Genomic DNA, 72,089 nt, shown 5'->3' with positions numbered 1-72,089 from the left:
GGTTCGAGTTCACTCAGAGGTGCCTTGGAAGAAAGGTCTGGCAATCTACTTCTGAAAGGTGACAGCTATTGAAAATCCTATGGAACACAGTTCTACTCTGACAGGCATGGGGTCGTCATTAGTCGGGAACAACTGCGCTGCAACTGTTTTTTGTTGTTGTTGTTGGTGGTGGTGGTTTTACTCCATCTACTACTATTTCATTGTCTTCAATTTACCAATGGCTCTCTAAGTGCAATTCCTCCTGGACCATCGGCATCAGCACCACCTGGGGGCTTGTTAGAAATGCAAATTCTCAGACCCTATCCCACTCAGATATGCTGAATCTGGAACTCTGGGGGTATTGTCTATCAATCTACGTTCTAAGAAACTCTCCACTCTAAAGGTTGAGAACCACTGCCTTAAAAGAATACTGGCGCTTCAGTGTAAAGGCCTAACAGTGTATGGGGACAAACAAAAACAAGTGGGCTTTTGTATTGAGTAATATATACACACATACTTACCGACTCCCCACCTCCTCTGTGGCATAGGAAAACGCTCTCCAGTTATACATTTGGTCCCAGATGAAAAGTTTGTTGATTGTAATGAAATATATTGTAAGATTTGCAAACTACAGATAAAATGATGCTTGTCATTGTTACTTGCTGTTGAGTTGGCTCAACTCATGCGACCCCGTGTATACGAGAATAAAATGTTGCCCAGTCCTGCACCATCTTCGCAATCATTTTCGTATGCTCAAGTCCATTGTTGCAGCCACTGTGTATTTTGAGTGCCTTCCAACCTAGGAGGCTCATCTTTCAGCACCATGTTGAAAAATGCTGTGCTGTGATCGATAGGGTTTTCATTGGCTAATCTTTTGAAGAAGGTTGCCAGGCCTTTCTTCCTGAAAGGATGCTTAGCCAAAAACCAAACCAAATCTGTTGTCATCGAGTCGATTTTGACTCATAACGGCCCTATAGGACAGAGTAGAACTGCCCCATAGTTTCCAAAGAGTGCCTGGTGGATTCAAACTGCTGACCTTTTGGTTAGCAGCCGTAGTTCTTAACCACCACAGAAACAAAAAAAGAATAAAGTGTGTTTCTGAGAGTAAAAACAGGCACTATTTCAGCATTATTTTCATTAAACCAGACAACAAAATATAAAAATTTACTTTGCCAGTGGCTTGTAGCTGTTAATGAAATCTGGCATGATACTTAGCATTAAATTACATTTGAAATAATTATTAAAAGAGTACCATGATGCTATATGCAGAAATACAATGCAATAACGAACAACTCAAACAATGGGTTAATTTATATTCACATACTACGTGTTCACAGAGTTTTGTTAAAAAAAAAAAATCCTATAAGTGAAATTAGCCTCTTCACTTTTTAATGATTTGGTCTTAGGGCGTATAATCTGTGACATCATTATAACTTCAGGTAAAAGGAAAATGTTTAAATCTACCAGTCAAATGGATAAGAGAAAGCCTATTCCATGTACTGGTTGATTTCTATTTACAAGCGGAAAGTCGTAGTTCTTAACAGCTGAAGCATTTAAAAACTGGGTCAGAAATAAGGGTTGCAAAAATCTCAAAAGATTCAGATGACATCTCTGAGGGGCTGATTATATCTGAACAAAACATTTCCCTAAGAATTAGTGTTCGAATATAGGAAACACCAAAATGATTTACAGTTTCCAGGCCTTTTATATATTAGCCCTGAAGCATGTCGTTTTTTAATTTATTCTTTTTTTTTTCCTTTCTCTAGGCAATAAAAAATCTCAAAGTTGGGCTTTTTGATAAACAAACAAACAAACAGAGAGAGAGTGGATGTTTAAGTCAAAGTAGAGTTTGAAGACCAGAGCAATTTCTTAGCACGGACGTTGTTATGGAGAGAAGTCTTGATGAAGGCTCAATTATTTTCCAAGCCATGCTTCTCAGGAACTATCACATAAATAAATTAGCTGAATTTTAAAAATTAATCACAGGTAAAAGAAGCAGTGAAAAGAAGCATGACAAGGGATATATGCTAATCTACGCACCAGGATTTTTTTCTATAAGTGGAAATCGAAATGAACTGTAAAAGTCAATGAAGCCGCAGAAAGATGGTCGACTAGAAATCCCAGCCAATGTCCTAGATATGTCATTCTCCATGAAAGGCATGCTTTCTGATGTTGCATTTTCCATTAGCAATGGGGCAGCAGAACCCCAATGGCTGTGCGTTCCTGACTCATTTGCATGTCACCATTTATAACTTGCCACTGCCCTGTGATATGGCGGCACCTGCCTCCCAGATGAGGACTATACGGCAGTAATAATTTTTTGATAACACCCTCGTAATTACATGATCCTTGAAGGGCTTCTTTTCAAAATTCAAAACTCACCTTCTCTTGTTTGACTGTGAATCTAATCTCATTCTTGGCTTGGAACTTGGTTATTAACTTTTCCTATCCTGACAGATCTTGTGGGTGATGGTAGAATGAGCCAGAGAGAGAGGGCAAAAAGAAGGAAGTTGGAACCAATAGATATGCTACAAGCAGCCTAAAGCAATAGGTGCTTTTTTTTTTTTTTTTTTTACCTCTTAGAAAATTAAGTCACTGAAGAGGGCCTGTGCTCACTAACTTAATTTTCATTCTAAATGAAAAACTATATCTATTGAATTAAAGGATATTAAGAATAGCAAAAACAAAACAAAACAAAAAAACCCCAAAAAACAACAACAACAAACTAACACTGGATTTCATATGTGAATGTATGTGTATTTAAGGATCGAGTAGGATAGTGTCTTATCTTTTAGTAGCATTTGTTTACCTCTAACCTCTATGGAAATTCCCTGGGATTTTCTATCTTGGAAACTTATAATTTTAGCCAAAGGAAACTCTGTATGAATGCAAAGGAAATACCATTGGCTGCTATACATAATATGTTAATGAAAGCCCTGATTCATGTGTTGATTTTCTGTTTTTTGCAGGTATAATGAAAATCCCTGAATCAAAACATGTCATGGCCTTGTTGATTGTCAATATACAAATTAGACTATTTACCTTTGTAAGTCAGTGAATGGATGAGTCACAACTAAACTTTAAATGATCTTAAATCCTAAGTAAATCTTAATGTCTTATTGTTAATCACGGAGCTCTCCTAACAGGACAAGGACGGACAATGGCCCTTTCTCTCTTGTAGCTCCCATTCTCAGAAACTTCTCTCCCTTCTTTACCCTGATGTGGAGAAATTCTGTTCTGCCACTTCACAGTCCCACATGTACTAAACAATTCCAGCAGGGTGTCATGCACATGGAAATCCTGGTGGCGTAGTGGTTAAGAGCTACCGCTGCTAACCAAAAGGTTGGCAGTTCGAATCTACCAGGCGCTCTTTGGAAACCCTATGGGGAGGTCCTACTCAGTCCTATAAGGTCACCGTGAGTCGGAATCGACTCGATGGCAGCAGGTTTGTTTGTTTTTGGTCATGTATATAGATTAAAGTATGGATAGGTCCCTAGGTGGACCAAATAGTTTGTGCTGGACTGCTAACCTAAAGGTTGGTTGTCCAAACCCACCCAGTGGTACTGCAGAAAAAAAGGCCTGGCAGTACACTCCTGTAAAGATTACAGCCAAGAAAACCCAATGGGGCAGCTCTACTCTGTCACATGGTTTGCCATGTGTCGTTGGAACGGACTCAATGGCAATGAACAACAATACCACCACCGAAATATCGATAGTGACTCTTGAGTTGCACAATGCACCAGCCTTTCCATGGAAGCTTATTTATTAAGCAATTGTTTTTTGCCACATGCTTGGCTAGGTCCTGAAGATTCGAAGATGAGCCAAAAAAATGCATGACCCTGTTTAATTTTGAAAATTAAAATCTAACGATGGAGTGAGATATTAGTTAAGTAATTACCCACAAAAATGCAAAGTTATAATGATGACAAATGCAAAAAAGGAGGGGTTCAGAGTCTAGAACTTTGCCATCCAATATAGTAACCACTTCCATATGTGATTCACTAAATTTTAATTTAGTAAAATTTAATAAAATAAAAAATTCAATTCGTCAGTCATAGTAATCATATTTCAAATCCTCAGTAGCCACCCGTGGCTATTGTCTACCATACTGAACAACGAAATGTAGAATATTTCCATTAATTTATGTATAAAAACACTGAGGACTTAAGATACGTCATGAAGGGCTCTGGTTCAAACAGGTTAAGTTCGAACAGTAGGAGAGCTAAAAAAAATCGAATCTAGGACTTCTGTTTCCTAACTCAATATGGATTCTACTTCTTGAATTATATGGACAGCTCTAAACAACATTTGAAAATGTATCAATTTTACATATATTTATGAATAGATATAACATTTATATGTGACAGTTCGTTCACATTTATTGTTCTATTAAGCTAATGACAAGAGTAGTATTCAGTTGTGATTCTGTCTGAATTAATCAAAGATCTGAATGTTAATGGTTGAAAAATCAAACAGGCATAATATCTTTTGTGTTTATTTACAGTTTAAAGCATAGTTTAATTTTCTTTCCTGAAAGGTCATGAATAATACCCACATTATCTTTTGTTATTATCTTTTGCTCCATGTGTTTGCTGAGCTAAGTGTGAATGAGATTATCACAGTGGTTCAATCCATGCTGCTTAAGGTAAGGCATTGCTTTCAATATTTATAGTTGGAATTTTGTTTGCTTGAGGTTTACAAAATTGGATACAGCGATTTGCCCTGTGATAAATCACACTGTCAGTTTACAATCATCTTTTTGAGCTAATTTGGTTAAATAAAAGCTGTAAATTGCTACTCATGTCTGTTGCAGTCTTGGGAACATTATTGCTTTTTATTCCTACAAATCAATGACCCCTCTTTTTACATTATCTTATGGAGTACTACATAGTTTATTATATTAATGTGTAAAAATAGCCCAGTAAATTAAATTCACTTCATTGTGTTTCCACATTGAGACGCAATGTGGAGTGAATCAGTCTAGAGAGATTGTTACAGAATAAAAAGCCTAAGTACACAGCTCCTTCAACTTAGGGGAGTCGACTACACTCGATCAAAGAATATTTATTGAGGACCTACTTTGTGACACACTGTTAAAGGTGCTACAATAATAGTAATAATTAAAAGAAAGAAAAAGCCTTTAGTATCTACTAATTCCCTTCTTTTGTGGAGCTTCAATTCTATTGTGGGAAAAGAGGTAATAATAAAAAATAAGTCAAGTGTTATCTGTCATTAGATGATGGTGACAAGCATCATGGAGGAACATAAACCAAAGAAGAAGGATGAGGAGTATGAAGAGGGTTTGATGTTTTTTAGAAGAGTGGCCAAGAAAGGCCTCATTTAAATATTATTCCAGAAAAGTGAGAAGTAGCTGAGGGAGTAAGGCACGTGACTACCTGGAGAAAACGCCTCTATAGAAGGTGGGGTGTGAAGCAGTGTGAACGGTATGATAACTAAGTTCATTTCCTTCTCTATGACACTCTGAAGAATTCATAGGTTCAATTTGCTTCAGTCCAACGTTCTCATTTGTAAGGTAGCTATTATCTAGACCATTATTTTTCTTCAATTGCCCCTAGTTTCAAATATGATGAAGTTGTCATTTCTCGATCTATAATATATGCAAAGAAAGAGAATAACATATGCAAAAGTAATGACTAAGGAATTTTTTAAAGAAAGTTAATTGCTATGCAATGAACAGTCTATTCTTTGCTTGGATAAAATATACATATTTTATGAATATGAATATGAAAAAGTACCTTCATAGTGCATATAATGTTTAAAGGTGTATCCCTAGTTTACTTATAGTAATGATAACAAGGAGTTAAGGAGCCTAAACTGGAATGGATTTTTCACCTCAATATTTGGGGCCTGAAGGATTTATAACTTTCTACTTTTAACTCTTTTTAGAGACAGAATTCCCTGCTAAGCACCGACACACACACATGCAAAGGCCCACATGTTAAAATCACCCTTGGCTGTGAAACCAGAGCCTTGGGTAGCCTCTCCGTGGATTGGTATGGCCAGGCAAGAATCCGAAGGACATCTGACAATCTTATTGACATGGTATCTTAAGTGATACATGAACAACACAAAATGTCATCAAGCTCAAATAATCATATAAATATTTTTCCCCAAGAAAATCAATGTTGCAGCTTTAGAAATTTCTGCTTCTACAGATAAGAGCCTAAATACCATTTTCAACCTACAGATATGGATATACACAAGTCCTAAGCCGCAAGAAAGGCATCTCAACTAAAGTTCTATAGTCTTGGAGATTAACCTACTTAATTTTGACCACTATCAAATTCATTGGAAAACCTGGTGGCGTAGTGGTTAAGAGCTACGGCTGCTAACCAAAAGGTTGGCAGTTCAAATCCACCAGGTGCTCGTTGGAAACCCTATGGGGCAGTTCTACTCTGTCCTGTAGGATGGTTGTGAGTGGAAATCGACTCGACGGCAATGGGTTAACCAAATTCATTAACTCAATTTAGGTGTTTTTCTTCACTAAAAATGTAGGCATTCTATATAGTTTTATATAAAAGTTTTATTACCTCTTCCCAAGATAAGTCGCACAAAATTTGCTCGAAATTTATAGGCTATGAAACTCAAACCATTCAAATCAGGTGGCACCACAGAAAGTAGAATTGTGCGTTATACAATAAAACGAATGAGTTACATATGTATCTTCCACAGACTGAAAAACTGATTCAGAACTAAGGATGGTGGGATGGTTTTGTCAATAATATTCATTGTTTAGAAGCATTTACTCTTAGGCCTACTTTTGCTTTTGTCCTGAGTAAACATTTAATTAAATTATTCTACATAAATATTCAGATATTAATATCTGGGTCCCACCACTTGTCTGTCAGTTTGTCATACTGCGGTGGCTTGCATGTTACTGTGATGCTGGAAGCTATGCCACTAATATTTAACATACCAGTAGGGTCACCCATGGTGGACAGGTTTCAGCAGAGTTTCCAGACTAAGACAGACTTGGAAGAAAGGCCTGGCGATCTACTTCTGAAAAAAATGGGCCAGTGAAAACCTTATGGATAGCAGCGGAACACTGATATAGTGCTTGAAGATGAGCTCAAACATAGCAACGACTGTGAGGATGGTACACGACCGGGCAGGGTTCTGTTCTGTTGTATATAGGGTTGCTATGAGTAATAACCAACTTGATGGCACCTAACAACAATACTTGGTTCTATGATTAACCCAAACTTACAAAGTGGAAACATTTGGAAAAGCACATCTGTGTTTATGTATTTTTTAAAGGAAGAATTGATTTTGGCAAGACGCAGGGTTTCCATTTACACAGCGAAACCTATGAAAGCAGGAATGCGATGGTACTGCCTTGTTTTCCGGGTCTTACAAGTTTTCCACCTTTGACAGAGTGTGGTCTTACCACTTTTCTATCACTCTCTATTACGAGAAAATACTTGAGTTTTCCTTCTCTGACAGGCTTCTGCCTTACACAGGTTCCAGCTTTCGCAGGTTTTACTGTATTTAAAATTCCTTAACCCTTGAGTGCAGATGAAGAGACCGTTTGTAGAAAGAAGCAGGGTATAGAAGGTAATGCTACAGAAAGCTCAGATAGTTATACATTATTTTGCATCTAGATTCATTTTCATTGTCCAGTTTATGAGTTTGTTATTTTTATTGCTGAGTACTATCCCACTTATCTGTTTATCCAAACTCTCATTGATTGTTATCCACGATTTGTTTATACATACTTCCGTTGACTAACATTTAAATAGTTCTCCAGTTTGGGCTACTAGGGATAAGCTGCTATAAACATTCTTATACAAATATTTGGGTCATAGGTTATTATTTCTCCTGAATTAAAACAAAACAAAAAACATCGTCGAGTCGACTGGGACTCATAGCGTCCCTGTAAGACAGAGTAGAACTGCCCCATAGGGTTTTCAAGGAGCAGCTGGTGGATTCGAAATGCCGACCCTCTGTTTAGCAGCTGTAGCTCCTAAACACTGCCCCACCAAGGCTCCTTCTCTTGGATAAATACCTAGAAATAAAATCTCTTGGTCAGAAGTTTAACCTATCATTTTATATTCCTTCCAGCAATGTATGAGGTTTTTTGGTTAAACCACAACCTTTCCAAAACTTTATCTTACTCATTTTAGCGATTGCAATATAGAAGTAGTGAGTCTCATTGTGGTGTTAATTTCTATTTTCCTGATGCCAAAAGATGCCGAGCACTTTTTAACATGCTTATTGGACTTTTACATTTTGTGTGCGTGTGTGTAAAGTTTCTGCCCAAGTCTATTGCCCATTTTTATTGGGTTGTTTGCCACTACATTTTTGAGTTGTAGGGATTCTTTATTCCTTTGCCATAGCTATATATTGTCAATATTTTCTCCTAGTCTATAGTTTACCTGTTTATTTTCTTAATGGTATCTTTCGAGGAGCATAAATTTTAAATATGGACAAAATTAATTTATTATTTTTCTATTATGTTTAGTGGTTCTCGGGTTCTAAGAAATCTTTGACTACCTCAAGTTCCTGAAGATTGTCTTCTATTTTCTTCTAGAAGCATTATACATTTTAAAATATTACAGGTAGATCTATGATCCATCTTGAATTAATTTAGTGTGTGTTGTCGGATAGGTGTTTATGTTCACTTTAATCCTTAATTTATTCAGTTGTTCCAGTATCATTTTCCCATTCCTATACAAACCAAGCACATTGCCATCAAGTTGATTCCGAGTAGTAGCAACCCTATAGGACAGGGTAGAACTGCCCCCTAGAGTTTTCAAGGAGCACCTGGTGGATTTGAACTTTCCCACCTTTTGGTTAGCAGCTGTAGCACTTAACCACTACGCCACCAGGGTTTCCAGTAGAAATGCCCAATAGGGTTTTCAAGGAGCGCCTGGTGGATTTGAACTGTCCGCCTTTTGGTTAGCAGCCATAGCTCTTAACCACCACACTGTCAGGACTTCATTTTCCCAATACATTGTTTTGCTGCCTTTGTTAAAAGTCAGTTCACCGTGTAAGTGTGGCTTTATTTCTGTAATCTCTATTGTGTTCTATTCATCTATTTATCTATCTTTATACCAATACCATACTGTCTTGATTCTTATAGCTTTGTATTAAGTGTTATAGTAAGTCCTTCCACTTAGTTCTTCTTCTCAAGAGAATTTGATTACGATAGGTTCTTTACATTTCCATATGAATTTTAGAATTAACTTGTCAATTTCTGTTTCAAAAAGTCTGCTAGTACTTTGATTGGGATGGCATCAAAACTATACAGCAATTTAGAAAAAACTCACATCTTAACAATGTTGAGTCTTCCATTTCACAAACATGGTATATGTTTCATCTTGTAGGTCTCTTTGAAAATTTCTTTTATCAGTGTTCTGTTTATTTCAGTATAGAGACCTTTAGGAATACCTTGTGAAATTTAATCTCCAAATATTTTATTTTTGATGCTATTGTAAATGGTAATATTTTAAATTGCATTTTCCAATTGTGTACATTTTTATATATTGACCTTGTATTCTGTGACTTTGCTAGATTCATTTATATGTGGTGATAGACACATAGCTAGGTAGGTAGGTAGATAGATTTATATCCCCTTAGATTTCTACATATATAATCACGAATAAAGGCACTTCTTATTTTTTACTCCCCAATCGTTATGCATTTTCCTTTCTTTATCTCGGCCTCCGGTGCAGTAGTGAATATACGTGGTGATATCCTTGCTTGGTTCCCAATCTTAGAAATACAGCTTTCTGTCTTTCAGCATTAAGTATGATGTTTCGTTGTTGCTGTTACTTGTTGTCGAGTAGGTTATTCATAGATGCCCTTTATCAGATTGAGGATGTTCAATTTTATTCTTAGACTGCTGAGTTTTTATAATACATGATTCTTGCAGTTGTCAAATGCCTTACTGAAACTTCTCAGATAATTGTGTGATTTTTGTGTTTTTTTAATTTGAATTCGGTAAATCATATTGCTTGATTTTTGGATGATAAATAATTCTTCATTCCTGGGATAAAACTCACTTTGTCCCTTTGTATTAAGCTATATATTTCAGAAATATTTTGCTAATACTTTATTATAGACAATGTATCTGTTCATGATATGTATTTATCTATAGTTCCCTTTATTCCTAATTTTCTCACCTGGTTTTGGTATCAGGGTTATGGTGGCCTCATAAAATGAGTTGGGGAGAATGCTCTATTCTTCTTTCTGGAAGAATTTGGGTAGAATTGGTATTATTTCTTCTTTAAATGTTTGGTAGCTATTTTATAACTTTTCTTCAGTATAAGCGTTTAAAGCTACACATTTCATTTAAGAACTGCTTTAGCTGTGTCTCACACATTTTGATATGCTCACTTCATTTTCATTTAGTTCAAAATATTTTTTAATTTCTCTTGGGAGTTCCTCTTTTACCCATTTAATGTAGATGTGTATTGATTAGTTTCTAAATATCTGGTGACTTTTCTGATATCTTTTTGCTATTGATTTCTAATTTAATTAAGTTTTGGTCAGAACACCTACGCTGTATTCTTTCAATCCTTTTCAAAATTCATCGAGACTTCTTTTATACTCCAGGATATAGTCTATCTTGGTAAATGTGCCATGTGTTGAAAAGAATACATATTCTGTAGTTGTTTGGTGTACTGTTCAAAAATGTCAATTCGGTAAATTTGGATCTTATTATTCACCACCACTCGTTTGTTGGTTTGACATACTGTGGTGGCTTGTGTGTTGCTGTGATGCTGGAAGCCATCTATGCCACCAGTATTTCAAATACCAGCAGGGTCACCCATGGTAGACAGGTTTCATTGGAGCTTCCAGACTGATACAGACTAGGAAGAAGGACCTGGCAACCAATAAGTAATCTTATGATAAACGGAGACAATACTGAAGTTGCCAATGATTTCATTTTACTTGGATCTGCAATCAACGCCCATGGAAGCAGCAGTCAAGAAATCAAACAACGTATTGCATTGGGCAAATCTGCTGGGAAAAGCCTCTTTAGTGTGTTAAAAAAAAAAAAAAAAGATGTCACTTTGAGGACTAAGGTGTGCCTGACCCAAGCCACGGTATTTTCAATTGGCTCATATGCATACAAAAGCTGAACAATGGATAACCAAAAAACCAAACCCATCGCCGTCAAGTCGATTCCAACTCATAGTGACCCTACAGGACAGAATAGGACTGCCCTATAGGGTTTCCAAGGAGCACCTGGTAGATTCGAACTGCTGCCCTTTTGATTAGCAGCCATAGTTCTTAACCACTACGTCACCGGGGTTTCCAAACAATCGATAAGGAAGACCAAAGAAGAATTGATGACTTTGAATTATGGTGTTGGTGAAGAATATTGAATATACCATGGTCAATGAAAAAGAGGGAGAATCTCAGTGAGATGGGTTGACACAGTGGCTGCAACAATGGGCTCAAACATAGTAACAATTGTGAGGATGGTGCAGAACCAGACAGTATTTTTTTCTGTTGTACCTGAGGTTGCTATGAGTGGGAACCGGCTCTGGCAACTAACAACAATTACTATTTAAATGTTTTATACTTTTACCAATTTTCTGTCTTGTTCTATAAATTACTGAGAGAGACATGTTGAAATCTGTAATTGTTAATTGTGGATTTGTCTTTCTACCCCTTTGATTCTGTTAGTGTTTCCTTCATGTGTTGATTATCTCTATTATTAGGCCAAACTCATTTAGGATTAATATGTATTGTTGTTGGATTCACCCTTTCATCATTATGAAATAGGTCCTCTTTATCTCACGTAATTTTTTTTGAATATCTCTTTGCCTGAAGCCTAGTTTGTCTGATTTCGATAGATTTTCCAGCAGTCTTATAATTATCATTTGTAAGTTTTATCTTTGTCCACCATTTTTAACCTATCAACATCTTTCTATTTAAGGCTCATGCTCTTGTTTTGTAAACAGCATATAGTTGGGTCTTGATTATATTTTTATCTTTTCTAATTGGCTATTACATTCATACCATTAATTTTTCATTTCAGATATTATATTTTTCATGTATAGAATTTCTATATTGTTCTTTTTCATAAGTTTCATTCCTCTATGAGACTCAATTTGTTACCTCATTCTGTTCATATTTTTTCTTTTAATTATTATATGTACTTCTAATCACTTTTAAAATGTCCATTTCTGCTAATTCGATTTTGACATCAGTTTCTATTGACTAATTTTTGCCCAATTTTCTGCTTCCTTTCTTGTTCTGGAATATTCTTTCCCTGTATTCAGCCAAAGACTCAAGCAGATCCCTATGCAGCTGTTTGGAGCTCATTCTCTTTGCAATGTCTTCTTTTCTGATACCCTGCCCCACAAATGCCAACTACTTCAGTAACCCTGAACTACATCTCAGTTTCTCCACTCAGCAAGAGATCTTTACGTTCTGTTTGGACTCCAGCCCTGTGCCGTGTTCTAGAAAGTGCTTCCAGGCATAAACCCAAGGCAGTGGAGCTCACTGTTTGTTCCCTGCCTCTCAGGTATAGCAGTCTTGCACAACCTGTTATCCAATATCTGTCTGTAAACAGTTGTTCCATATATTTTGCCCAGTTTCATCGTTGTTTATATTAGGAAGGCTATGCAAGTACCAATTATTCCACTGTGCCTGGACTCAGAACTGTTTTCTTTCATTCACTTTTTAATCAATTTATTAGTTCATTATTTCCCTGAATAGGTATTTATGAACAGTAGATGCTGGAGATACACAGATTAATGAGATACTGTCTTGAACTTGAATGAGCTTTCAGCCTGCTAAGTAGAGATTGATAAATACAAAATAATTTCAATGCAATGTGGTAAGTATAGAAGGAAAGATTTAAAAGGGAGTGCTATGAAAGGTAAGTAAAAGATTTTATTATAAATTTTATCCTGGTCAAAGCCAAATCTTTGGTAGTCTCTAAGATAACGGATTTCAACCACCGCTACAATATTGAAACTCCCTGGGGAGTCCTATAAAGTATTGTTGACTGGGTCCTATCTCAAATTTTCTGATACAGTTGGTCTGGGGTGTGGCCTAGGCTTTGGTATTTTAAAATCTCTCAAAATTTGCTTTGTAGTCAAAGTCGAAAATCTTTATCTGTGGTAATTTTGTCTTATAGATCTTATAAATCAATGTATGGATTTGTGAAAACCATAAATACTGTTGTTTTGTGCCGCCACGTCGATTCTGACTCATAGAGACCATACATTGACAGAGTAGAGCTGCCTTATAGGGTTTTCTAGACTTTTTTTGTTTTTTCTCTAATCTTTATAGGAGCAGATAGCCAAGTCTTTTCTCCCACAAAGCTGCCGGCCGGGGTGGGGGTTGGGGTTCAAACTGTCAACCTCTAGGTTAGCAGTTGAGAGCTTAACCATTGCACCACCAGGGCTCCTTATAAATACAGTGCTACTAGCAAAAATGTTTACTGAACTTACATTTTCTGTTGCCCAATGTTTCAAAACTGTTGTTTCATATACTTTTCCCAGTTTTGTAGTTTCACTCTGCATTAATGAAATTATATTGAATTGATTCAATAAATTGGAAATCCATCCATCCATTCATCTAACAAATATTTTTTAAGTGTCAGACATTTTATAGTCACTGTGTTAAGTACTGGAAACCCTGATGACGCAGTGGTTAAGAGCTACGGCTGCTAACCAAAAGGTCGGCAGTTCAAACCCACCAGGCGCTCCTTGGAACTCCATGGGGCAGTTCTACTCTGTCCTATAGGGTTGCTATGAGTCCAAATTGACTCGAGGGCAATGGGTTTGGTTTTGGTTTTTAGTGTTATGCACTATAGCTTTAATATTGTGGTAAATTGACTATAGCAAAGGATAACACATTACTGAAGTGTTCTTATAATCCTGATGTTTTGAAAAAATGCAAGTCCGTGTACATGTGTATTCTTGTTAAGGAGCAAATACTTATTTGGACGTACAATGAGATTTATAATTGGATTTCCCATTCTGAAAATCACAAGAATTAACTTTGTTTTCTAGTTTCTGACAACATCTCTCCTAGAGAAAAAAATGGCACAAATATAATTAATTTATACACTGTAAAAGGTCATGAGAAAGAGATTTTCAGGAAGTTGTAAATAAAGTAACTTAAGCAATATAAATTTTTCAAGAGCTAGGCTGATGACCTCATGGAAATAACACCAGGTTTGTAAAATATAACTCACGGATTTATATTATAAACAGCATACGCATTCATCCTTGTTTGTAAGTGCCCTATATGTGAGCAGCAGGATCCAGTTTGACAGCGAAGTGTATGTTTTGCCATATTAAAAGAGAGCACGTAACCTAATTAAATTTGAAACATTCCCAGCATTTAAAATGCAAAACCATGAACAATGATGACTCTTTTTCCACCCCAAGGGGAACCAACCAACACCACAAACACAAATAATGTGCAAAAGGTCAATGTTAAATATCTCATGCAACTACTTGGCCACTTGTATACTGCCTGGGCAGCAGAAAACCTGCCTCTGATCACAGTCTGGTTCTGCAAGTCTAAAAGATCACTTCTAATTCGAATTCCCACAGATTGATTTTGAGTCCATTTCGTTTGGCTGTAGCAAGTTTAAACCTTTGGTATCTCCCTTGTTATTTTTATGTCATAGCTATACACTGGCAGTCCCTTTGTTATCTTGGACATAACTGTTTACATTGAGGTATCTATATGACAATTGTGGCCTTGAGATTGAAAATTTTAACCATGTACTTGACTCTCATTAATTCTTTGACATGTCACATTTTTCACAGCAAATTCTGACTCCCAAGATACGTTATCTGCAGACCACTGAGAGATTCAGTATGTCAATGGTAATCTTTCTAATCCCGAGCCTCCTAGACCTTTGGGCACAACTATGACTGGAGAAAATCTGTGAGATTCTTTGGTTCTCTATTTTGCTACAGGCCTACAATCACTTCCTCAAGAATACTTGTAAAAGGAAATAGAGCCCAAAAGAAAAGGTTCATTCTGTTTCCAATGTTGAATACCCATCTCCGGATAGATGCTTCTGTAATTTAAGCTGAGAAAATGATTTATGGGGCATTTAATACTTCAATCACTTATCAGGCTTTTATTCATTTTTAGTAAAATATAATGATGCTGAAAAACCTTATTTTTTACACCAACGTACCTGAATTCTAAGTCGAAACCTGACAAATAGTACATGAATTAGATTAACACCGATTTAAAAATGAATGTGCTTCCATATTTCATATTTAGAGAGCTCAGAGTCGGACTTTACCATGGAACACTTTAATACCACTAAAGTAACTAAAACTAAGTCATTTCCATGGAAATTGAAAGTAAAGCTATTTTATTGATGATAGAAAGAAGAGAAAGGAGTGGAACAAAGTATGGATCATTTTACATGGGTCCTGTGGAAAGAAGGCACGACAGTAACACCACCGGAAAAAAAAAAAACATGTACTCAAGGTCATTGGCAGTAAGTAGGTTACAGAGGAAAATATTGACAGCAATATCTTACCTCAAGGGTTGTCTTGCCCTACTCAATTAGAATGTAAAATGATAGCTGGTGGGCTTCACAGGAAAATTTAACACTGTTATACCCCAAGAATTGGAAACCCTGGTGGTGTAGTGGTTAAATGCTATGGCTGCCAACAAAAAGGTTGGCAGTTCGAATCCACCAGGCGCTCCTTGGAAACCCTATGGGGCAGTTCTACTCTGTCCTATAGGGTCACTATGAGTCAGAATTGACTCGATGGCAATGGGTTTGGTTTGGTATACCTTAAGAATTAGCTTGCCCTCCCAATTAAACTCTAAGCTTCATGAAGACAAGGTTTATGTCTGCTTTGTTTACTGGTGCGTCAGAGCTGGGGGCTGGAATAACTGGATTTGTCTGAATTATAAAGTGTGGGAAAAAGAATCCTGACTGAAGGGTTAAAATACTCCACCTCCCAAACCTGGAGCAGTCCCCTAGCATCACTGGCCCTCAGACATGAGAACACAATGAGAGAATTAGATCAGAGAATTTTTAAAGTTTTCACCAGCTCTAATATCTGTAACCCTAAACTGCTGAGTGCCTCAGAATCCTAACTTATAAACTGCAATTCCACTAGCGAGCTTCATTAGCAAACTGCTGTGGTTAACGTAGTGTAATGGAACTAGCAGAACATTCAGAGTCGCTTATTCCTAGCAAAGAAGCCTGGATGGAGAAAGCAGCTTGCAAAAGGATGCTGACTCAAAGGTTGGCAGTTCGAACTCACTCAGCAGCTCTGTGGAAGAAAGGCCTGGTGAACTGCTCCCATAAAGATTACAGCCAAGAAAACTCTATGGAATAGTTCTACTCTGTAACATAGGGGGTCACCATGAGTTGGGGGCTGACTTGACAACAGATAATAACAGGGAAAATTCTTAGCAAGGAGTCTCTGGGTGGCACACATGGTTAGGTGCAGGGCTACTAACAGAAAGTTTGGCAGTTGGAACCCATCCAGAGGCAACTTGGAAGATAGGCCTGGTGATCAGCTTCCAAAAGGTCACAGCCTTGAAAACCGTATGAAGTGCTGTTCTACTTTGACACAGATGGGTTTGCCATAAGTCAGAATCGACTAGACAGCAACTGGTTTGGTTTGATTGATTTATTCTTAGCAATATGGTTCTTGGGGTGGTATTTACCACCCTGTCTTGCAGTTTCTGTCGTGCACAACAAATCTAAAAACAACCTTCATTTTGTTATGCTTAAATTGATGATCTGCTGCACAGAAATAGAGTAGCTAGTCAATAAATGGTAGTTATCATAACTTTAAAAATAATTTTTATAAATAATAACAAGTTTCATGGAGGCTGGATCCATATCTACCTTGTTTCCCACATATCCCCAAACCTTGGCCCAGTGCCTCATTTATAAAACCCTCTGCTATTGAGTCAATTCTGACTCATGGTGACCCTACAGGACAGAGTAGAACTGCCCCATAAGGCTTCCAAGGTCGTAAATCTTTACAGAAGCAGATGGCTACATCTTCTGTGGAGCGCCTGGTGGGTTCAACCGCTGAACCGACCAATGGCCAAGGTTTCGGTTAGCTGTCGAATGCTTAACCACTGCAGCACCAAGGCTCCTGCCTTATGTATACTTGCCATTAATTAAGTTTTGTTCAAATAAAATTAATATTACTATTAATTATAGGGGATTAGGACTGAAGTCCCAGCTCCTTATCTCGGCATTATAATCTCCTAACAATCTAGCTGCCGATCAAGATTTCATCCAGCCATTTTCCTTGTAGTGTCCACATTGTTAAATCATCGTGTTTAAACTGTGGTTGACCTGGATTCTTCTTCTTCTGTTTCACTCCTTCTTCCACCTGAGTGACGGAGCCTAGCCTTCTTTCTAAAGTTATCGTTGCAGCTTGCCCTTTTCTCCGTCCTGGCACCCTTGTGAAACAATCATTTAAATACCCGTTTTCTGGATAGATGGCAAGCTCCTGTAGGATAGTGGCTTAATCATCTCGTGCTGCTGTATCAGAAATACCACAAGCGAGTGGCTTCAACAAAGAGATATTTATTTTCTCACAGTCTAATAGGCTAGAAGTCCAAATTCAGGGTGTTGCTCCAGGGGAAGGCTTTCTCTCTTTGTTGGCTCTCGGGGAAGGTCCTTCTCATCAATCTCCCCATGGCCTGGGAGCTTCTCTGCGCGGGAACCCTGGGCCCAAAGTATGCGCGTTGCTCCCAGTGTTCTTTCTTGGTGGTACGAAGTCTCCACTCTCTGCTAACTTCTCTTTCCTTTTATCTCTTGAGAGACAAAAGTGGTGCGGGCCACACCCCAGGGAAACTTCCTTTACATTGGAGCAGGGATGTGACCTGGCAAAGGTGTTAAAATTCCACCCTAATCCTCTTTAACATAAAATTACAATCACAAAATGGAGGACAACCACAGAATACTGGGAATCATGGCCTAATCAAGTTAATACACACATTTTTGGGGGGACATAATTTAATCAATGACAGGTGGGGAATACTTATTTTGCATTTTTCAATTCCTAGTATCTATTTCTGCCACATGGTAACCATTTGTGCTAATCATGGACTCCTAAAGATATATTAACCTTATTCTAATCTTCTAATCTAAACAGCCTCCACTTGGCTTACTACTCTCTGCTATGATTATGTTTAATTAAGCAGAAAAATCATAAAAATATTTGTTTAATTTTTAAATTATTTTTATTGTGCTTTAAGTGAAAGTTTGCAATTCAAGTAAATTTCTCATACAAAAACTTTTACACACATTGTTATGTGATCCTAGTTGCTCTCCCTACAATGTGACAGCATACTCCTTCTCTCCACCCTGTATTTCCCATGTCCATTTAACTAGCTCCTGTCCCCCTCTGCATTCTCATCTTGTCTCCAGACAGGAGCTGCCCACATAGTCTCACGTGTCTACTTGAGCTAAGAAGCACACTCCTCACCAGTATCATTTTATGTCTTATGCTGCAGTCTAATCTTTGTCTGAAGAGTTAGCTTTGAAAATGGTTTTAGTTTTGAACTAACAGAGAGTCCGGGGCCATGACCCCTGGGGTCCCTCCAGTTTCAGTCAGACCGTTAAGTCTGTTTTTTTACTAGAATTTGACGTCTGCATTCCACTTTTCTCCTGCTTCATCAGGGACTCTGTTGTGTTCCCTGTCAGGGCAGTCATTGGTGGTAGCTGGGCACCATCTAGTTCAGGCTGATGGAGACTCTGGTGTATGTGGCCCTTTCTTTCTCTTGGGTTTGTTTAATTTTTTTTTTTTTTTTTTTATATAATAATGAGTAATGTGATCCCTCTGAAAAATGATCTTTGGGAGTGAGAAGAGATGGTGTGGAAAAAAGATACTTTGCCGTCTACATTTTTTTTTTTACTCAATAAATGTATTTGCAGTGATTAAGTTACCCTCTTATTTCCATTTATGAACACAATACAACAAATAGTTGCATTTCTTGTCCTAAACTTGCATCTGAAAATTTAACAAATATTTATCTTATTCATTCTGTTCATTTCCTTCACTCATGGTCTAACTCAACATAAAAAATATATATTGAGGACCTACCAAGTGGCAAGAATTCCTGAGTGGTGCAAATGGTTAATGCGCTCAACTGCTAACTGAAAGGTTGGAGGTTCGAGTCCACCCAAAGACACCTCAGAAGAAAGGCCTGGTGATCTGCTTCCAAAACGTTGGCCATTGAAAATCCTATAGAGCTGAGCTCCACTATGACACACCTGGGGTCACCATGGGTAGGAAGCAGCTCGACGGCAATTGTCTTTTTTAATCCTTAATTTTTATTGTGCTTTAAGTGAAAGTTTACAAACCAAGTCAGTCTTTCATACAAAAATTATATACACCTTGCTATATACTCCTAGTTGCTCTCCTTCTAATGAGACAGCACACTCCTTCCCTCCACTCTCTATTTTCGTGTCCATTGGGCCAGCTTCTAACCCCCTCTGCCCTCTCATCCCTTCTCCAGACAGGAGCTGCCCATATAGTCTCATGTGTCTACTTGATCCAAGGAGCTCACTCTTCACCAGTATCATTTATCCCTGTCTGAAGAGTTGGCTTTGGGAATGGCTCCTGTCTTGGGCTAACAGACCTCTGGGGTCCTTCTAGTCTCAGTCAAACCATTAAATCTGGGTCTTTTTATAAGAATTTGGGGTCTGCATCCCACTGCTCTCCTACTCCCTCAGGGGTTCTCTGTTGTGTTCCCTGTAAGGGCAGTCATCGGTTGTAGCTGGACACCGTCTAGTTCTTCTGGTCTCAGGCTAATGGAGTCTCTGGTTTATGTGGCCCTTTCTGTCTCTTGGGCTCCTAATTACCTTGTGTCTTTGGTGATCTTCATTCTCCTTTGCTCCAGGTGGGTTGAGACCAATTGATGCATCTTAGATGGCTGTGACGGCAATTGTTTTTTGATTTTTGTTTTAAATACATCTTTACCAAAGAGTAGACTCAAAATTTAAATTATCCACAGACTTGGGCACAAGTTTTGCATTAAATTACACTGCTAAGTCTTATTTGAAATTGGTTTTTGAATTCACTATTAGTTGTTCTAGTTTCCCACAAAAGTAACAACATATGAAGGACACAAAAGCTGAAAATCTTTCCATTTTTCACAGTCATTTTGTTTCTGATGCTGTAGAAAAGAAGGCAAATACTAATTATCTTGTTTACAATCATCTAATTATTGGCAGGACAGGGATTAAGAACCTCCCCCAGCAATGTCTCTGTAGATGCAAAATAAACACCACAATTAATAACAACAACAAAAAAGCAGCAACTAGAAGGAAAAAAGGTTTTCCTAATTTGACCATTCCAGATGCTTAAATTATCTTCCAAAATGAACTAGTAGTTTAATTAATAGTCCAAATCAAACAAGAAAATTTACTGAGAATTCCAGCTAATGTCTAATGTCCAGAGGGAACAGATAACGCAAGCTCTGCTGTCATTTACTAAACCTTCTATAAAATATTGCTGCCAGTAGAGGCTGTTTAACTATTTTAGTCTCTTTTTGCCTTCCTGGGTGGCACAAATGGTCAAGGCATTTGATTGCTAACCAAAAGGTTTGAGGTTAGAGTCCACCCAGGGGTGCCTCAGAAGAAAGGTCTGGTGATTTACTTGCGAAAAATCAGCTATTGAAAACCCTATGGAGCACAGTTCTATTCTGACACACGTGAGTCAGAATTGACACCACAGCAACTAGTTTACTGGGTTTTGCCTTCAACAACAAATAGTGTGACATAAGTACATATGGAGGAACCCTGGTGGCGTAGTGGTTAAGTGCTACGGTTGCTAACCAAAGGGTCGGCAGTTCATATCCTCCAGGCGCTCCTTGGAAACTCTATGGGGCAGTTCTACTCTGTCCTATAGGGACGCTTTGAGTTGGAATCCACTCGACGGCACTGGGTTATTGGGTTTAAGTACATATGGAGAAGAAGCCTCTCTAGACAAGTCAATGCAACATGGAAATAATGGTATAAAAAGGTGTCAGTAATAGTACGCTTACGCTATTTTACATTCATTATCTCAGTTAATTCTTGGAGGTAGAAAACATAACAAACATGAAATGAGTGGTTCTATGCTCCCCTTTTATAGACTATAACAACTATGGTTGAGGCTTAGTGAGTTTATGAACCTTGACCAACGTCGCACAATAGCTCACGCAACATCTACATCAACACAAGCCCAAGAAATGTAATGCCAGGCTCACGTTTTTCATCATGGTTACTGAGTGAACTGGGATATATTGTCACAAGAAGGGAAACCCTGGTGGCATAGTGGTTAAGAGCTACAGCTGCTAACCAAGAGGTCGGCAGTTTGAATCCACCAGGCACTCCTTGGAAACCCTATGGGGCAGTTCTACCCTGTCTCATAGGGTAGCTATGAGTTGGAATCAACTCAATGTCAACTGGTTTGGGTTTTTTTTTTTTTTTTTTTTGGTCACAAGAAGGGAGTGAGAGAAGGTATAGCACCATAACACTTCTTTAAAGTAAGAAGTAAAATTATTTTTACTCTTTTTTTTTTAGTTCAATAATGAAGGTAATTAAGTCAAAGGGTCCCACTGCCTTCATTGCCTGATAGAAATGACACCCATATAATTATTTGTTGACATCATATAAAATTATTTGTAATATAATAAAAAAAATTCCAAACCAACTGCCATTGAGCTGATTCCAACTCATTGCAACTCTATAGCACTGAGTAGAACTACCCCATAGGGTTTCCAAGGAGCGCCTGGTGGATTTGAACTGACGGCCTTTTGGTTAGCAGTGGTAGCTCTTAAGCACTACACCACCAGGGTTTCCATTTGTAATATAGTACATACATACTGTATGTATGTTACATATATAATAATTATTTCTCCCTTAAAATACCACCTCAATGGGCTGATTTAGTCTCCTAAAAATATGGTTTACTTACCCAAGTAATGGGCTTCTTTTTTCATCAATACAGTGTATGAAAAATACTACCACAGAGATTTCCCCTTTAGATTGCCACTACCTCCCTATCAAAAATGAAGAAGGTTTTGTCTTATTTTGGCTTATTTGTTTGGTTTGGTTATTGCATCTTATTTTCCACAGGAGAAAATAGATCATGTGCTTATCTGACACAGGAACCACGGACACACACATATGTTCATATAAGAGCCTGGCTACTAACTGACAGGTTGGAGGTTTGAGTCTACCCAGAGGTGCCTGGGAAGGCCTGGCAATCTACTTCCAAAAGATCACAGCCACTGAAAACCCTATGGAGCAAAGTTCTACTCTGACACACTTGGGGTTGCTATGAGTGAGAGTCAACTAGACAGCAACTCTTTAGGTCCTTGGGTGGTACAGATGGTTAAGCACTGGGCTAAGAATTGCAGTTTGAGTCCACTGAGAGGTACCTTGGAAGAAAGTCCTGGCAATCAACACCCTCAAAATCAGCCATTTAAAACCCTATGGAGCACAGTTCTAGTCTAACACACAGGGGATTACCATGAGTTGGAATTGACTCTATGGCAATTGGTTTGTTTTTTTATTTTAGTACAAAGTAGACCATAAAGAAACATTTAATGTTGAACCCTATTAGGGTGCTAGTCTACAGGGTGTCAAAAGAAGATCAGCAGTAATAATTAGCTCCTAGTGTCATGAACGATTCTTGGCTCCATCTATGTACATGCGGCAAAAGCTTTGCTTTCACCATGAGTAATATGCTAGAACGAAGGGTATTCGGGTTGTGTCCAGAGGAAGGAAATGTGTTCTGCTTTACATATAGCAGTGAAGGATGGGATCAAATAGGATAGGCACCAAACTGCTAACAAAAAACAAACCAAAAACGCTCTTACCCAAAATTGGACTGAAAACAATGTCTTTTCAAGTACCTTTTGGCCCCAGTTGCCTTTCACTTAACAAATCTACCTGGAATCTGCTTGCATTGCCCATAATTGGCATGTATTGTATTTTAAAGGTATAATTGGACAAGATGTGTTACAATAATAAATTCTGACTCATAGCGACCCTAAATAGGAGAAAGTAGAACGGCCCCATAAGGTTTCCAAGGAGCGGCTAGTGGATTAGAACTGCTGACTTTTTGGTTAGCAGCCAAGCTCTTAACACCGCACCACGAGGGCTCCTATAATTATAGTCAGGAGCAATCAATTCCAACATAAAACATTAGTATAGCTCAGACCTCATTACTAAACATATCCTATCCTCAGTGGTACATAAATATAAGTACTTTTAAGGAACAGTTAAATGTAAAATTAGGATAATTAAGAGGGTGCTACATACAGTGACCCCTAGCAGATTTAACAGTGGCGGTACCATTATATAGAATGCTATCCTATGCTTCTTTTGAACCTAGAGTCAATATTGGATCTCCCTCAGGGGTTGGGGATAACTCTTGGACTATTTGACAAATAGGTATTAAAAAGTAGACTGTGTTAAGCATGCAAGTAGGAATTCTTTGATGTATTTTTTAAGTAAATTGAAACTGAATTAGACAGTAGGTCCAAATTAGAAGAATTCTATTAAAGTTTAACTCTAATATACATTGTGAAAGAAAAGGAATGACTTCTTCATTTATTCAGTCAAGTGAAAAGCAGATAAATACTGACATATCTATTCACAGCATTGCTTAAAAAAGTCACTTATGTATATTCTTTCTAATTAGAAAAAAGTAACATGAATTTGGGGCTACTTAAATCTGAATTTTGAAAGAGTTATGCTTAGCTTAGTAATATTATATTTTGAAACAAAAATAAAAAGCATGCCTTGAGAGGAGGAAGAAATGTATCTTATCTATGCAAAATTAATTTGCACGATAAATTTCAAGAAAACATAGGACCCTATATTGTGACCATCAGAAGTTGTTTTTTTTTACATGGGACAAAAATATATAAATATTCCTATCGTCCAGATGATGACCTGTTCTCCATCCTAAGTAATCGATTTACAAGCCCAGAACACAGAATCTGGAGAAAACCACATTAACTATTTTCTGATGAACAACAATAAAAAGAAAATCCTGGCACCTGTGAAGAGAATATGAAAGTTTGTGTAAAAGAAATCTCGAGTTTTCTTCCCCCCCACCCCGCCCCCAGATGTCAGGCCTATGATACAAACTCAGGAATTGGCACCTGCTACTTGAAAGAAGCGGTTGGTTTTGGAGAGAGCCAAAGATGAAATTTTATAACCAGCAAAAGTTTGAATTACTCATGAGGGAAAGACTTTTTTTTTTCTTCTTCTTCTTCTTTTTAGAGGTAAATCAGCTACCAAATTGCTGAAGTGAATTAGGCTAAACTGGTGAACAAAAAGGAAACCCTGGTGGCATAGTGGCTAAGTATTACGTCTGCTAACCAAGAGGTTGGCAGGAGGGATCCTCCAGGGGCTCCTTGGAAACTCTATGGGGCAGTTCTACTCTTTCATATAGGGTCACTGTGAGTTGGAATCGACTGGATCGCAGCAAGTTTGGCTTTTTTTTTTTTGCGGGGGGGGTCAACAAAAATACGGAGATAAAGATTCAAAAGAATGAGCACAGGCAACATACCCTTGGACTCGGGCCTTCGTGGAAGTGGGAACGGAAGGTGGAGAACCTTGTATAAAATCTTTCTTTTAAAAGAAGATATGACGTATGGCTTTGAATTCTTTTTCCAGCAGTATTACTTATGAATATTAGCTGGCTAAATGCTTGTTTCCTAAATATTGCCAAGTGAGACTTTCTATTCCTGAAACAATGCTTAAAAGAAAATCCTTCAAATGGGTGATCCCATTCATGTTTTGAATGCAGCAATACCCCCAAATCTTTGGATGTGTTCATAAAGCCCTAGGTACTTGTCTATGAAGGTTAGAAGAAACATAATAAATATTTATGATTCCGTAACAATTTAGCTTGGGAAAGATATTCTGATAAAATTTCTGACAATTTAGAAGATTGCTTAAGTCTCTTTTCACAAATCTTTTAATGCCTTCATTTTTAGAAATGAGAGCAAGTCCAGATATGTATCTGCAGATGGAATTAATTTTCAAAGCCTTTTTGGTATAATTTGTTAAACAAAGACTTTTACACTGTCTTGGTCATCTAGTGCTGCTATCACAGGAGTACCACAAGTGGATGACTTTAACAAAGAGAAGTTTATTCTCTCACAGTCCAGTAGGTTAGAAGTCCGAATTCAGGGCACCAGCTCCAGGGGAAGACTTTCTCTCTCTGTCAGCTCTGAAGGAAGTTCCTTGTGATGCATCAGTCTTCCCTTGGTCTGGGAGCATCTCAGCGCAGGAACTCCAGGTCCAAAGGATGTGCTGTGCTCCCGGCACTGCTTTCTTGGTGGCATAAGGTCCCCAACTCTCTGGTTGCTTCCCTTGCCTTTTATCTCTTATAAGATAAAAGGTGGTGCGGGCCACACCCCAGGGAAACTCCCTTTACATTGGAGCAGGGATGTGACCTGGTAAGGGTGTTACAATCCCACTCTAACCCTCTTTTACATAAAATTACAATCACAAAATGGAGGGACACCACACAATACTGGGAATCATGGCCTAACCAAGTTGATACACACATTTTTTGGGGGGGACATAATTTAATCCATGACAAATACTTCTCCAGATATGTAACTATGCATGTAGGTATAGAGCACTTCTACTCTGCACATATGGGGTCACCATGAATTGGAATCTACTCGACAGCAACTAACAACAACAACAACATACATACATACATACATAAAGTATATTTCTATACATACATTTTGGGCAACAGTTTATCCCAACTTTTCCTTTCTCTTACATCCGTCTCATACACACAAGCACATAAACACATTGTTGTTGGTGAGTTAGCAGAAATAGTTTACCTGGTTCATTGCTTCTCCATGAATATTCATATTAATTTGAAATGCTTTCAGCAAATGCTGCATTTTCAACTAATTCTATACTGAGAACAATGTATTGAAGAATCTTAGTCTGGGAAAAAGCCAGGCCAGTAAAGAGAATAAATATTGGTGAGGATGATGATAGAACAGACTGTGGGGAAGACAGCCTAGACTGAAGATTGAGGATTTGGCAACAACGCCGAGAGTAATGGAATGTCAGAGAGAATGAAGTGTCACCAATTTCATTGCCAAATAAAGCCAGAAGGTGAGAGCACTTTTGGAGTTGAGCCTATATGTGAGTCTATCTGAAGCTGATAATCAGAAGGTGCTAAGGGTTGTGTAATTAATCAACGTGGTCCAGTGAAATGCCAAACTCTTTTTTTTGGAAACTGAGCTGGGTTTTGCAGTTCATGGTATTGTCAGTGGCTCAATCAATCAATAAGATTTTCAGCTACTCCAACTTTGTTTAGCTAATACGATAATTATTGTTTTTACCTCGTGGTTCCTGTAAAAAAGTAACTCAACCCTTCCTGCTGAGATAAGCAAACAAGGATGGCTGATATTCCCCATTAGGGTAATTACCAATAGAACAGATAGGTGGTCAGGTTAGGTCCTTTGTATATGATCCTAGAAGCCTGAGTGGTGGGCAGAAGTGATACTTGGTAAATGCTGTTCTCTTCTCTTCTCTTGGGAAACTGAATAAGGGCTCCAGCCAATCTACATTGGTATTTTTTCATCCCCATCCTTTGCATAAAACTTTAAGTGGCTCCTTCTCAGGACCTTTAAAGTACAGCCAGAAGAGTTGGCAGCTCTGAAACTGCTAGTTATGAATTAACTTAGAGTGCCCAGTCATTGGAAGAAGCCAAAGCAGCATAAACCCCATCATAACTTCTGCCTAGCCTTGTTTCTTCTTGCTGTACGTTTAGGTAGAAGACAGGCCTTTTAGGTCTTTATTTGGCTCAGGGTGAACTTCCCCTGGTGTCTTTCAAAAAAACACTTGAAGGATACTGCAGGTAGATTTCAGCAATGGCTCTTGACAGTATCTGAACTTAGATATCTAAGGAGCTTGGCTCAACCACACATTCATTTCTATAATATATATCCTCACAGAGTTCAGCATACACACACCAATCAGATTTCCAAAACAGCTAGTTCATGATTCTTAGGCAAATACGTTGTAATGAAAAGATGATTTGGTCTAAATAAAGGACTGGCCCTTAGTCTCATTTCCTCTGCCTACTATTGACTCTCAACAATCCTCAGTTTTCTTATCTACAAAATTGGAGTTAAGAATGCCCACTTCAAAGAGTGGTCTGAGAATTAAACTGGATCACTGAAGCTCAAAGCTAGAGAAAACCCAAATGTCCATTAAGCGGTGAATGTGTGGACAAAATGTAGTATATTCACACAATGGAACATTTTTCAGCAACAACAAGTAACAAAATATTGACACATGCTACATTATGAATGAACTTCAAACAGTATGCTAAGTGAAAGAAGCCAACCACATATTGTTTTATTCCATTTATATAACATGTCCACTATAGACAAATTTTAGACAGAAAGTAGATTAGTGGTTGCCTGGGGCCTGGGGGTGGTGGTGGTGAGGATTAATTGTAAAGGGGCATGAGGGATCTTATTGGGGGATGAAAATGTTCTAAAACCGATTTATGGTGATAGTTGTAACACTCAGTAAAGTTACTCAAAATCATTGAATTGTACACTTGAAATGGATAGATTTTATGATACATAAAACATACCTCAGTAACCCTGGTTAAAAAATTGGATTGCACATATGAATGAACCTGGCTTGGCATCTTATTAAAAGATGTCTCTTAGCATGTTTTTCTATCACGTCCAATCAACAGTGGTGGTTGTCTGCTGGTTAGTGCTTAAGTAAGATGAGTAGTGATCCCTGGATTTAGCAGCAAGAGCATCATTGATTAATTAAATTAAGTAGATGGATAAGAGAAGTTGCCAGGCGGGATTGCATCATAGATACAAAGGATCAAAATGAAGAGAAGCTGTTGAAGCTTGAGTTGAAAGTAAGAAACTTACCAAGGAGCCATACCTAGTAGAGATACACGAAATAGCCTCATTAGATAGCTAAGTGTTTTAACTCTCTGTTAGACTGCTCCGATTCATACGTAACCTACATGAAACTTAACTCATCATTGGTTCTTAAAAGGTACTCTTTCTTATAGATTCTTTGTTTGGGTAAATGGAAACATGTTTTTCCCAATCATCTATCTTACAATGCTGAACTCATGTTTGATTCCTCTTTCCCTTTCAATATTTGTGCCAAATAAATTCTGTAAGTTTGTGACTACAAGATATAGCTAAGATGCAGTAAATATCCTGATATCTAAACACATGTGCTAAACATAACACACACGCACACATGAAAAATATATATATATAATTATATATAAAAAAATATATACACATACATATTTAGATTTTACCAACCAGTTAAGCCTATCAAGACTCTGGTTGTGGAAGGTTCTGGGAATATTAGGATAATCTGAACCTGGACTTTATTTTCTAGAAATAATAGCATAGTGGATTTGCCTGGCATACAGTAGGCACTCAACTATTATTTGCCGAATAAACCAAGTTAAATGAAAATCCTCTCTCCTAACATAAAAATATGTATTTACTCTTTTAAAGTGTATCTCTTGGTCAATATTTGGTCATTTTAACCATCACCATATAATCCTTAATGCTATAAAGAAACAAAATTAGATGCCAGTAATTTCCCGCTCATCTCCTCATTCAATTAATTCATCAAATATTTATTAAGTACCAATTCTGTACGAAGTACTATAGTGGGTCTTTGTAATGCATAAGTGATCAAAGTAGACCCGTTTCTCCCACAGTACTTTATATATTTTTCAAATAAACATAAAATATTTTTATATGAAAATACTGAAAATAAAACAGTAATCAACAAATGGCTCCAATACATGTTTTTTTAACCGTGGTTTAGATGGCTAAAATTTGTACCTCACGATAGCTAAGTTTCTTGGTTGTTTCTACGTCAACAATAAAGAAGTAGAATCATAGGATAAGCGTGTAACATGTATTCAGAGGGTTACTCTGAAGTTCATAGCCAGAGGTTGAGTTTTGATAAGTTATGAGCATCTTGAATAACCCCAAGTACAGAGAAATAATTAAATGAAGCAGAGCTGTTACACTAATGTTATTTAAACTTTCTATTTATCCAGTGCCCTGAATACAGATTAACATAGGTGTTCTAGGAACAGATGTACTTCATTGGCTCAACGTTTATCGTTCTGCCTGACTGGATAAGGGAACTAAATTGTTAAATGTATTAAAATGTGCAAGTCTCTCAAAGTTTATTTTTGGATGTTCTAAAAATGGATACGTCACTTCTGCTGAACCTTGAAAAACAGCTAACTCAGTACTGTTTTAGGATTTCCCAAATATGTTTTTCCAGGATTTTCCTTACCTGTCATTCATAACCATGACCTTCTTTTTATATATGTAAACTTTTTAGGAATAACTTTCATTTTTTACCCACGCAGCTTGAAAGGTCGAGTACCGGATTGAGCTCTGGCTGCATCTTGCAGATAAAAAAAAGCACCTAAACAAAGAAAAGAAAACATCTGAAAGAAAAATTTTACAATGGCATTTGCAGGAGATAATATTTTTGTTTCAATACATTATTGGCTACAGTTTAATTAGTGTCCTGAGGGCTCGTAAGATAATGTCTTCTAATGTTGCAGTGTTTTGACGAACGCCCTTTCCTTCCCTAAAACTCTTCTTTTTCTTTAGCTAGATGAACTTGTATTGCTCGTATCTGCTGAATACCAGTATAATATATTTTTTTTTTTGCCTATTTGAAAAACCACTCTGATTCATATAATACTTTAGTTCACTTTATTTATGGGAAGCAGTGTGTTCACGAATGGTCTACTGAGTTAAAGCTTTAAGTAGCTCAGAGTCTTTAAATGAGGGATTTATAAATGTTTCAATATATTAACTGAAACAAACTGCCACTTTTCAGTTAGTATAAGAGATATAGCTTGGCAGCTGGTTCCTTCGTCTTAATTAAATTTGGAAATGGCTTTTCTTTTCTGATAATTTTTTTTTCACATTAGTGTAATTGTCCATTTTCTTATAATTTCTCTTTCATAAGTTAACTTGATTATATTGAGGTTTGTTGTTCATCTTAACCTAATTACCATTGTGACAGTCTTTTCCAGGTTATTTACATCAGGGAACACCAAATATTTTAAATCAATAATATATAATGAAATGGAAGCGATCCAAATTCTGGCTAACATTCCCCTTTTTAAGCTTTCAGATGGCCTGCCAAGCATTAGCTGTGTAACCTCATAAAAGCTCTGCCAAAATCAAAGTAACTAAGTTCTACAGGGACAGTCAAATGTAGGCAACTAACAAGAACTTCCTAACCATGGCAATATTATAAAGGAATCAAATGACCTTGTGATATGACCATAAATTTATATATAATCTGGGCCAATGAAAAATTGATAGAACCTAAAGGTTAATGAGGCCAAGGTCAAGGTCACTGTTCAGCATAGTCCAAAACACATAAATAATTATTTTCTTTCATGTGGAGACATACACTCTTGAAAATGAAGAGGTAATTCAAATATGTAGGTAACATGTCCCAAGAAGAAATTGGAGGAGATGTATGAACTCCAGTAAAACCTCTTATCAGGAACTGTTTCTTCAAAAATTCAACTACACATGGATGAACCTTGAAACCATCATGGTTGGCTTAGTGGTTCTGACTCAGGATCCTCTTGTGGTTGCGGTCGTAATGTTGGCTGGTGCTAATTTTACCTCAAGACTTGACTGAGGCTAGAGGATCTACTTTTAAGGTAGCTGTCCCATATGGCTGGTGAGTTTTTGCTGGCTATTGCCCAGGGACCTCAGGGTCTCTGTAAATAGATCTCTCTACAGCACTGTATCAGTGTCCTCACAGCCTGTTGGCAAGAGACCAAAAGCTACAATGCCTTTTAAACCTAGCCTTGGATGTCTCACACACCACCACTTCTGCTGTATTCTATTGGTCAGAACAAACAAACAAAAAACAAAACAAAAAAACCTTTGATTCAGTGTGGGAGCAGCCTCCACACAAGCATGTATAAAGATGGGGATGATCGTCAGGGGCCATCTTGAATGCTAGCGACCAGAGAAAAGGTTCAAGTCTCAAGGCAACCAGACCAGATAGATATAAAGTAATTGTGAAAATCAAGACAAGAAATAATGATGATTGGACTTTCAATAATGACAGAGGATATGAAGAGAAAGGGCTCTATTTAAAAACTAGAATTCATAAACATGATGACTGGTTGGATGTGCAAGGTATGGGTACAGAAAGAGCCTCAGATGATTCCCAAGTTTGAGGTTTGAATAATGGCTCCCAAACTTTAGGCCCAAAACAATGATAAAGGAAAAAGAACAAGCTTAAGAAGGAAAAGGTGATACAATGATACATTTATTTTTCTTTAAGTTGGAATTCAGCTTCCTATGGGACATCCAGAAACCCTGGTGGCGTAGTGGTTAAGTGCTACGGCTGCTAACCAAGAGGTGGGCAGTTCGAATCTGCCAGGCGCTCCTTGGAAACCCTATTGGGCAGTTCTACTCTGTCCTATAGGGTCACTATGAGTCGGAATCAACTGGACGGCAGTGGGTTTGGTTTTGGTTTTTATGGAACATCCCTGTGGATGTCATAATCATAATTACGGCTGACATTTATTGAGCAGCTTTTGTGGGCGGATATACTTCTGAGTTCTTTACCTGTTTGTGTACTAACTCATTTAATTGTCGCCACAAATGTATGCAGTACAAAATATTATTTATTCCCATATTACAAATGAAGCAAAGAGAGATTAAATAACCTGTCCAAAATTCCACACCAAATATGTTTATTCAAAGTAGAGCTAGGGCTCAGACCCACTTTAATTCTGCCTCACCCTCCTCATTGCCATGACCCTTCATTTCCAATCTGATAAAAGCACTCTTATTAAGTTGTTTAAGTCTTAATATGCTATATTTATTGGAAATTCAGCAATCTGAACTCGATTGAAAAGCTTAATCCCAATAAATTTCCATGGCGAAATTTCGGTTACTGGGGAGAAAATGCATTGGAGTGGGTATGTTACAGGATATTGTATCAAAGTTTTTATACTATATCTGTTTTACCTATACTTAAAGTAAGGTTGTAATACGGGTTAAGAAAGAATAATTGTAAATTCATGAATGGAAATTTTGTTAGCACATCTATTGTCACATCTTATATAATTTATAAGATATCTGGCCTTTGGGAAAGGTTATTTGATTTCATAAGTAAATGGAAACATGTTTGAATTCCAATTTTTTTTTTTTTGGCCACACTTCAGGGAGCCCTGGTGGCGTGGTGGCTAAGAACTTGGCTGCTAATCAAAAGGTCAACGATTTGAATCAACCAGCTGCTCCTTGGAAACCCTATGGGGCAGTTCTACTCTGTCCTGTAGAGTTGTCATGAGTCAGAATTGACTCAACAGCAACAGGTTTACAGGGCCACATTTCAGAACAGGAAAAATAATAATAATTCAAGCAAAGGATAAGATTCACTTACAGTAATAAATGCTTACCCTTTTCATAATGATTTCAAAATTCATAGCATATTTGTGTAACAATTATTCTTTCTCTTTGGGAGCTTTATTATGATACCTATAATTTAATTCTATCTTGACTATATCTGCCTTCAATTCTACCCCACAGCTGCAAAGTAGGTATTATGATTCCTATTTTACAAAGAATTTACAGCTCAGTAAACATAACCAACATGCCCAGAGTAACAGAGCAGAAAGGGTGGAAATGATATTTGAAAGCAGGTCTACTGGAATCCACAATTCTGTGATGCTAGGTGTAAAGTAACATGAGATTACTATTAATTTACTGTCATGGAACCTTAAAAATGGACAAAGTAAGGAATGCCAAAACATTGTCAACTTTGTTGAAGAAAGAAACATTGCTAAAGATACGTAAAACATAAAATGATCTCATTTTCTTAGGCCTAAATTCTTTCAAAATAGAATGTGAGGAATGTATAAATGCATTGAAGAAGCTGTGTGTAACAGGTGTCCAAGGAAAAACTTGGAAGTTACCTTAATGACTTGTGGCCAAGGGTTGATTTGTGGCCAAGAGTTTATTAAGACAACAGGCACTGTCTCTGTTAACCATCTACATCATAGCTCTACATATTCCAACCCATAAATATGATGTTCAATTTTTTTCCTTCTCAGTCAGATTCACTCTTCTTATTTTCTGTATTTGATTTACTTAAACTAAGAGAAGATCATTAATGGTTGCTGCTGGGTGGAAAATAAAGGTGTCATGTAATTAGTATTTTATATTCTGCTCATGGGAAACTTGTTATGTGAGACATAGTTTATTTACAAGCAGAAATGAGAGGTGAAAAAGAAAACATAAAAAAAAAAGTGATGGAATAGTAAGGAAGTCAGGGCTGCCACAAACAGTTGGGCAAGATGTGCCCTGACCAAAAGTAATTGGTGTTGGAGCAAGTAAGGCTGAAATCCAATTCAAGTTTGGCTTTTGAGCCTATAGTTGTATCTGGGAAGATGGGCATTTTTAAAAATCTTACAAAGATGTCGTACAGGTAAGCCTTGGTTCAGTCTATAAAAGAAAGATGCATTGTTTTTTAGGAGCAATAAATTCACCAAAACATTTTTAATAATTCCTCCAATTATTTAGAGTGGTATTTCTCCCTTTTACTTTACCTCTCTCTTTTCTCTTCCTATTTTAAAATCTCCTTGACTCTTGACTTACTACGAGTCAGTGAGAGTTATTAGGTAATGACCTAGTACAGGGGTCAGCAAACCAAGGCCTATGGACCAAGTTCAACTCAAGTCTCTTTTTGTATGCCCTGCAAGCTAAAAGGAGTTCCTGCATGGTGCAAAGACTTACCGTGCTTGGCTACTGACCGAAAAGTTGAAGGTTCAAGTCCACCCAGAGGCACCTTGGAAGAAAGGCCTGGCAATCTAGTTCTGAAAAATCAGCCGTGAAAACCTTGTGGAACACAGTTCTACTCGGACACACTTGGGGCCGCCATGAGCTAAAAAATGTTTTACATTTTTAAATGGTTGAAAAAAATTAAAGAATATTATTTTGTTCACATAGAAATTATATGAAATTCAAATCGCAGCGTCGGTAAATAAAATTTTATTGGAACACGCCCACTCGTTTACACATTGTCTCTCAATCCTTTTGTGCTACAACTGCAAGCTTGAGTAATTACAATGGAGACAGTACAGCCCGCTAAGCAGAAACTATCTTCAGTGTGTCTGGACCTTTACATGAAAAGCTTGCTGACCTCTGAGCTAGTGGGCTCAGAATTCACAAGTGTCATCTCATGTTATCATGCACGTACTTCACTGAGTTAAGGCCTGGGAGGACAAACATCTGAACTTGTCACATGAGTAATCAGAACTCTTCAAAATTGGGTTCCAAACAGTCATTCAGGTTTCATTCCATCCCTAAGCACTCCTGTCACAGACTCCTCACTCCAATCACCCACGGCTTTCTAACTCCCCTGACCGCATCATATTCTTTTGCACATCGAAGGATTTGCAGTTGCTCTGGGCTTAGGTCAAGGTTCAAGTCCCTTCTCTGCCACTTAAAAGTTGAGTGACTACACATTTGATTACCCATTTAAAAACCAAACCCATTGCCATCGAGTCGATTCCGACTCATAACGACCCTATAGGACAGAATAGAACTGCCCCATAGGATTCCCAAGAGCGCCTGGTGGATTCGAACTGCCCGCCTTTTGGTTAGCAGCCGAACTCTTAACCACTACACCACCAGGGTTTCCACTTATCCGTTTAGGTTCAGTTTTTTTTTTCCCGCCTTAAGGGGGTTGCTAATAATTTCCTCATAGGGTTGTCGTGATAAACTACAGAATACAAATTACCTAAGAAATTACCTGACACGTAGTTCTTCTTTTCCTTTTGTTCCCTTCAACTTGCTTTTTTTTTTTTTCTTCCAGAAATCCAATCCAAATTTTTAATTCAAACATCTCCTCTTCTGGGAAAGTACCTTGGATTCTCCCAGACAAAGCTAGGCATTTTTCCAATAGAGTCGGTTGCTGTTGCTTCTGTAGGTCACTAGATGGCGCAAATGATTTGTGCGCAACTGTTAATCTAAAGGTGGTACGAACCCACCCAGCAGTACTGCGGAAAAAAGGCCTGGCAATCTGCTTCCATAAATACCACAGCCTAGAAAATTCCATGGAGCAGTTCTACTCTGTAATACTTAGGACCACCATGAGCTGGAATCAACTGAACATCAGCTAACCACAACAACAGGTTGGATAAGAAGCCAGGGTGGTTCTCAAGACGACTACTCTGTCCTTTTCATCCCTTCCCCAAGCACTCCAATTTTCTCTTTCTGTTTTGTTCTACACATCTGGCTGCCCCACACCTTCAGCCTGTCTTCTGAGTCCCAGAATATTCTACACTCCTATTTATCCACAATTTTACTGACATGATAGATGGAAGACAGAATCAGTTTATGTGGCTAAATTAGAAAATATTTTATAAAGTGTGGATTCCAATCTTATTCAAAAATAGACATCAAAAGAAGCAAAATGAAAACTACAATGTCATATCATAAGTTTAGTTTTCAATAAAAGAAAGAAGCATTAAGTATATAACATGTATTACTATGTAATAAAAGATCATTGATCTAGGTGTTTTTGTTTTATAAAACAGATGATTATAAATTAAAAGCTGGGATTTTATTAGCATTAGTGCATTATCTCCATTGAAATTTTAAAAGACCTACAATTTAAGGTTATATTTAAATTGACCACGATTATTTGTATTATTTTCCCACAAAGATTATTTTTACTGTAAAATGATGATAAATTCAATAGTCTAAAATGGTTTGGATCATGTGTTTTCATTGATGAATGGTCTTAGCAGTAAGATAGATTTTATAGATTTAGAAACATTTAGACCCTTAAATACAGTATAAAATATGCATTATGCGTTGGAGATTGACAGTTCATTATGAAACGATGATTTGAATTTCAAGTGGCTGTGATTTTACTTCCTAGAAGACTATGTTGGTGTGGCAGAAAGTGAAACAGGCTTTCTTCCATTTAATTTGTCCTCTTAAACTCTGCATGTATTAGAGGTCAACGTGAACGCAAACTCTCGTCATGGGCTGATTTCACTGTATAATTAAGGATAAAAGAAGGTATCGAATGCTATCTTTCTGTTTTAATAATGAAAAACAAAAAACCCCGGCACATCAATGATTACCCATTCACCGTGATGTTGACACTTCACTGGCATTGATTCCGAGTTCCATCTCCAACCCTACAGTGGGCAAACCAAAAAAACAACCAAACCAGTTGTTGCCGTGTCGATTCCAACTCATGGAGCTCCCACGTGCGTCAGGGCAGAACTGCCCTCCATAGGGTTTTGGAGTAGAAGTGTAAAAATGCAAAGGGCTTTCAAGGCTGTGACCTTTTGGAAGCACATAGCCAGGCCTTTCTTCTGAGGTGCCTCTGGGTGGGTTCAAACTGCCAACTTTTCAGCTAGTAGTCAAGTGCCTAACCATTTGTGCCACCCAGGGATTCCCTAAAGGGGGCACAGGATATGAAAATCAGCACATCCTGTGAATGTCTTGTTCCTTTAAATCTCAAAGCCCTGTATGAAGTGTCTAGCTGTCCTTGATGCTATTTTGGACTAGTCTATGTTTATTTTTAGCATAAGAATACTTTGAATCAAAGCACAAAAATGAAAATGATGTTCTGTGTTTGAATTCCTAACCTGTGAATGTTTGTGGATTGCTAACCTTATCTGGCCTTTACAAGGCTGGGCCTGTTATCGGTGAGAACCAGCCGTTATGGCAGTTAGTTACATAATCTCCCTGAGTAGCCTTAGAGGAGATAATCCGGAAAAAAAAAAAAAAGTTGTTTATAGTCTACATGTAATTCCTGTTTCAGAGAATATTTGTTTTGTACCCAAATCAGTAGCAACATGCAAATAATAGTACAATAAATGGCAGAGAGACAGATGGGTACTCACGTATCTCCAGTTCATCAGAAACCCTTCTCATGGAGACTCACTTTGGCGGATTGGTTACGTGTATAGGCTCTGCAATCAGAAAGAGCTCTCCTTAAATCTTGGCCCCCCCACTTGCTAGCCTTATGATCTTGTGCAAGCTTCCTTTAATCCTTCTGGAACTTTGTATTCTAATCTCCTTAATAGAAGTAACAACATATACCTTTTGAGTTTTGGGGGGAAGAGGGGTTAAAGCTAGTGTGTAATTTTGCACTAAAACAAACAAAAAAACCAAACCCACTGCTGTCAAGTTGATTCTAACTCATAGCCACCCTTTAGGACACAGTAGAACTGTAAATCTTTCTGGAAACTGACTGCCATGTCTTTCTGCTGTGGAGCAGCTGGTGGATTTGAACCACTGACCTTTCAGTTAGCAGCCAGGTGCTTAACCACTGTACCACCAGGCCTCCATAATTTGCTCTATGTGGTATTAAATACAGCAAGTAATCAAAAAAGTCATTAATTTAACAAAAAATAATCGTGGGATTATTATTATTATTAACTGAGTATAAATGAGTGAATAAAAATGGGGTATATATTGAAATGGAAAAGAAGGCAAACTACTAAATGAAAATAGGAATGTGGATCTATTAAGTCTTCCATACAGGCACAGTGATAGGCAGTAAGGGCGGGGCATTATTTGAACAAGCTGGTCAACATACTCTTAGCTGAGACAGTTCAACGGAGATCTGGAGTATGAGATAATCAGCCATGTTACTCGGAAGAGGAAGAACGTTCAAGGCAGAAGAAACAGCATGGAGAAAGGCTGTGGTAGGACAGGCTAGCATGGGAGAGTTCATAATTAGCAGTATTATTAGGCTACATTGGATAGATTTCTCCATACGTGTCTCTCCTCCATTATTGAGACATTTGCTTTGAGAAGGAAAAAAAAAGTACAAGCTTTATAATTTTGAGTTGATTTTAGAAAACACTAGAGCAGTCTAAAATTTTAAGGCACACTGGCCATTTATTCACCATAATAGCCCTCTCATTAACTCTTGCATCCGTCTTATCAGATTTGCCGTAGTTGACTAGCCTTGCCATGTAGAAACCTTTCTGATTTGCAAATCAAATCAAAGAGCTCACAGTACTGCCAATCACAAACGTTTATTGCTATAAATCCACTGACATCTTCCTTCCTTTTGATGCTAATATAGGGGAAAAAGATGATGAAACATGAAAATGCTGCTATTGCTTTAAGAAGCAACTGCTAAATAAAGGCGGAGAGAAAGATCTTTTCCCAGCTGTCTCATTGCCTTTTGAAGTGTGTATTATAAGCATCTACAAAATGAGATGAAAAGAAAGAAGATCATGGAATGCCAAACTGTTGTGGCTCCTGGGGGCTAAATTTTAGATTTTCATCAGATGTACAAGATGTGGGGCCCAGAGATATGGAAGGGACTCAGCAGGAATAATTGGAGGAAATTGGGACCATAATTACTCAGAATGAAGCCTATAGCTAATACCGAGGAAGTTTTCTTTATCATGGATATTTCAGACTAGAACTTGCTTTCTAAGTTCATATGAACTCAATGAGAAGGCATTTACAGTTATTGCATACACCGATCTGGTATGTAATTAAATTTCCAAAGTAAAAGGCCATCAGACTTTGAGTTCCTTAAGGGTAGACACCATGTCTTCTGCTGTGAGATCCTGGGAATTATGGGCATTGTCTTCTTTCATTAATTCACATTCACTCATATAGCATGATGGAAAATGAAGACAATTTCGGATGTTGGGGAATGGATACAGACATGAAGGACACAAGTCTTTGTCTTCAAGGAGTCCCCGAGGCTAGTTGGGAAGACAGATAATAGAATACCCTCACTACAGCATCTGGAAATAACCAATCGCTACTTAATGTAATTGATGTCACTAAGTTGCACATGTGAAAACTGTTGACTAGGCAAATGTGGGATTATATACCATGTTTGGTAAAGTAGAGGTTCAATGAAAACAAGAGAAACTCTCCTCAAGATGGACTGACACAATAACTGCAACATACCAACAATTGTGAGGATGACACAGGACCAGGGAAAGTTTCGTTCAGGGAAATCTTCGTTTTGCTATACATGATGTCACCATGCGTCAGAGCTGACTTGACTGAAACTAGCAGCACTACAATGCAATAAAGAATTATGTTAAAGATAGATAAGGCGTATTATTGGAGAACAAGCAAAGACTATATAAAGACAAAGAAAGGGAGAGAAAGATATTGGAAGAGGTCAACTGATCTGTTGGTAGGAGTTAACTAGAAAATAAAGTACGTTAGTAGGAATTGCTGCTGAGGGGTGGTGACTCATTTTTAAAAGGAGATTAAAATGTACACAGTCAGAGACTGTACAGTACCTGGTGAATTCTGGAAATAGAAGGTATCTTGGCATGGATGATCATATATTGCATGTGAGATGGACGGGAGAAAAGTAAGCACTGACTCTGTGAAGATGAGCAAGGGCCAGGGCATTGATAAAGGGTTTGAATTCTTTCCTGAAGTTCATAGAGAAACTTTACAAGATTTTAAGTAGGGTGAAACTGAAAGCAGGAAGACCAGTGAAGAGAATCCTTCAGTAATTCACATAAGGAATTACGGTAAGAGCCTAAATTGGGCCATTGGCAAGAAAAACAGAAAAAAAAAGGCAAAAGGCACAAAAGACATTTTTTTATTGTTGTAAATATATATATATATATAATGCCACATTTGCCTATTCAACGGTTTTCACATGTACAACTTAGTGACATCAATTACGTTAATCACGATACGCAACCATCACCAATAATTGCTACCGGATTTTCCATCACCATAAACAGAAACTCAATGCATGAAAGACATTTTGGTGAAAGATTCATGAGGATGAAGATCATTTGATGTGGGGACTGAAGGAGAGGAAAATAACCAGAATGGATGCCAGGTTTCTGTCTCTCCAACTTACATCTTCCCAATACTTGCCAATGTTTAGCACGTTGTTGTTGGTCAAGGCACTCAAAGCCAGGTCACTCGTTGTTGCTGTTGTTAGATGCTGTTGAATCGGTTCCAACTCATAGTGACCCTATATACAACAGAACAAAACACTGCCCGGCCCTGGGCCATCCTCAAAATTGTTGCTGTGTTGGAGCCCATTGTTGCAGCCACATAATAAGTACCAAAGAAATCTTTGTTGAGAATAGGTATAAATTAATTAACAAATGCTGTTGATTCCCTGAGGGTTTCTCCTAGCACCTCTTCTGAGTTCACCTGCAGCCACAGTGGACAATTCCTCTACAAGCTCTCAGATTCCCACCTATAGTGTTAGTCTTTGCTTCTCCGAGGGCTTTCTCTGGGGCTGCTGGCTCTGGCTCAGCCCACATTCAGGGGAGCTAGGAAATGTCAGGGGAGAAACACACTCATGAACATCCCTCAAAAATGATGAACTGGATAAGCTGTTAAATGGACCAGCTGCCCTATTCCTCAGTGAGACAAGTCTGAGCCGTATTCTTCTACATAGTACCTGAGTTTCCCCAGAGGGATTAAGCTCCAATCGCCCACAGCTGTAATCCCCTGTTTAACACACTCTTTTTTTAAAAAAATAATTTTTATTGTGCTTTACGTGAAAGTTTACAAATCAAGTCAGTCTCTCACACAAAAACCCATATATACCTTGCTACACACTCCCAGTTACTCTCCCCCTAATGAGAGAGCCTGCTCCCTCCCTCCACTCTCTCTTTTCATGTCCTTTTCACCAGCTTCTAACCCCCTCCACCGTCTCACCTCCCCTCCAGGAAGGAGATGCCAACATAGTCTCAAGTGTCCACTTGATCCAAGAAGCTCACTCCTCACCAGCATCCCTCTGCAACCCATTGTCCAGTCCAATCCATGTCTGAAGAGCTGGCTTCGGGAATGGTTCCTGTCCTGGAGCAACAGAAGGTCTGGGGGCCATGACCACCGGGGTCCTTCTAGTCTCAGTCAGACCATTAAGTCTGGTCTTATGAGAATTTGGGGTCTGCATCCCACTGCTCTCCTGCTCCCTCAGGGGTTCTCTGTTGTGTTCCCTGTCAGGGCAGTCATTGGTTGTGGCCGGGCACCATCTAGTTCTTCTGGTCTCAGGATGATGTAGTCGCTGGTTCATGTGGCCCTTTCTGTCTCTTGGGCTCGTAATCGCCTTGTGTCCTTGGTGTTCTTCCTTCTTCTTTGATCCAGGTGGGTTGAGACCAATTGATGCATCTTACATGGCTGCTTGCTAGCATTTTAGACCCCAGATGCCACTCTTCAAAGTGGGATGCAGAATGTTTTGTTAATAGATTTTATTATGCCAATTGACTTAGATGTCCCCTGAAACCATGGTCCTCAGACCCCTGCCCCTGCTACACTGGCCTTCGAAGCATTCAGTTTATTCAGGAAACTTCTTTGCTTTTGGTTTAGTCCAATTGTTTAACACACTCTTTATTGCTTTTCTCCCTTTCCTGTCTCTGTTTACTAACTTCCTTGCTTGTGCTCCCAGGCTTACTTCTCGAATGGACTGACGTCCCCGCTAGAATTCTGCTTTTGGAGCAATCAAATTTAAAACACGATGGACGTGATTAAGTAGATTTAAGTGAAAATTAGAACCCTCTTTTCATGAGGAGAACAAAATACTAATACAACAAAATAAATGCCAACAGGTCCTTAAAATGATGGGTCTGCACTTTTTCAGAAAGACCAAAGCAAAGAAAATGAATTCCACTCACTTGAGAGTTGGCACATGAGTTTTTTTCAAAAGCTAAACCGAGAACGTAAATTACATTGTTACCACACACTGAGCAAAGAGCATTTAAAATAATTTCACTCTTCCCCTAATCCTTTACCCTGAGTGATCTCGGGCCTGTTTCTCCTCTGATCAGAGTGACCCCTTGGCCACCTGGCTCCAGCTGTGCTGCTTAAGCCCAAACACAGTGCACAAAGTAGAAATCCAGGGTCTGTTGCATTTGCTTAGTTGCTCAGGGATTTTCTCTCCCAGTTCAGTTTTAGTCTTTCTGAAGAGCGAATGAATTTTGCTTTTTATCAGTTGGTATCCAGATGTTAAATGTGACTTCAATAAATGCTTAGGTATTTTTGACAAGCAGCAGGCTGACAGCTCTCTCACAAGGTCAAAGAAATCTGGCCCTCACCAGATTAATAACAATGATCAAACACATTTTACATTTCTCTAATGTTGTACTCAGCTCTTTGTTGGAGGTCATGAAGAGTGATAGATGAAAAAGACATAAAATAGAGGTATTTGAAAAAAATACATAAAAGACCTGGCCCCAATCAAGACTTCATCACTGACATAGACTCTCTGAGATATGGTTTCCTAATTTTTTTTAATAGTCAATTCAAAGTTTTTTTTTATGAAGATAAATGATTTAACATACACAGGACCTCTACATAAATTGTATATTACCATACTGATAACAAATAGTATTATCATGAAGCTTCTTAAGTTGTGAGTATAGGGATATGAATTAATGCTATTGGCAGTGGAGTTTCGGAGAAATGTTTAAGCATGGTAAAATCCATCGCCCTTGAGTCAATTCTGACTTGTGGTAACCCCATGTGCTTCAGAATAGAACTGCTCCGTAGGGTTTTCTTGAGAGCCCTGGTGGTGCCGTGGTTAAGTACTCCACTGCCACCCAAAAGGTCAGCAGTGTGAAAACATCAGCCCCTATGCAGGGGAAAGATGTAGCAATCTACTTCCATAGAGATTGTTGTTAGGAGCTGTTAAGTCAGTTCTGATTCATAGAGACCCTATGTATGACAGAACGAAACACTGCCCGGTCCTGCGACACCTTCACAATCTTGCTATATTTTAGCATGTTTTTGCAGCCGCTGTGTCAGTCCATCTCATTGAGGACCATTTCACTGACCCTCTATTTTACCAAGCACAATGTCCTTCTCGAGGGACCGGTCCCGCTTGATAACATGTCCAAAGTATGTGAGATGAAGTCTCCCCATCCTTGCTTCTAAGGAGCATTCTGTCTGTACTTCTTCCAAGACAGATTTGTTCATTCTTCTGGCAGTCTATGGTATATTCAATATTCTTCCCCCATACCATATTTCAAAGGCATCAATTCTCTGATCTTCCTTGTTCATTCTCAAGATTTTGCATGCATATGAGGCGATTGAAAAAACCATGGCTTGTGTCAGGCACACCTTAGCCCTCAAGGTGACATCTTTGCTTTTTAACACTTGAAAGAAGTCTTTTGCAGATTTGACCAATGCAAATACGTTGTTTGATATCTTCATGGGCGTTGATTGTGGATCCAAATAAAATGAAATCCTTGTGAATTTGAATTTTGTTCTACATTTTTTTCTCCAGTTCTGTTCGGAATCCTCTACCGTGATCCCTGTCAGAGACGTCGGTGGTGGTAGCCAGGCACCATCTACATCTGGGCTCAGGCTGGTGGAGGTTCTGGTTCATGTGATATTTTCCTTGCATCTTCGGTTTTCTTCTTTCTCCTTTGCTCTGAACTTGATGGGACCAATGGATGTATTTTATTATTTTTTATTGTGCTTTACAGAGCAAATTTGTTTCTCATTAAACAATTAATACACATATTGTTTTGTGGCATTGGTTGTCAACCCCACAACGTGTCAACACTCTCCCCTTCTTGACCTTGGGCTCCCCATTTCCATTCGTCCAGCTTTCCTGTCCCCTCCTGCCTTCTTGTCCTTGCCTCTGGGCTGGTGTGCCCATTTAATCTCATACACATGCTTGAGCTATGTGTATTGTTGTTTATTCTATGGGCCTGTCTAATCTTTGGCTGAAGGGTGAACCTCAGGAGTGACTTAAGTACCTAGTTAAAAGGGTGCCCAGGAGCCATAATCTTGGGGTTTCTCTAGTCTCTGTCGGACCAGTAAGTCTGCTGTTTTTTTTGTGAGTTAGAATTTTGTTCTACATTTTTCTCCAGCTCTGTCTGGGACCCTCTATTGTAATCCCTGTCAGGGCAGTTGGTGGTGGCGGTAGCCGGGCACCATCTAGTTGTGCTGGACTGTCTGGTGGAGGCTGTGGTAGTTGTGATCCATTAGTCCTTTGGACTAATCGTTCCCTTGTGTCTTTGGTTTTCTTCATTCTCTTTTGCTCCAGACGGGGTGGGACCAGTGGAGTAGCTTAGATGGTTGCTCACACGATTTTAAGATCCCAGACGCTACTCACCGAAGTAGGATGTAGAACATTTTCTTTATAAACTGTCATGCCAATTGAGTTAGATATCCCCTGAGACTGTGGTCCCCAACCCTCGGTCCAGTGGTTTGGCCCCTCAGGGAGTTTGGATGTTTCTATGAAACTTCTATGTCTTTGCCTTGGTCAAGCTGTGCTGACTTCCCCAGAATTGTGTACCGTCTTACCCTTCACTAAAGTTACCACTTGTCTATTGTCTATTTAGTGTTTTTCAGTCCCCATCCCTCCCTCCACCCCCAGTAACCATCAAAGATCGGTTCTTTCTGTGTGTAAACATTTTTTGAGTTTCTGTAATAGTGGTTTCATACAGTATTTGTACTTTTGTGATTGACTTATTTCACTCAGCATAATGCCCTCCAGCTTCATCCATGTTGTGAAACATTTTGTGGATTAGTCATTATTCTTTATCGTTACATAGTATTCCATGTGTGTATGTACTATAATTTGTTTATCCATTCCTCTGTTGATGAGCACTTAGGTTGTTTCTATCTTTTTGCTATTGTGAATAATGCTTCAATGAACATGGGTATGCAAAGATCTATTTGTGTGACAGCTCTTATTTCTCTAGGATATATTCCTAGAAGTGGGATTGCTGGATAGTATGGCATTTCTGGAAACCCTGGTGGCGTAGTGGTTAAGTGCTACGGCTGCTAACCAAAGGGTCAGCAGTTTGAATCCGCCAGGTGCTCCTTGGAAACTCTTTGGAGCAGTTCTACTCTGTCCTATAGGGTCACTATGAGTCGGAATCGACTCGACGGCACTGAGTTTGGTTTTTGGTTTTTTTATGGTATTTTTATTTCCAGCTTTTTAAGGAGACGCCATATCGTTTTCCATAGTGGCTGTACCATTTTAGATTCCCACCAGCAATGCATAAGAGTTCCAAACTCCCCACAACCTTTCCAATATTTGTTATTTTTTGTTTTTAAAACTTTAAAAATTTTTTTATTAATGCCAGTAATGTCAGGGTGAAATGGTTGGTATCTCACTGCTGTTTTGATTTGCATTTCAAAGGCTAATGATCGTTTTTTCCTCATGTGCCTGTTAACCTCCTGAATGTCTTCTTTGGTGGAGTGTCTGTTCATATCCTTTGCCAATTTTTAATTGGATTATTTGTCTAATTTTGTTGTCGAGGTGTTGAAATAGTCTATAGATTTTAGAGGTTAGACCCTTGTCAGATATGTTGTAGCCCAAAATTTTTTCCCAGTCTATAGGTCCTCTTTTTGCTCTTTCGGTAAAGTCTGTGAAGGAGCATATGTGATTAATTTTTAGGAATCCCGGGTTATCTAGTTTATCTTCTGATGTTTGTGCATTGTTAGTTATGGTTTGTATTGTATTTCTGTCATGTATTAGGACCCCTAGCATTGTCCCTATTTTTTCTTCCATGATCTTTATCATTTTAGGTTTCATATTTAAGTTCTTTGATCCATTTTGAGTTAGTTTTTGTGTATGGTGTGAGGTATGGGTCCTGTTTCATTTTTTTGCAGATGGACATTCAGTTTTGCCAGCACCATTTGTTAAAAAGACTGTCTTTTCCCCATTCGATGGACTTTGGTCCTTTGTTGAAGATCAGCTGACCATAGATGGATGGATTTACATCTGGATTCTCATTTCTGTTCCTTTGGTCTATGTGTCTGTTTTTGTACTAGTATCAGGCTGTTTGGGCTATCAGGGCTGAATAGTAGGTTCTGAGATCAGGTAGTGTGTGGCCTCCTACACTGTTCTTTTCCTTCAATAATGCTTTGCTTATCAGGAGCCTCTTTCCTTTGTATATAAAATTGATGATTAATTTTTCCATCTCGTTGAAGAATGCTTTTGGTACTTGGATTGGGATTGAAGTGTATCTGTAGATGGCTTTGGGTAGAATTGACATTTTCACAATGTTGAGTCTTCCTACCGATGAGCACGGTATGTTTTTCCATTTATGTAGGTCTCTTTTGGTTTCTTGCAGTATTGTTTTGTAGTTTTCTTTGTATAGGTCTTTTACATACCTGGTTAGTTTTATCCCTAATCATTTTATCTTCTTGGGGGCTATTATAAATGGTATTGATTATGGCGATTTTCTCTTTGTTGGTGTAGAGGAATCCAACTGATTTTTGCATGTTTATCTTGTATCCTGATACTTTGCTGAACTCTTCTATTAGTTTCAGTAGCTTTCTTGTGAATCCTTTGGGGTTTTCTGTGTATAGTATCGTATCATCTGTGATTAGGGATAGTTTCACTTCTTTCTTTCCACTTTGGATACCCCGTATTTCTTTTTCTTGCCTTATATTGCTCTAGCTAGGACTTTCAGCACATTGTTAAGTAAGAGTGGTGATAAACGGCATCCTTGCCTTGTTCCCTTTCTTAGGGGGAATGTTTTCAGCCTCTCTCCATTGCGAATGATGTTGGCTTTTGTTTTTGTATAAATATTCTTTATTATGGTGAGGAATTACACTTCTATTTCTATTTTATTGAGAGTTTTTAAAATCAGGAAGTGGTGTTGGACTTTATCAAATGCCTTTTCTGCATTGACTGAGATGATCACGTGATTCTTTTCTTCTATTTATGTGGTAGATTACATGAATTGATTTTCTAATGTTGAACCATTTTGCACACCTGGTATAAATCCCATTTGGTTGTGGTGTATTATTTTTTTGTTATGGTGCTGAATTCTATCGGCTAGAATTTTGTTGAGGATTTTTGCATCTAAGTTGATGAGGGATATTTGTCTGTAATTTTCTTTTTTTTGTATGGTGTCTTTGCCTGGCTTTGGTGTTAGGGTTATGCTGGCTTCATAGAATGAATTAGGGAGTATCCCTTCCTTTTCTATGTTCTGAAATAGTTTGAGTAGTATTAGTGTGAGCTCTTCTCTGAATGTTTGGTAGAGTTCTCTAGTGAAGCCTTCAGGCCAAGGCTTTTGTTGTTGTTGTTGTTGGGAGTTTTTTACTTACCTCTTCAATCTCTTCTCTTATTATGGGTCTGTTCAGATTTTCTACCTCAGCCTGTGTTAGTTTAGGTAGGTAGTGTGTTTTTAGAAATTTGTCCGTTTCCTCTAGCTTCTCACATTTGTTGGAGTACAATTTTTCATAGTATTCTATCATGATCCTTTTCATTTCAGTTGAGCCTATTGTAATGGTCCCTGTCTCTTTTCTCATTTCGGTTATTTGCTTCTTCTTCAGTTTTTCTTTTGTCAGTTTAGCCAATGGTTTGTCAATTTTGTTGATCTTTTCAAAGATCCAACTTTTGGTCTTGTTGATTCTTTCTATTATTTTTTTTTTGTTGGTGTAAAGTTTTTAAAGACTATTTAGTCCTGGCCTTCTATATCCGCAATCATCACACATTGCATTTTGCCATCAGAACATTAGAATATTTAATTTTAAACACCTGAGGAAGAAATTAGTGCTTTCAGCTGAAATTTACTAATGGTTCCTGGTGATCATGATTAGGAACTTTAGCTCCTCCATCATCATCTATTATCCACTAGTGCAGTGCTTCTCAAACTTTATAATAGATCAGAATCACCTGGAGGGCTTGTTAACACAGATTGCTGAGCCCCACCCCGAGAATGTCTGATTCAGCAGAACTGGGTGGGGCCTAAATTTGCATTTCTAACCAGGTTCCAGGTGAGGCTGCTGCTGCTGGTAGAGGAGCCACACTTCTTCAGGAACCACTGCTGAGTTTGGGGCCAAAATCAAAACAAAACAAAATAAACCAGTTGCCATCAAGTTGGTCCTGAGTCATGGCAACCGCATGTGTTGCAGAGTGAAACTGTACTCTATAGGATTTTCAAGGCTGTGACCTTTTGGAAGCAGATTGTTAGGCCTTTCTTCTGAGGTGCCTCTGGGTGGGTTCAAACCACCAACCTTTTGGTTAGTAGTCAACTGCTTAACTGTTTGCACTGCCCAGGGACTCCAAGTCTAGGGCAAGCAGCATTAATTTCTAAACAAATATTTACTAAGTGATGGTTTTAGGTGCTAGCAATTAAAGACCAAAAATGCAAGGTCTCAAGTAGACTGAGACAAATATAAGTGATACAATGGGACATTTACATGGTACGATGAAAGCGCAACATATGCATTTATTAGTTCTACCGGAGGGGCGAAATTGGCCATTTAAGATTATCTTTCAGCAGACTTTTATTTTTTCCAAGTAATTATTTCTAAGTAGATCAAGTCAACTTCAGTTATATTATACTAGATCCAAAAACTAGTTGGAATCATGTTTACCAACCATTTAATTATAATAGGTTTACTTCAGAGCCCTGGTGGGGCAGCAGTTAAGAGCTTGGCTTCTAACCAAAAGGTTGGCAGTAAGAATCCATCAGTTGCTCCTTGGAAACCCTATGGGGCAGTTCTACTCTGCCCTATAAGGTCACTATGAGTTGGAATTAACTCTATGGCAATGGTTTTGGTTTGGTTTTTGTTAGGTTTATTTCAGCAGAACAGATGGGTTAGTTTCTAAAAATAATTTAATAAAAAATAGTTGAAACCAAAGACAGAAATCACAAAGAAAATGAATAAAATATTTGACTAAGTTTTTTTTAAAAGAAAACTTTCAGAATATCAAAATGACATGAAAAAAATATAGACTAATAACTAAGTAGAGAAAATATTTAAAATGTATATGTTAAATAAAAGCTAATAAGTGTAGTATTATATAAATAGTTCTAAAAATTATTTTTAAAAACCCAGTATCACTATAGAAAAATGGATAAATGTTATAAATAATTCACAGATGTACAAATGTCCACCGGACATATAAAAATATGCTCAATCTCTTAAATAATCAACTGAATTCAAGTTGGAGGTCTTTGTGGAGTCCTAAAACCAGTATCCCTCTCCTTACCACTCCTAACTTTGAACCAATTAATTAAAAAAAAAAACACAAAACAATAGGTCATCTGCATGACAAACCATCTCTTTTATTACAAATGAAGCTGATAGCAGAGATAGTAGTTTATAACTACAGATAACCAAAAAAAACCAAACCCATTGTCATGGAGTCCGACTCATAGTGACCCTATAGGACAGAGTAGAACTGCCCCATAGAGTTTCCAAAGAGCGCCTGGTGGATTCAAACTGCTGACCTTTTGGTTAGCAGCTGTAGCTCTTAACCACTATGTCACCTGGGTTTCCATAACCACGGATAGTCCGCAACTTATGGTGGTGTTCCATTTTGACAACTCTGTCATAAGTCGGTTCTGACATAAGTTGGATACCTCTTTTTTTTTTTTTTTTTTTTAGTTTTCATTATCTTTGCCTTTTATTATCCATATCTTTATAAATCCGAACTTTATTTGTCTTTGGGGGTTGTAAACATTACATATAAACTTACAGATTTATGTTAATACATGCATACATAAAAAATACACAAATCATAAAAATTTCCTCTGATGATGAAGAGTTTGATGACATTGGTTTTGTCAGTTGCAGCAATAACTCCACTTGTGGAAGATTTTAGATCATCTGAATTATCCCTGGTGTCTTAGTCATCTAGTGCTGCTGTAACAGAAATACCACAAGTGGATGGCTTTAACAAAGAGAAATTTATTTTCTCACTGTCTAGTAGGCTAGAAGTCCAAATTCAGGGCATCAGCTCCAGGGGGAGGCTTTCTCTGTCGGCTCTGGAGGAAAGTCCTTGTAATCAGTCTTCCCCTGGACTAGGAGTTTTTTGCGCAGGAACCCCAGGTCCAAACGATGTGCTCTGCTCCTGGCACTGCTTTCTTGGTGGTATGAAGTCCCCAACTCTCTGCTTACTTCCCTTTCCTTTTATCTCTTGTAAGATAAAAGGTGGTGCAGGTCACACCCCAGGTTTACTTCTTTTACAATGAATCAGGGATGTGACCTGAGCAAGGGTGTTATATCCTACCCTAATCCTCTTTTAACCACAGGCAGAGATTATGATTTATACCACACAGGAAAATCACAAAATGGAGGACAACCACACATGGCCTAACCAAATCGACACACATTTTTGGGGGATACAATTGAATCCATTACCCCTGAGAAGGTGGATGGCGTTTCTAGTTAGAAAATTAGTGAGAGTTGTCTGTACGGTCCTTTTATGCACTATAACATGTAGTACATATTACTAATGATAAGATGTACCCAAAAAAAGATGGCTGTAAGTGCAGTTTGTTATAACTCGGATACATCGTAAATCAGAGACTACCTGTACATACAACTGACTTCTTACATATAAACCCTCAAATTAGGCTAACCTTCCAACCAGTCTAGAAGTTGGGAAGCTGTCCTGTCAAAATAATCAAAGCACAAAATGAATTAAAGCATATAGGATTTATTCAAGCAGTTAAAATGAGTTTTTAAAGAGAAAAGGGAGGAAATATAGAGTAGTGAATTAACCATTGGCTAACCTTTGGTATGCTTGATTGAATCATGCTCCCCTTCCTTCCTGGGGTCAGCTGATATCAGGCTACCAGGTGGCCTGGCCAGCACTCCCCCAGCCCACCCAGCCAACTCATTTCACAAATCCTCAGATGTTGTCTGGATTTTTTAAAATAGTAAAGGCACTTCAATTACTCAAGAAATTCCAAAGTTTTAAAGTTATCTTTCAGCAAATAAGGGGGAAAAACAAAAAGCAAATTACTTTAGGTAAAGTTAAATTCTTTGCACAAAGTAAACTTTAAGCAAGTTTATGGTTAAAAGATGTCTTGTCACAAAAGAGGATTTGTGTGATTTTACCATCCCTGTCGCCAGACGCTCCTTGGAAATTTTATGGGGCAGTTCTACTCTGTCCTATAGGGTTGCTATGAGTTGGAATTGACTCGACGGCACAGGGTTTGGTTTTGGTTGGTTATTTTGCGGTACATTCCACAGCAGTCAGTGAACTTTGTGAATTTTTCTATGTACTCAGAGGAATCTGTCAATTTGGTCCTCAGTTTTTCTCTTTAACAGTCCTCATCCAAAGGGTCTGAATATATCCCTGGACAAAAGAAGAGATGGGCTGGGCCCCATGACTCCTTAGAAAATTCTCCTTCCACCTTCACCAATCAGAAAAGGCACTTCCCTTCTATTAGGACAGAGTGAACGAGGGACAGGGATAGCCAGGAGTTTAGGCTAACTGAGCTCCCTCCACAGGAATGAAACATCAGCACTAGACAAGAATTTTCCCACTAACATTGCACATTAATGCATTCTTGGGACATCACTTTTTGCTCACAAATTTGGGAAAGTTTGAAAGAATTAAAGTTATGACACGTGTGATACCCAGTGTTGGCTAAGGTATGGGTAGATGGTTCTCAGTTATGCTTCCGGAGGTGGTATAATAAAGATCATTAAAATTTCTCACAATTCAATTTGCCAAGGTACTCAAAAAAAAAATGATTCAAACCCTTTGTCTCAGCACTTTCACTTTTAGGAGCTCATTCTACAAAAATAGCCAGACATTATCTTAAAAATCTTAGTCAGAGGAATGTTAAAACAGCACCGTTTAAAACAAAACAAAACAAGAGGAGATTACAACATAGGGAAATGTTAAATTTATTTATAGCATATTAATACAATATAATATCATGCATGTATTTTAAAAAAAGATATGTGAGAACAGATAGCACTGAAAGATACCTGTAATATGATGTTAAGCTAAAAAACAGATTCAAGAAACATATGTAGTATTATTATACAGTTAGAAACCTCTATTACATAGGCTTAATAAAAGAAAAAAGACTGGGAAGATACAAAAATTTTAACCAAATTCTGACTGAGATTTTAGTTACTTTTTAATTTCTTATATATGCTCATCTTTACGTTATTCATTTTCTATAATGAGTATACATAACTTTAATAATAATTTTTAAAATGTTTACAAACTAGCAAAGTAATTACATTACTTTAACATTAGTTCTCCAGAGTTTTATATTTAAAGATAAATTTCAAGGAGAGGAATGGATACGAGTCTTAATCTTTTTTCCTCCTGGTAATTTTTCTTCTCTCTGTAGTTCCAAATATTAATTCTTTTAGCTTTGTTAGAAAATGGATGACTAGCCTATAAAATTATATGATTTGTATTATAGATTGAATTGTGAATTATGTCTCCCCCCCAAAAAATATGTGTTGGAACCCTAACCCCTATATCCGTGAATGCAATCCCATTTGGGAATAGGGTGTTCTTCGTTGTATTAATGAGAACATATCAGTGTAGACACAGAGGAAGCATATACAGGGGTAAGACACATGCTATCTGATGAGGACAGCAGCAGATAAATCTAAAAGCCCAGGAACTCCAAGAATTGCAGGATACTAGAATAGACAATAGGTAGAATAGACAAAGAAGGACCTCCCCCCCAAAACATAAAAGAGGATGAAATACTATAAAGCCAGCACAACCCTGATACTGAAACCAGGCAAAGATATCATAAAAAAGAAAGAAAATTACAGACCAAGATCCCTTATGAACATAGATGCAAAAATACAAAATTCTAGCCAACAGATTTCAGCAACATATCAAAAAAATCATAAACCGTGATCAAATGGGATTCATACCAAGATTACAAGGGTGGTTCAACATTAGAAAATCAATCAGTGTAATTTACCACATAAATAAAACAATTGATGCAGAAAAGGCATTTGATAAAATTCAACACCCTTTCCTGATTAAAAAAACTCTCAGAAAAATAGGAGTAGAAATGAAATTTCTCAACATAATTAAGGGCAAATAGGCAAAACCAACAGCCAATTTTACACTTAGTGGAGAAAGGCTGAGAGCCTTCCCTTTGAGAACAAGAAGATAAGGATGTCCATTATCACCACTCTTACTCAACATTGTACTGGAAGTCCTAGTCAGAGTTATAAGACAAGAAAGAGAAGTAAAAGGTATCCAAATAGGAAAGGAAGAAGTAAAACTATCTCCATTTGCAGATGATATGATCCTATACATAGAAGACCCTAAAAATTCCACAAGAAAACTGCTGGAACTAATGGAAGAACTTAGCAATGTTTCAGGGTACAAGATCAACACACAAAAATCAGTTGAGTTCCTCTACACTAACTAAGATAACTCCAAAAAAAGAAATCAAGAAAACAATACCATTTACATTAGCCCCCAAATGGACAAAATACCTAGGAATTAACCTAACCATGAGGGTGCAGGACCGGGAAGTGTTTCGTTCTGCTGTATATAGGGTCACTATGAGTTGAAGCCGGGTCGATGGCACCTAACAACAACAACAGGGACATAAATGACTTATACAATGAAAATTGTAAAACATTACTACAAGACACTAAAAGAGACCTGCAAAAATGGAAAGATATTCCATACTTATGGATTGGAAGACTTAATATAGTAAAAATGTCAATTATACCTAAAGCGATTTATAGATAAAAGCAATTCTGATACAAATTCCAATACCATTCTTTGCTGAAATGGAAAAACTAATGACCAGCTTCATATGGAAAGGCAAGAAACCCTGAATAGCCAAAGCAATATTGAGGAAAAAGAACAAAGCAGGAGGCCTCACACTCCCCAGTATCAAAACATACTATACAGCCACTGTAATCAAAACAGCCTGGTATTGGCTCAACAATAGAAACATAGACCAATGGAAGAGAATTGAGAACTCAGAATTAAACCCAGCCCATTTATGGACAACTGATTTTCGACGAGGGGTCAAAGTCTACTCAGGGGGGCAGAAAGAGTCTCTTCAATAAATGGTGCCGGCAAAACTGGATATCTAACTGCAGAAAAATGAAATAGGACCAATATATCACACCATACACAAAAACTAATTCAACATGGATCAAAGGCTTAAATGTTAAATCTCAAAGTATAAAATTCCTGGAAGACAACATAGGAAGAAAACTATGGGACCTAATCTTTTATAAAAATAAGATAACAAATATTACAACAAATGGATGAATAGAAGACAAAATAGACAAATGGTACCACACAAAAATTAAAAACTTATGCTCATCAAAAGACTTTATTAAAAGAATAAATAGATAACCTACAGACTGGAAAAAAAATCTTTGGAAATGATTTATCCAATAAGGGTCTAATCTCTAAAATCTATAGAAAACTGCATTAACTGAAGAACAAAAAGACAAACAACCCAATCACAAAATAGGCGAAGGACATGAATAGAACTTTCACCAAAGAGGACGTTCAAGCAGCCAACAAACATATGAAAAGATGTTCACAATCATTAGCCATTAAAAAAAAAATTTTTTTTAAACAAGCCATTAGAGAGATGCAAATCAAAACTACAGTGAGATACCAGCTAAAATGGCACTGATAACAACAACAACAATGAAATAATAAATGTTACAACAAATGTTGGTGAAGATGTGGGGAGATTGCAACCCTTATCCATTGCTGGTGAGACTGTAAAATGGTACAACCACTATGGAAAATGGCATGGCGCTTTCTCAAAAAAAAAAAACCTAGAACTAGAACTACCATATGATCCAGCAATACCACTCCTAGGTATATACACTAAAACCCAGAAAATACCTAGAGACCTAGAAATAATGACACAAACAGACATATGCACACCTGTGTTCACAAAAGCAAATAAATGGAAACAGAGTGGTCATTAATGGATGAATGGATAAAGAAATTGTGGTATATACATACAATGGAATACTACGCAACTATAAAGAACAATAGTGTTGGCCAAGAATATTGAATATACCATGGACTGCCAGAAGAACGAAATTGGTCTGTCTTGGAAGAAATACAGCCAGAATAGTCCTTAGAAGCAAGGATGATGAGACTACATCTCACATACTTTGAGCATATTATCAGGAGAGACCAGTCCCTGGAGAAGGACATCATGCTTGGTAAAGTAGAGGGTCAGCGAAAGAGAGGAAGACCCTCAATGAGATGGACTGACAGTGGCTGCAACAATTGGCTCAAGCATAAGAATTATGATGGCTCAGGACCAGGCAGTGTTTTGTTCTGTTGTGCATAGGGTCACTATGAGACAGAAACAACTGGACAGCACCTAACAACAACAATAACAACATAAAGAACAATGATGAGTCTTGAAATGTATTATAACATGGATGGACCTAGAGGACATAATGCTAAGTGGAATAAGTCAAGAATATAAGGAAAAGTATTGCATGATCTCTTAAAAGAAGACAAGAATAGATGAATATATAGAGATCAATATTCATTGGTGGTTACCAAGGAGAGGAGGGTGGGTGGCGAAAGTACACATTATAACATACAAAACCCGTTGCCATTGAGTTGATTCTGACTCATAGCAACCGTATAGGACAGAGTAGAATTGCCCCCTAGGGTTTCCAAGGAGTGGCTGGTGGATTCGAACTGCCCACCTTTTGGCTAGCAGCCATAGCTCTTAACCACTGAACCACCAGGGCTCCTTTTAGTATATAACATCTAATTAATTAAAGAAAACCATGTAAATGACTGCATTTCCCCAGTGTTCATCATCCTGTTGAGCACTGAAGAGAGAAGTCATATATCTATTAGAATTATTTTGTTACCTACCAGGTCAGGGAGGGTTGTAAAGCATAATTTAAAATAATTAGAAGACATGCGAGGATAAATTTGATATTATTTCATGAAAATATCAGATTCTTTCAGGTAACGTTCTCCTCAGCACCTCTGATCAAAATGATTTACTAGTAGTGTACCCCACTGTAAAATATCACAACTCAATCTTTCCTCCAAAAATTTTAAGTGCATTAAATATGTTTCATATACAGCTACAGTTGGTAGACCCAAGAATCTAATGTTGTTGAAGAAAAATGCATCTCTTTAAAAATAACGCTTTTCTCCTTGATCCCCTACGAACTATTAAGTAGCCTGAATGTTAAATCCCCAGTGCACTAGAGCAGTGAGAGAAAGCAGAGGCTGCAGAAGAACATAGATTAATAACAAAACTATAATATAAAATTTGTGGTCTCTATGTCAAGGTGTCATAGTGGCTAAGTGCTACAGGTGGTAACCAAAGGATTGGCAGTTAGTATCTGCCAGGCGGTCCTTGGAAACTTTATGGGGCAGTTCTACTCTGTCCTATAACGTTGCTATGAGCCGGAATCGACTTGACAGGAATGGGGTTTTTTTGTTTTGTTTTGTTTTGTTTTATTGTCAAGGAGCCCTGGTGGCACAGTGGTTAAGCACTTGGCTGCCAACCAAAAGATCTGCAGTTCAAACCCACCAGCTGCTCCACGGGAGAAAGATGTGGCAATCTGCTTTCATGAAAATTACAGCCTTGGAAAACAGCCCCACAGCAAAAGGTTTGGCTTTTTGGATTTATATTAATGCCTGTCATGCAAGTGAAACACAAGCAATACATAGACTTAAACTGTGAGGGATCATTCAAATATATTGAAAACTTCAGGCCCGTTGTTAAAATATGTAGTAATTTGAAACACATTTGCCAGAATACATTGGTTTAGAAATCATTTCCTAGACCATGTGAGCATTGTTTTTTTCCAAGTAGAGTTTTATCAAAATTATTTTCTAATTAAACTATTTGGTAACGATATGAACAAGCCAACAATTAGTTCCACTTTAACACTTAGTCCCAGGGAGAGAAACTCAATTTAAGAAAAAAAAAAAAGCAATTTAAGAAAAAAAAAAAAGAGTTACCTTAAATTCCCAACTTGATGGTGGATTCAACTTGACGACAACTAACAACAACAACAAAGAGAGCTACCATTACATGTTAAAAGTCATTCAAGATACCTGGTATTTCAGCTATTCAAAAAATAAGCTTCTGGTTTTAATGATCCATGCTTATTTTTATCTGAAAATTAGCAAAGAAAGTAAGTATATTATTCTAAATGGACCCCAAACCAAAATACACTGTTGTCGAGTTGATTCGGACTCATAGCGACCCTATAGGATAGAGCAGAACTGTTCTGTAGGGTTTCCAAGGAGCAGCTGGTGGATTCGAACTGCCAACCTTTTGGTTAGCACCCTGAGCTCTTAACAACTGCACCACCAGGACTCTGTGGATCATAGATCTGAAATTATTTTGACTTTGATTTGTTTTATGCCTCCTAATTTAATCTCCAACTTGTATTGTTACATTTAATCATCAAAACATGTTTATTTGACCCCAGAGAAATCAGCAGGGAATTTAATATTTGCTGTAGTTTGTTCTGAATAATAATGATGGTCATTTATTATTCTTTTTGTTGGATAATTATATGTTTCTTCTTGTAACATTTTTTGTTGTGAATTTACAGGAAATATGCCTGGGTAACAATGTGGTAACAAGTAAATATATTCAACATATCAACGTATAAAGATGAAACCAAGTACAACAGTATTTTTACAATGATAAGAAATCTAGTAGCCAGTGGTTGGAGTTAATCAGCTAAATCATTTTCTCCCTAATTGTTACTAATACATTTCCTTTTGTTATTAATAAGTAATAGTTACCAGTGAGATAGTCAGAACCAGAGTAAAACTACAAATGTTGGTAATATTTTAATACCACATTACTGGTAAAGAGACTCTTTCTTTAAAGGTCAGATTTAGAGATCATTTATTCTATGAATTTTCCAAAGGGCACATGATCACATGATCTTCTTTCTCTTTTTCTTCACTGCTCCGTAAAATAAATCAACTCTTTGATTATAACTCCCAAATAATAGGGACTGAGAGATGGAATCAATGGATTTATCAATGCCACAGTCAGATACCTCTGTGTTCTAAGTTAGCTCCTAGTAAGATAAACATAGGCCAGACATAAATCAAAACTGAGGATAGAAGAAAAGGTAGTTAGAGGTTCTTTCAATCATAAAAATAGGGGATCAGGGATCTTAATTCTGGTCCTGGTCCTTTTATTAACCTCTTGTGAGCAATTCATTTAACCTCTTTGGGCCCTGTTTCCTTGTCCACAGAAAGAGGGTTTGGATTTATCTCTAGGACCTTTTCCAGCATTAACAAGCTGAGTTTCTCTGTCAACAGTAAATGATGTTTTCAAAAGCCTGAAATCATTGCAACTAATTTTTAAAGGGTGAGATAGGTCTTAACCCCAAAGAAGTTATCATTAAGATACGTATAGATATGTTATCTTTAAGGTACGTGTAGATACTATTTTAAATGTGTAAGTTTATTGACTCAGAAAAAAGTAGCATTTTCTTAATTAATTGAAGACACAGCAGAGTAGGAGTGTAGCTGAACAGGGTAGAAACAAAGCTGTCAAGTGTATTGAGAGAAACCAACTACTTGCAAAGGAGGCACAACCTTAGACAGCATTTGGGGTTGCAGTGGTCAATTGGGGGGATGTGGCTGCAATTAGAACAGAGCTTGAAGTAAATATAATTAATGAATCAAAAGGTCAAAATGATGGTGTTTACTTAGGGAATTCTGGGGAAACGTAATTAAGTAATCCATTTCAAAGCTTGGCAAATTCTGGCGAGCTGACTCAATTAAAAAAAAAACAAAAACTCCAAAACCCTTGCGGTTGAGTCGATTCTGACTCAGAGCGACCCTGTAGGACGGATTAGAACTGCCCTATACAGCTTCCAAGGAAAGCCTGATGGATTTGAACTGCTGACCATTTTGGTTAGAAGCCATAGCTCTTAACCAGTGAAAGAAAAGCAAATTTAATTTGAATCTTGTATGTTTAATTACCATACATTAATATGTTTTCTATTCACATTTACATCTCTAAATCCATAATATCTGCATTACTTTGAGATCATGTATCACATTTAATCTTCAAAACAATCCCAAATATAAATAATTTTAATGTTATGATGGAGGGATTTTAAAAATAGACTCACATTTCCTTTTGTATATATATAAAAATAAAAAACTATACCCGACCAAAAAACCTGTTGCCGTTGAGTTGATTCTAACTCATAGCGACCCTGTAGCAGAGTAGAACTGCCCCACAGAGTTTCCAAGGAGCGCCTGGTGAATTTGAACTGCTGGCTTTTTGGTTAGCAGCCCTAGCACGTAACCACTATGCCACCAGGGTTTCCATATAATATATATATTTCCCGTAAATTCACATTATATATATACACATATATAGTCGCAAAGACAAAATTGTACAAAATTTGTGAGAATTTTTTTGAAATTTTTTTGTATTTGTGAGTTTTTTATTTTGTTTTTGAGGGATAACAAAGTAAACATTTTATTTTTAAAGTAGAAAGTAGGTATGCCTTTTCTTAATCAAAACAAAGACAGCCAGAATACCTAAGAGACACTTATCTTTCAGTATGGAGGTTAATGGAAGTTTAATTGTAATTTCCTAAAGCTCAGAATAGGATAAGATGTGTTTACTTTTTAGTAGCAAATAAGCCAAGAACTGTATTTCTATGCAATTTAAAATTAAATTATTAAAAAATAAATGAATGATGAGAAATCCAAACCTAAACACCTGAACTAACGACACCGAATATCGACTTTAGAAACCTAGTAAATATCCAGTCCTTAGAAGAGAAGATAATTCATTATTTAATGTTTAGGCGACTCTGGATTTACAATGGGAAACCCTGGTGTCATAGTGGTTAAGTACTATGGCTGTTAACCAAGAGGTTTGCAGTTTGAATCCACCAGGTGCTCCCTGGAAACTCTACGGGGCAGTTCTACTCTGTCCTATAGGGTCGCTATGAGTCGGAATCAACTCGACGGCAGTGGGTTTGGTTTGGTTTTGGGATCTACAATATCCATCGTATTTGATCAAGAAAATCACAGGATTCCACTTTATCCTGTAGAGTCAATCTGCTTAAATCTTAACTTCCCAATAGAGGATTTAGAAGCCTTAAAAGAACCCCAATAGAAGAGTGAGCTACATGTGACTAAAGAAGGATGTATTTAAGTTTTAAATAATTTAAACCTAAATATTAACCTCTTTCGTTTTCGGCACCTGCATCATGACAGTCCTGTGAGGCTGAATGATCTGGTTATACCACCTGGCAGTCATTGCCTGTGAACTGAGAGAATGACTCACCTGCCCAAAAATGCCCCACCTACTGAGGCTGAGTTAATAGTCAAGACCTAGGTGGCGTAGTGGTTAAGTGCTATGGTTGCCAACCAAAAGGTCAGCAGTTTGAATCCACCAGGTGCTCCTTGGAAACTCCACAGGGTAGTTCTACTCTGTCCTATAGGGTTGCTATGAGTCGGAATCGACTCGACGGCAATGGGTTTTTTTGGTTTTATACGGGTAGTCCCCAGGTTACAAACGAGATCAGTTCCTAAGTCTGCCTTTAAGTCAAATTTGTAGGTAAGTCGGAAGAGGTGAGTATGGTTCTTATTTAGCCTTACTTTAGTGCAAGAGGAGCCCTGGAGGCACAGTGGCTAAGCATTTGGCGGCTAACCAAAACGTCAGCAGTTCAAATCCACCAGCTGCTCCTTGGAAACCCTATGGGGCACTTCTACTCTGTCCTATAGGGTCACTGTGGGTTGGGGTCCACTTGATGGCAACGGGTTTGATTTGGTTTGGTTTTAGTGCAAGGAGGAGTCCTGGTGGCATAGTGGTTGAAGTGCTGGACTGCTAACTGAAGGTCAGCAGTTCCAACCGACCAGCCACTCTACGGGAGAAAGATGTGGCAGTCTGCTTCTGTAAAGATTTACAGCCTTGGAAACCCTATGGGACAGTTCTACCCTGTCCTGTAGGGTCTCTATGGGTTGGAATTGACTCAACAGTGACAGATTTGGTTCAGGGCTTCTAACCCATTTGTTGCAGTTCAAATCCCTGCTGAGTATTTCCACCCTAGATATACTGAGTCAGAATTTACATTTTAACAAGATCCCCAGCTGATTCTTATGTATAACTTCCTAGGGACTTGTTAAAAATGCAAATTCTCAGCAGGGGTTCAAACTGGAACAAACCAGTTTGAAGCCTGGTTTGGTTTTGGGGTTTTAGTGTAAGAAAAGCCTCAAAGCCTTTTCAATGATTTAAAAGCTGCAGGTGCAGCAAGTGAAGGTGATTGTGAGGAAGAATTTTTTTCTTTAGGGGCTGGTTCAACGGTTTCAAAGTCAGGACAAATTTATGTAACACTGAAGGGCAAATACGAGTTGTCTGTAAGTTGGATGTTCGTAATCTGGGGACTGCCTGTATCCCCTAGTTCTTAATCTAAATCACTTTTCACTGTAACTTTTTACTTCACAGGGGGAAAAAAAAAACTGAAAAATCTATGGAAAATACGTGCTCTAGCTGATATAAAAGAGCCTAAAAGTACTTTTGAATATAAATCAAGATTTTTATTGTATTTAAGTGGTTTTACAAATACAAGTTTCAATTGAAAGCATACTTTGTTGATTTAAACAAATTAAGAACAAATGTGTTTTGTTGATTTAGACAAAAAAACTGACAATAACAGCTTTCAAAAATCAAGGTAAAACATGTTTTTAAGATACTTTTTATGAACTAAATTTGGTGTTTCCATTTGTTCCCATGACTCTCAATTACTGGTACAAAAAGTGGATATTAGTAATACCAACAACTCATGCTTACTGAACATTTTCCTGTTTTTAAGAATTATACCAAGCACTTTGTGTATAGAAATGCATTTTAACTCTAATTATATCTCTTTGAGGTGGTGGTGGTAGATACTATTATTTTCCCATTATTCAAATGAAGGAATCAAAGAAAGCACAGATTAAACAACTTTCCTAAATCCCACAACTGATAAATGTCACCCCCTACATTCAAATACAGACTGTGTGAGTACAGAGTTCTCCTAGGCTTTGGTACTATATGAAATACCAAAACTCTAGTATAGGATGCATATTTTACAGTAAAGAGAATTGGGTAATTTAGTCATGCATTAATTCACTAATTGGTTCAATTTTTATTCAATAACAGGGAGAACAAGATGAATAAGAAAAAGTATGTCACTGCAAAGGAGTGTCTAAGCTTGAAATCACAACTTTCAATATATATTAATAGAACAAGAAATTTTCCAGATTTTTTTTATTATTGTACTTTAGATGAAGGTTGACAGAGCAAACTAGTCTCTCATTAAACAATTAATACAGATTTGTTTTGTGACATTAGTTAACAACCCCATGACATGTCAACACACTCCCTTCTCCACCTTGGGCTCCCTATTACCAGCTTTCCTGTCCCCTCCTGCCTTCTAGTCCTTGCCCCAGGGCTGGTGTGCCCCTTTAGTCTCATTTTGTTTTATGGGCCTGTCTAATCTTTGGCTGAAGGGTGAACCTCAGGAGTGACTTTGATACTGAGCTAAAAGGGTATCTGGGGGCCATACTTCCAATTATTTTTTGAGAAAAAATATTTTTGGATTTTTTTTTTTGTAACTTTCATAGCCAGTCATGGTAGGTTCTACAATTTTGACACCGTTATTTTGAACATTACCTCATTAAAGATAGGAATAAAAATGATGGCACTAACATATAAAAAAAAAAAAAAAAAATTTATATAGCAAATAAAAATGAAAGAAAATGAAAACCCAATTTGGAAAAATATATGTGACTTTTGACTTTGAGCAGATACTTCCCTCATATTTACAGTACACTTCTAAGGATTTGGGAACTTAATGTTTTTGTCAAAGGAGCTGCAAACTTCTGGGAACTAATACATAAACATTTTTATGCAGGAATACAACAGTTGAATTTGTACATCGTTAGCATAAATATTTTTCATGCGAACCTTAATAGAGCCTTAAGCCTATATTCTGGAAGCCTCTCCAACTTTCTAAAAGCTGTATTTAAATGTTCTTGGCTTCCCTTGCTCGATTTTGGTCTGCAGGAAGGCTGTGCTCCAAGTCAGTAACCTAACAACATAAAGGAGCTCAGTTTTGCATTCTGCAAACCAGGTGCATAATTAAGTCTGTGCCTTGGTTCAGGTGCTCTGATCTTTCCCTACTGTCTTGTATGGACCCTGAATTACTCTGTGCACCAACATCTGCCCATTAGTCCCTGAAATCTGTCCTGCCGTTTAATGAACCTCCTCATCTTCTTAGTGCTGTTTCTGCACTTGTCTAAAACATTCTTAATGCCTAAGTTAGTAAACGCCATCTTATTCTGAACACCCACCATCCCCCCTACTCCGCACACAAATACACTGAAACACACATATAATGGAACGAAAAGTGACAGGGGGTTTTCAGGACTGAGTTCTAATAACCTACTAATTTGGTGTTGGAGAAAATTTTTCAAAAAGAAGCTCAGACTCAGATTTGTGAGTGCCACGTTCCTTGAGAAATGGGAAATCCTATGTCCAGGTCTTCTCAGTAGTAACACTTGTAGCTGCTTATGTTAATTACGCTTAAAGGATAATTGAAATATAGCTTGATATGGGTAGTCCTTGACTTGGAGAAGAGCCATGCTTTGTCCTTGTGTTCAGAAAGAAAAAGCACTCGTAGTTTAATTAAAATGAACAAGCCATTGATTAGAGATAAGTAACCCAGAGGCTCACATTAAAATGAATTGAAGGTGTGAACATATATCCAGTATAAGAGTATTCAGAAGGAGCCCTGGTGGAGCAGTGGTAAAGTGCTTGGCTGCTAATTGAAAGGTCAGCAGTTCAAACCTACCAGCCACTCTGCTGGAGAAAGAGAAAGACTGGCAGTCTGCTTCTGTAGACATTACAGCCTTGGAAACACAATGGGGCAAATCTACTCTGTCCTATAGGGCCACTATGAGTTGGAGTTGACTCAATGGCAATAGGTTGGGTTTTTAAATAAAGGTATTCAAATTTTTCATCTACATGACTAATACCCAGTGCCGTCGAACTGCCCCATAGAGTTTCCAAGGAGCATCTGGCAGATTCGAACTGCTGACCCTTTGGTTAGCAGCCCTAGCACTTAACCACTACCCCACCAGGGTTTCCCCTGCATACTACTAACTCATACAAAATATGTATCTTGAAAATCCCTTCACTGGTCTGCAATTTGATCAGAGCTGCATTTAGGTTCAGGATAATAATGCTTTGTTAATTTATCAAAACCTGTGACATATACACTCTACATCACCATCACGTGTCCCTGTTTCCACTAATGTACTTGATGTACATAGGTAAAATATTTTAATGTAGTAACTTGTTTTTGTTTAATTTTAAAGTAATCTACCAAACAACAGAACCAGTAATGACCCCTTAATAAATATTGATGGATTGATCAAAGAGGGCAGTTGTTGTGAAAGACTGGTGTCCTCTCCTCACAGAATAGCAGCTGCTATCACACACAAACACACACAATTAAAAAGAAAAAATAAAACAGCAGAGAAAATCCTAACGTACATCTAGGAGATCATCAAGAACAATAAAACCAGACTTATTTCTAATTCCCTAAAATTGAAAATTGGAATTATCCATATTTGTGCCCTGGGTGACTAGATATTGTTAGGAGGTGATTGAGGGAAAGAGAGAGAGAGAGAAAAAAATACAGTACCCAGAACTCAATCTATAAGTGTTTTGTAAACCAAAGCCAACAGCATGAATTGTGCTTGGAAGCAAATATACAGCCATAACCAGTCTTGGAGCATGGTCATCATATTCAACATATGGCAGATTTGTTCAAGCATATGGTAGACCAATCTACACTTGTGAAAAATTTATCCTCTCCCCTCCATTATTTCCTATGGGAGAGATTGTTTCTGGGGCTAACAAAGCATAAGAATCTGACATAAAGTTCACATAGGATAAAAGAGAGTTGGATGTTTCAGTCAAACTAGTAAGTGTAATCTGGGCCATAGTTCTAGGACCTACAGGAAAGACCAAGTGGCTGTTGTGTTTTGGGGGCTAGAATATTATAGATTCAAGAAAATCCTAATATTTTACCTTCAGTAAATAGCACTCATTATCCATCTATTGGATTATCAGGATCATAGGAATAGCTTCCCTTGAAACCAAGGGTTCATCTGGGGTCCACAGAAGCTCAAGGGATCTGTGGATATAATTCAGAGGCTCCATGAACTTGGGTGAAAAACAATATATCTTTATTTTCACTAAGGTCTAACTAAAATTTATATTTTTCTTTGATCATTACTGTAAGTAATAAGCCACAGTCGTATTAGCAGTTTTCTATGATTTTTCACCAATAGAAGTCACAGATAATATCACGTTATATTTGTTGCAGATCTCTTAAAATATGTTTTATGGTTATAATGACTTCAAAATTACTATAATTATTATACCTGCCAATAGATATTGTATTAAAAACATATCCTATATAAAAAAAAATTTGGTTTAGTATTTTGATAACTGCATTTTAATATATTTGGTTCCCTTGCAATCCCATGAATTTTATTCTATGCATTTAATAGCATTATTCTGAGACAGCATATACATGGACCACTAGGCTTCCAAGGAGTTAGTGACTTTTAAAAGGTTAAGGACTCAACTTTAAGCACCTTAAACATCTCTAAGGGGGAAATTTGGCAATGGATATTGGTGATGATTACACGACACGGTTAATGTAGTTAATGTCACTAAATTGTACATGGGAAAAATCTTGAGTTGGCAAATGTTGTATTACATATGTCTTTACAACAACAAAAAAGTTTCTAAAGTCTCAAAAAAGGTAATGAGGTTGTGGGAAACCATACCTGAGCACAGGCTAGAAATGGCTCTTAGGGCAAGATTTTGCTGAGTTTGAAATGCAAAATTTTATCAATCTGTTGGAATAGTGTAAGGAGGCAGTCTGCTGGGCAGGCCTGGAGACCATGTCTTCCCTATTATTCCCCTCACTAGCATCTTATAGGCTGTGGAACAAACCACCGCACCACTGTCCCCTGAAGCCTAACAGTTTGTCTAAATGTCAGCAGGGTAAAAGAGATACAATCCTGGGCAAGGTGTCAATGTGTCTGAACACCCCCTCCTTGGATGGTCAGGTGGGGAAAATCTCCCTGTAATGAGTCACATAGACTGGGGGTATAAAATGGCTGGGGGAGGGATTTTTCTCCACCTCCTCAGCTATGGTGCAGGTGAGGCACATGTAGCATGAATTTACAGTCCACCTAACTGGGCCTACCTGATTAGGGGGAGATCAGCAGAAGGTAGGCTCCCATCGTGTTCCCCAGCCATGATGCCAAGTGGAAGGCTTTCATGGAAGTGTTCTCTACATACACCAGGACAGCTTCCAGAAGCCAGAGGGGACCAGTGTGCCATGTGGCTGTCCCATTTAAGCCCCTCACCCATGACACAAAGTGGGGTGCGCATGGAAGAGTCATCTCCACCTGGATGGCTTTTGAGCCAGGGGGTATGTTCACCTGTTGTATGCTGTCTGCTTTCTTTTGTAAGTAATAAAACTACTTTCCATACACTAACATGTGTTCAGGCTCTGATCAGAAGAATGTGATGTTTATGGAGTTATCCATATTAGTTATTAGTTCCCTTTTTCTAATGGCCTCCTCGCTGTCTAGAAATTGGGGACCACTTGTGAGTATTATGCAGCTTGGGCGTGATGCATCTCAGGTTTGGCACAGCAAAGCGGGGTCTGATCGAGCTGATGGATCCCAGATTTGGCATGTCATCTTACAAACAATGTTAATAATGTATCAGAGATCCAAGCTTCAGCTACTTCATGACCATCTCTGGAATTTAGGTGTATCCATGCATGCCAGAGAGTTGGAAAGGGCTTACAACAGTAGCCTAATTGTGTGAGGGACTGAAGAAAGGTGGTGCCCTAAAAATTGTAACTGGGGGCTTTTTTACAGAAGTGTCAGCACACACCCAATGGCCCTATGTATGCAAGAACACATACACCCATCCAGGTACAAGAATTTTAATCTACACCCCCTCCCCCCACCCCCAAGTGTGAATATTCTGGCACTTTTACAGAAACCATCCCTGGGTCAATCCCTAAAGCAAAGTTTCATCTTCATTTAATTTTCACATATCCTTGGTAGTTTAAAGAAACTATAAATTTGGGTTAATCTTAAAATTCTATACTTAAAATTGACATTCAACTCTGCCAAACGGGCAGTTTAAGTTGTCATGAAAATGCCAATTTTAAGTGTTTTATTTTTTTTTCTTTTATATGTCAGTGCATTGGTTATCTGAGTAAGTTATTCTTACCAAAAGGACCCAATGTGGTGCAAACAGTTTGTGCACAAGTCCTAACCTAAAGGTTAGCAGTTCAAACCCACCCAGCAGTATAACAAAAGGAAGTCCTGGCAGCCTACTTCTGTTAAAATTACAGCCAAGAAAACACTATGGAGCAGTTTTACTCTGCCACATATGGGGTCATCAGGAGTCAGAATTGACTCTACCACAACTAACAACAACAACATTCTTATTAAAGGGTTTTTGGTCCACTGTTTTTCAGCAAGTTTGTTTGCTTCGATCTTAGTGACCAGAGGATATAATAGCACTCAGAGTGAATGACAGCAGTGCTTTGCATGGACAATAGTGCCCAGAAGTATTTTCCAAGATGCCGGACCAAAGTTATAGAAAATCTGGCTAAATGTGCTTGTAAATATCTTTGACTGGTTCACTGGAGAACAGAGCCTGTAGGAAAAGCTTACTGGGGCGGGGTGTGTGTGTGTGTGTGTGTGTGTGTGTGTGTGTGTGTGAAATGCATGAGTACAAGAAGAGCAAGACAGGGAAGGAGGGAGAGCAAATACTAAGGGTACTCCAAAGCATATGCCAATTACCAAGCAGGCCAAGGCTGAGAGACCAAGCAGAATGCCGTGACTTAAAGATTGTAGCAGGCAACAGGCTGCAGAAATGTAAACCAGAGTAAAGACTAGCAAGGACTAACCTAAGGAGTCAAGATCCGGAGAGGACGGAACCTAGAGAAATGAGTACAACACAGCTTTGACAATTTCTAAAATCCAAAGCATGACACATACAAAGATAATCATGAATAAGGATGTCATACTTTAGTGAAAATAAAAGGCCAAGAGGAAACCTCTAAAAAAGGGAGAGAAAAGATACCTTACGTTCACATAAGCAATAAGATTTGAGAGTTTGAGATCGAGAGTTGATTTCTCAACAGGAAAGATGGAAGTCATGAAACAATGGAATGACATTTTAAAAAAGGAAATAACTATTAACCTAGAATTCTATATTTAGGTAAAAATCTCCTCCAAAATGAAGACAAAATTTGGACTTTTTAGATAAATAAAAGAAAGGAGCTTATAAACAGCAGATATGTACAAAGGAACTTCTTCAGGCAGAAGGAAAATGATTCCAGGTAGAAGCCTGGAAATGCAGGGGGGACAAAAAACTTCATAGCAGAAACAAATATTTTCATATAAATTAATGCAGAATGTAAATAAACAGTGATGATTATGTCTTATGGTGTTTAAATACATATATGCAAAAGATGAGAAGGCAGTAGAGAGATGTGATGTTCAAACTTTCTAAAATTGCCTGGAAAGTTAAAAAGTACTAAATTGTAGTAAATGATAATAAGACACCAAAAGAATGGTAGTGATAAAAAGATAACTAACAAGCTAAAAGGTGGAGGCAATTAAGTAAAAAGAAAACATGATCTTTCCAAAAGTAAACAAAAAAGGAAGAAAGCTGGATTAAATACTATCACTAATGAAAAAAAAATTGTAATGTATTGTGGAATGTCAATGATTGCATCTTCCATATACAAGTCAAACCCAAACAAGCAAGCAACAAATTAAACTCAAAGAAAGTTAAGAAAGGAGATAATATCGATCCAAAAACCAAACCAAACCTAGTGCCGTCGAGTCGATTCTGACTCATAACGACCCTATAGGACAGAGTAGAACTGCCCCATGGAGTTTCCAAGGAGCGCCTGGCAGATTCGAACTGCCGACCCTTTGGTTAGCAGCCATAGCACTTAACCACTATGCCACCACGGTTTCTGATAATATCAATAAGATATGAAATTAATTATATTGAAAACAAGCACACGATAGACTTGAGAAAGTCAAATTTTGGTTTTTTGGAAATTTGTAAGACCTCAAAAGAGGGATAATACAAAAAGAGAAAAGAACTTTCCAGGTTTAGATAGCCTCATCGTTCTTCTAAATATTTCAGTAAGCAGCAACGGCAATCATACGCAACTCTTCTAGAAGGGTGGGGGAGGGGAAAGAAGGACAGAGAGAGAAAGAGATACATATACAAACCAAGGTACACTCCTGAATTTGTTTTATGAGGCCAGAATTACCTTGATGCCAAAATCTGCACTCTCATAAACATAAAAATTCTAAACAAAACATTAACAAATTAAATCCAGCGATATTAAAAAGGATAATACATCACAAAGAAACTGGTTTTATTTCAGGGATGCGAGATCATCTTAATACCAAGAAAAAAAAGTCAATATAATTCAGCACATTAACAGAATATAGGAGAAAAATCGTATGATTATCTCGGAGGCAGAAAAGAAATTTTATAAAATCCAACACCTGATAACAATAATAATGCCTCTTAGCAAACTAAGAATACAAGGAAACTTGCTTAATCTGATAAAGGGTATCTCTCACAACAACAATAACATCTGCAATCCTATGTTTTCGTAATGGTGAGATATTAAAACAGGGAGCCTGGAAGGGCTGCTCCATAATTGAAACCAGGGACTCACCCACTGGATGGAGAATAAGGCAATCACCTTGAGCCACCCTGAATAGAAAAAGAATCACCCTAGAAAAAGTAGAAACCTAAGCCTGTGCTGTGCATAGGAGTGGGTCTGAATTTGCACCAATCTCTTGCTTAGAAAGTTGCTGTCAAGGAGTTAACATAATAATCGGTCCAGTGTTGTTATTGTTGTCGCTGTGTGCCTTCCAGGTGATTCTGACACATAGCAACACTATGTTGACAGATGGAGAGGTAAACAACAAAATTCTATAGTGGAATGACTACATAGTCAAGGACAAAAAAGAAATTTCAGAGAAAAATAAAAATCTCACTCAATCTCACAGTCAAAAATTATAAAGCATTCAAGGAAACCAACCACTATAAAAGTCAGAAGACTGAATTAATACCCCCAAGAAATAGGAATAATAAACCAATCTGAATGGCACTTTAAAATAAGTATGTTTAAATATTTGAAGGACCTAACTGTATATTAAATAAGTGACCAGAGAAATTATGGCACATTCGTTCAATGGGATTCTATGCTGTGTTTGAAATGAGGCAGCTCTATTTTTTTGTGAAATGAAACTTCTTCAGGATAGAATTTTGGTGTATAAAGAAAGGAGCAGAGAGGTTTATAGTACAGGCAGTCACTGGATTACAAACGAGTTCCTTTCCCGAGTCTGTCTTTAAAGCTATACATAAGTCGGAACAGTTAGGTACAGTTCATATCTAATATCAATTAGTGAAATGTTTGTCTTAGTATATAGTATATAGCGTACATTTCTATGCGTAAAAAACATTAAAGAAATACTTCCAGATCAACTAAAACATCTTTAACGTAATAATACAATAATAATAATAATGTTTTGATGTGTGTTGCAAAGTAACTACAGGTTGTATGTAAGTCAGGCGGTCGTAACCCAGGGACTGCCTGTTTACCATTTTTTCTAAGAAATACGTATATATACACATATATTTGAAAATTCATTCAATATCTTTGGAAGGAAACGTAAGACACTATGAGCACTGTTTGCTTCTATGGAAAGGAACTGGTTGGCCAAGTAATAGGAGTCGGAGGGATACCATTATATACCTATTGTATCTTTTGATTTTCCTATCTTGTACACATATATTATCAAGAAAAAAAAACTTAAAAAAAATAACAAAATTCAAGATAAAATGTTGAGAGAAGGAAAGGATGATTATAAACTAAGCAATGGCAGGAAAACATGATGAAATAGGCAGGTTTTAATGTGTGGGGGTGGGTGTGTGTGTGCGTGCATGTGTATCAGTGGGTTTTCCAGCATCGTCCTTTAATAGTTGGTCCAAAAGGCTCTGAAGGGTGGTGTGTGTTACCGCCCACTGCACCCGGGGAATCCGAAGGCGAGGGTACATACTGTCTGATACAAAATCTTAGCTAACCCTAGAGTGTGTGTGAAATAGAACAATTTTTAAACCTTTCTCTCCCATTCCTCTTGTGACTTCATTAAAAAGTTAGCTGATGAACTATGCCTTTCTCTGTCAATTCTGCTGTGTCCAGAGGCCTCAGGGCATTCTAAAGTTTGTATTAACAGTTTGAGTTATTGCAGAAAGAATTCCCAAACTCCTGCAGCTTACACTAACATGGCATACTGAGAGCCACTGGGATTTCATGGAGCATCTCTCCATGTTCCATATATTTTCCTCAGCTTTCTTTCTCTTTTACGTGTGTTAGCTGAGGCTGGCCTGGTATTTTTCTTGTTGACAATCCCTTTCTCTATTCTCTCATAATTCCTGTCTGATAGTCTAATTGTGAAAGAGCTAGAAACAGAAAAATTATAAATGGGCCATTCTCAGGACTGTGTTTCGATGATGATGAGTTGCTTTAGCATTGGCATAAGGAAGGAAGAAAGTCCAAAATTAGACCTGTTGCCCACGAATTACATTACACCTTGGTTTCCATTTTGAAACTCTTTTTTTTTTTAATTAATTTTTATTAAGCTTCAAGTGAACATTTACCATTCCAATCAGTCTGTCACATGTAGGTTTACATACATCTTACTCCCTTCTCCCACTTGCTCTCCCCCTATTGAGTCAGCCCTTACAGTCTCTCGTTTCCTGCCAATTTTGCCATCTTCCCTCTCTCTCTATCTTCCCATCCCCCCTCCAGTCAAGAGTTGCCAACACACTCTCCAGTGTCTACCTGATTTAATTAGCTCACTCTTCATCGGCATCTCTCTCCCCCCCACTGACCAGTCCTTTTCATGCCTGATGATTTGTCTTCGGGGATGGTTCCTGTCCTGTGTCATCAGACGTTCTGGGGAGCATTGTCTCTGGGATTCCTCTAGTCTCAATCATACCATTAAAATTTAGGTATGTTCTTTTCATGAGAATTTGGGGTCTGTATCCCATTGGTCTCCTGCTCTCTCAGGAGTTGTCTGTTGTGTTCCCTGACAGGGCGGACATCAATTGTGGCCCGGCACCAACTAGTTCTTCTGGTCTCAGGATAATGTAGGTCTCTGGTTCATGTGGCCCTTTCTGTCTCTTGGGTTCTTAGTTGTCGTGTGACCTTGGTGTTCTTCCTTTGCCTTT

This window comes from Elephas maximus, chromosome X, assembly GCF_024166365.1.
Source record: "Elephas maximus indicus isolate mEleMax1 chromosome X, mEleMax1 primary haplotype, whole genome shotgun sequence".
Taxonomy (NCBI): domain Eukaryota; kingdom Metazoa; phylum Chordata; class Mammalia; order Proboscidea; family Elephantidae; genus Elephas; species Elephas maximus.
Note: the sequence above shows the minus strand (reverse complement) of the source record.